The sequence below is a fragment of the Pongo abelii genome, chromosome 21, assembly GCF_028885655.2.
Source record: "Pongo abelii isolate AG06213 chromosome 21, NHGRI_mPonAbe1-v2.0_pri, whole genome shotgun sequence".
NCBI classification, from domain to species: Eukaryota; Metazoa; Chordata; class Mammalia; order Primates; family Hominidae; genus Pongo; species Pongo abelii.
This window is the reverse complement of record NC_072006.2, coordinates 2,491,333-2,563,421: the sequence shown is the minus strand read 5'-3', so window position 1 is coordinate 2,563,421 and position 72,089 is coordinate 2,491,333. Positions and strand designations below refer to the sequence as shown.

Genomic DNA, 72,089 nt, shown 5'->3' with positions numbered 1-72,089 from the left:
GTTAGATGAAGAGTCTACTCACATGATTATGTGGTCTTTTCATTAATCCCCTAGAACTGAAGTTTTATAATCTACATTTGATGTGTTTCTCCATAGGCCACAAGTGCCAGCAGTTGCACAGGTACTTTTCTATTTAGCTAATTCTATTATTTAGCATAACTTTCACAAGAGAATGTAAACTTTGTTGTGTAACCATAGGCTTTACAGTAGAATCTGCTATAGAGCATATAATGAGGGATACATTTCTAATTATTGCCTCTTTTATTCCAAATCATGGAAAAAGGACCTAACAAATGATGGCTTGCTAGAAGACTGAAAGCCTCCTGATGACAATGTTCTCTTTAACCCATGATGTGGGTTAACAGGGGTTTTGACTGATTATGAGGCAACATATGTACCACTAAAGTTTCTCACCTACATTGGGTCTTCATTTTTTATCTACCAAAGTATAAGGTTATTCATGGAAAAGGCTGGCTGCAAAATCCTTCACCAATAAAAGTATACCCTATAAGTGCACATAATAGACCCCCTTTTCACTTCTATTGTTCATAGAGGCATAAGCAAAAAAATATATTCAAAGATAAGGGTTTCATGAGAGTAGAGAAGTCTTGATCCATGATTTTGGAAAAAGCTGTTCACATTAAGGATGCCATCTTCTTCCAGAGAGAAACTGTCCTGGTTAGCTTTACCTTAAGGGTTCCAATGGGTATATAGTTCCAAGAGTATAGAGGGGACTCTTCCTAGTTGTGACATTCTGAACCCAAAGTTCAGCGTCCTGAAGTTTTGCTGTAGTGTGGCAAGGACAGTCTTTCTCTGATGTTTTCAGAAGATCCAAACTTTGAGCTCTAGATTGTAAAGCGGTTGTCCTCAGCAAACCATAAAAAGCTTTCTTTACCTGGTAAAAATACATTGTAGCATAATAATCTATCGTTATAACATCAGCCCTCTTGCATGGGAAAGCTTTTGTAGAACCAGAAAACATGCATTAAAAATGACAATTGAATGAAATCCCTTTATAGATGTTTAAATGGCCCATCAGGTAGCCAAATGGTGAAACCCTGTAACTACTAAAATACAAAAAAAAAAAAAAAAAAAAAATTAGCTAGGCGTGGTGGCACACGTCTGTAGTCCCAGATACTTGGGAGGTTGAGGCATGAGAATCACTTGAGCCTGGGAGGCGGAGGTTCCGGTGGGCTGAGATTGTGCCACTGCACTCCAGCTTGGGTTACAGAGTGAGACTCCATCTCCAAGAATAATAATAATGATAATGAAATTTTTTTAACCTTTTAAATATAATACCAAAAAAAAAGGGAAAGACAAAAGACAGATTGTTTGGAAGGCTATCTTCTATCAATGAGCAAAGGTTTTTGCCTTTAAAAAAATTTTTGAGTCATCGTTTTGGCTAAATGGATGACTTTTGGTGACCTGGAATTTTAGTTCATAATATCAAGTCTTTTAAACTTTTAGCATCTTTAATAGGCTTCCCAAAATCAAATTTCAGCTTCAAAATAATCTTTTCTGACCTCTATTTTTGGAATGCTACAGAGAGCTCCTGAAGCATCCAAAAGAGAGGTGAACAGAATTATTTAACATGTTAAGTTACATAGGAAGCATTGTAAAAATAAAAATAATAGTTAATCTTTAGGTTATATTTTAGTAAATAATATTAATATATGTTCCAAAATTGTACAAGATTTCTAAAATTTTAATATGTCTGAGTATATGATATGAATCATAACTAAAGTTATTACAGACCACAGAGATAACTAAATTCCCTTGCCAACTGTGTTTTTAACTATCACTATTTAAAGTCATTTCCACAATTAATTGCTTAATGATGATGCAGTTTCTGAAAACTTCATAAGCACACAAAATCCTAGAATATGGTGTCTTTTTTTTTGTTTTGTTTTTGTTTTTGTTTTTTTAAGATGGAGTCTCACTCTGTCCCCCAGGCTGGAGTACAGTGGCACGATCTCGGCTCACTGCAACCTCTGCTTCCCAGGTTCAAGCCAATTCTCCTGCCTCAGCCTCCTGAGTAGCAGGGATTACAGGTGCACGCCAGCATACCTGGCGTATTTTTTGTATTTTTAGTAGAAATGGGGTTTTACTATGTTGGCCAGGCTAGTCTTGAACTCCTGACCTCAAGTGATCTGGCCACCTCGGCCTCCCAAAGTGCTGGGATTACAGGTGTGAGCCACCATGCCTGGCCAATATGGTGTCTTTTAAGAGGTTCATTAAAAGATGGAAAGGAAACTAGAAAGCACTCTCAAATACAGGTTTCTAATAACTTTAAAATCATATCATGAGTAAGAATTCCTGAAACTTTAATAAAAAGACTTATTGGTTTATAAAACTGCTAATCTAAGAACAAAAATTAATTAAACACCAAGAAAATAATTTGCCAGATTATCATGCTAAATAAGCTAATGCAAAAATTTTTTAGCTATACAGTTTGAATGAACTCCTGGTCTAAGTCAGATTACCTATGAAAACCCATTAGTTATCAGTGCTATGCACCTAAATTGGAAAAAACAAACAACACCTCTTTAAATTTAGTCCACAACTTGTTTAATCCTTTAACCTTATTTAATTTAAAACAATCCTGTAATCCTCTAAACTAGGCAAAAATTTACATTCCCATACCTTCTTATAATCTCTTACCAAAAACACATTTTATTCTCCTTACACACCTTGCATGTAAATCTATTTTTCCAGCCGTCTCAATTGTATGTTATAATGGTAATGTTTAGCAACTTTCAGTCTTGTTGCATAAATTTTCTTTTACAAACCCTATCCCGACGTACACAGACCATCTACAACATGCTTGAACTTCCTGACTTGACCTAAATATCCCTCTTTTAAACAACCAATCATTTTACTTTAGGATAAGAACTTATCATACAAGATCCTTTCTTATATAAAATCTCTTTTCTTTATAAACTTCTTTGCATAGCTAGGGGCATGGCTAATTCCACATATCCCCAGGCCTTATTTAGAATGTAATGTCTCTAAAATAAATTGAACAATTTTAAAATGTCAAAACAGTTTATGATCTTAAAGCATTTAGCAAACCTCATATCTGACCTGCATAAGTTAGACCAAATGTTTTTCTTTTGTCAATAATCTTTAAAGCTGTTTTTATTTCCCAAAGATTACTAAAGTTACGTGAACTTAAAGGCATTACGGTTTTTATTTTTCTTTCAAAATATTTGATTTAAGCACTTATTTTTAAGCCAATTAATTAGAGCTCTTTTATATAAATCTTACACAAACAACACATATGTAACTACACAGAAAGACAAACAGAAGATTACTACAGTAGTTGTAAGAATTTTCCTTTGCCAGTTTTTAAGTTCGTTAATTGGTTATTGACTTTATTGGAAGAACAGGGCCAGGAAAGGGTCTCTGGTGCCTCCTGTTTTTCCCAAGCAGTCCAAACTGATAGAGCTTGAATAAACGCTTTTAATTAAGCTGACTTTTAGCCACAGCACTCTTGAATAAAGTTCTTTTTAAAATTTCTTATTACCTGACTTTAGCCAGGCCAAACAGCCAATACTTCTGGCTTTTGAACTTTACCAAAGGTAACCTCCCAGGTGCTAAGAGAAAGGAAAATTTAAGACAGTCTGTGGAGAAGAAGAGAATCAACAAGGTCAGCAGATACCAAACCCAAAAGGACTCATTTTCTAACCAGGGAATCAAACCCAGACCACCAAAAGTGAAAGGGAAATACCTCAGCTACTGAGCTACAGCATGGGGCAGTCTCCATTCCCTTTCCTAGAAGGAGTCTAGAGCTGTTAATTTTGAGTTCATAAAGGCTTTTAACTACTCAAGATAATTTTTAGAGCTAACTATGATGTGAACCCTAAAATTCCCATTCCCTGGAAGGTGGAGACCAACAGAAAGTACCACCACTTGGTTACAAAGTCAAGCTCCCCAGGACATAAAACAAGACGGAGGCCCCATCCAGTTTTTTGTTTGCCTCAGGAACCTGCAGCAAAGTTTGTTACTGACCAGCTTGCTGGGCCATCTTGAGCAGTGAGCTTATAGGGTCCTATGCCCATGTTTTATCCAAAGGTATCCCTCAATACAGAAAAATGAATTCAAAGCACAAAATACACCAGATTCACTACAGCTTAAGACTAGCCTCAGAATTATTTTTCACATTAATCAAAACTTTACAGAGGAAATAGTGATTTTTACCATTCGTTCAACTGGTTTGCAGAGAGAAAGAAGTCAGAAATCTGATTGGTAAGAAATTTTTACCCTTTTCCTGGCATGCCAGGCTTCTGGGTTCCCTTTCCCTGAGCCGCCCTAGTGACACAGCTCACGGTATGATAGCCCTGGGGGTCTGAGCCACAACACAAAATAAAACTTTTTTTTTTTTAATGCACTTCAGTGTGTTGTTGTTCATTTGGAACGTTCCACTGTAAGTTATCTTTAGTAAGATTTTGCCATTTCTGTAAGACTTTGCTGCCTCCTGGGCCTAATGTATAATTCAGAAGGAACTCAGTTTTCCAGAAATTAAGGATACCATTTTTACTTAAAATGTTGGCTTTACTCTCAGGTTCTCTTGATTAACTTAGTCAGTGATTTTTTTTCCTACCTAAGTGGGCAAGAAAAATGAAACAAAGGGGGAGAACACAAAAATCCCTGTGAATTTTCAAAAGCCAAATTTTATAACCCGTGCATATTACTGTTCACTACCAGCTCAATTCTGACCCAGTCAGATGTAAAAGGCTTCTAACTGGAGCCAAGCCAGTTAATTCCCAGATCAAATACCATCCTGGATCCAGTTCAGTTTCTTTTGCGTCTTCCAAAGAAACTTGGAGAGCTCAAAATACAAATCTGCAGAGCTCTGAAATCCATGAGAGGGCTTACCCACAATCCCTAGCTGCTCCAGGAGTTAAATGGACACTGGTGGGTCCTGCAGGTGCCTTGCATGTTCACTCAGTGCTAGTAGCTCTACATTGGATCCCACTTCTGACACTATCTGATGAAGAAAAACCTTCAGCTGAATTAAATTTAAAGGAGTTTAATTAAGCAATGAACAATTCGCAGATCAGGAAGCCCCCAGAATCACAGCAGATTCACAGACTCCAGCATAGCCATGTGGTGGAAGAAGACTTGTAGCTAAAAAAAGGGAAATGATGTACAAAAATCAGTAGTGAGGTACAGAAACAGCTTGACTGGTTACAGGTTGGCGTTTGCCTTATTTCAACACAGTTTGAATACTTAGCATCTGTGAGTGGTTCAAGAATGGCCACTGAGATTGGCCAAGACTCAGTCATTGTTACAGGCACATACTCCTAAGTTATTCTCAGGCTATATTTACTTTGGTTTAACACTACTTACATATCAGAGTAGTTCTAGAGTTTAATATCTTCCACAGTATATTTGCTTTTCTCTTCTGACATACTGTAAATCACTAGACACTTAGTATATGAAGAAATTCCTTTAGTAACTTCTCATATATCCTGCATAGCATCTCTTGTGTTACAATTTTCCCTACATTCTTTAACTTGCTTATTTAATGTTTTATTAGTTAATGCTTTGCCTTATTAAGATCCTAGATTCATACCTTTCCTCATCTCACAGGAAAGCACAAGACCTGTGCACATTATGTGCTTGATGAAATTTGCTGAATGAAATGAAGGCACCAGCTGATATGCTCCAATATCTAGGGACTGGTGATTATTAGAGAGCAGCAAACATTATTGAGGCAAATTTTTCATATACTGAAGTTGTTTTTCTTGTTTCCTTAATGTACAATTTGAGGCACACAATCGGTATAGAATATTATACCAATATTTCATTTCCATTTACTCTTACCTTAAAATTGACACACACATGCCAGGCTCCCAATATCATGTAATCACAAAGTATAATAAAAAAATGAAGTGGGGAAATAGTTACAAAAGGTAAGCTGCTGTGATTTGAGTCCACTGAAGATTTTACAATAACAGCGTAGCTAGTCCTAATCACAACTGCTTTAACCCCAAAAGGAATCATCCAACAAACTGTATTGGTATAAAATGTATATTTCTGATCAGCAGTATGTAGGAGCTGCTTTTCATATACATAGTCATTTGTTTTTTGTTCTTCTATAAGTAATATTCTATATTTTCCAGCTGGTTTGAATATCTTTTTCTTAATTATTTGTAGAACTTTTTGAATTTCAATGATACTAAACCTTTGAGTGCTATCTATAGTTCAGATCATTTCACCTGGTTTGACTTTGCTTGATGTTTTTTTAATTGTGTGGCAAATTTCCTAAAGCCCTTTTATAGCTTCTGTGTTTCATATGTTACGTAGGAAGGCTTTGCCCACTAGATGATTATATAATTATTTTCCAAACACTTTTCCAAGAGCATTTTAAATTTTGTGCTCTTTCATTAGTGGATCTAGAACTTATTTTGGATATAGATTGAGGTAGAGATATACTTTTTTTCTTAATGAAGAGGAAATTGTTCTAACACTATTGTATATTAGTCCAATTTCTCCCACTGGTTTGAAATGTCATCTGCAAACATCATTATGTTCATCAATATTTAGTTCCCATGGTAGACCACCTTTTCTTTCTTTTAGGTGAGGTCCTATGATTAGTTCTGGCCAATGGCCTATGAGCTGGATTGGTAGGTGTTACTTGTGGATAAGAAAGAAAAAGCTTCTTGCCGTCTTTTACATTTCTGTGATCATGGAAAAGGTTTCATGTTGAGACAGCAGAGATACAAGATTTAAGCAATGTGTATTGTGTAGACCCTCCCCAAGTTATAGTTTCCCTATAGAACCTCTTCGTCCCAAGGTCAATTTTGCACAAAAGAGAACTTAGCTTTTTGAGTTAAGCCTCTGAGATTTTAGGGGTTGTTTTTTTACTGCTGCCTAAGTCTATCTTATCCTGACTAATATATCACCTTTAACATATATAAATACCCGTAAGCGTATGGTTTTGTTTTTTGAGTCTTCATTCTGAACCATTTATTTATTTGCTTCTTCTCATGCCAATACCTCCCTCTTTAATTGTAACTTTATAGCAGATTTTAATACCTAAGAGGGCCAAGACCTACATCATTATTCGTTTTCAAAATCCTGTTGGCTGGTTTTAAGCATTATTTTTAAGGTAGATTTTTAGAATTCTATAGAAGAGAACTTGGTGAGATTTGCAATGGTATTGCATTAGATTTATAGATTTATAGATTAATTTATGATAATTGTCATATAAGGTCCTGTAGTTTTTTCCATGTCTTTTATATTTCTATTAGTTTTTTGAAACATAAGAGTTTTTTTTTTTTTTGCTATTGAATGAGATCTTTGTCTACATTACATTTTAAAATTAATTCTAAGCAGTGTACAGGAAAATAATTGATTTGTATGTTTCTCTTATATGTAACTGCTCTTTTCCTCAGCTCATTCATTAGTTCTGAAAACAATCAGATGATTTTCTTGCACCATGACATTGTCCTGGGGTTGTTTCTTAGAGGCTTATCAAGTCTTCTGGATTTGTCTCTAGGCACAAGCCTGGGTGCAGTTCAGTGTATTTTCATCATTCATGGTTTCTTCCACCATCTGTTCTAGGAAATATTACTGTGTCCTATTTAAATTCTCCATTCTACCTCTTGTTCCTGTAAGGCATTTAGCAAATCTGTTTGTGTAATTAAATTTTTGTACTATTATTACTTTATGGACTAATTTTACAGCATTGCTTAACTTATTTAATATTTCCATACTGGTTTTACCATCTTCATTAGGAAAACCACCGTATAACTATACCCTATTATTACAGAGTTTGTAATCTGAATACCATCTCCTTATCTTTCATTGATTATCCTCTTAATATCAAGTCCTGACCTACTTTTATCAAAGGCATTGTCTATAGCTATGTATTAAAATTTTCTACCATTAGAATATAAGTTTTATCCCTCTTGGTAAATCGTTTTCCTACTCCATTATTCAAGGGTAAAATAGGTGTGTTTACATAATTCTCAGCATATACTTTTGAATCTTTTTTTCAATAAGCTTAAAAATTCTGTAACATTTAATGAACACTTAAATACCAAGGCATCGATCCATCTACCTGCCCACAGGCTTGAAAATCATTTCCTCCAATACCTTTTGCATAAGATGCATCTTACAGGACCTACTCACAGAAGGTAAAAACGGAGAGGCAGTTCTTACTCTGTTCTCTGAAAATATCATCACCTCCCCTCCAAAATAAAGAACTCTCAGCTGTTCATAAATAAGTATTCAAAGGAAGACAGTGAGTTAGTCAAAATAGGCTAGACTATGCTTCAGTGACAATTCCAAATTTTCAGAGTGGCTTTTTGATAGTATGGCTGCAATTTATTTTGCTGCTTCTTATTAAAGGATAGTCTAATTCCTCTCCCCTTCAGTCTGGTGTGTCTTCAGTGCCTTGACTAATAGAATGAGGTAGAAACGACACTCTTAGACTTCTAGAGCAATGCAGTTTCCACCTTCTGGGAACTCTTGCTCTAGAGAAATTAAGTATGACAGCCCTCAAACTGCCATGCTGAAGGAAGCCGAAGCCAGCCACATGGAGAGACTGCGTGGATAAGAGCAATGCCTGTGCACTCCCCAGCTGTTCCAGCCAGCCTACACTAAGTGCCAGATGTGGGTGCAAGGGACTTCAACTAATTCTGGCCTCGGCCTCCAGGGGTCTGCCACCATATAAAAGAGTACAAGCAAATATAGCCCAGCTGAGATCTTTAACCCCCAAAACCAGGAGAGGTGAGTTTTGGGATGGTTGATTAGGCAGAAATAGTTAACCTGAATAGTCTCTCATAGTGAAAACGTATTTCTTACCTTTGTGAAGTCCTTTTAAGAATCCTGGGAACCACCCAATGCTGCTATTCTCCACCAGGCAGCTCAGCAATTCAGGCTGCTCTGGTCTTATAGACTCTTAGATCATGATCTTTTCTCTAAAATTTCCACAGCAAGAGAACAGAACACTGGGACATTTTGTGCCAGTGATTAAATACTTCAGCCTGGAAATGATACATACCCACCCCTTCCATTTGTAGCCCATTGGCCAATTCATATCAATATGACTAACTTTCGAGGGGTGTAGGAGCATCCTCCTCTGTGGGGCAGGGAGAGAGAGGGGGACTAGATAGGATCTACCACACTCTTCTTCCCCTCTCTCCTGCTAATGATGTTACCTCATCAGAGTCCTAGGAATTCCTTTGCCTACTAGGAACCACATATTTTCGTGTAACCATAGCTGCCCTGCAGTGCCACCATCACTCTGGGGGAAAAAGCCCTTTCTCCTAGTACCAGGTACCAATCTTCTTAAAACTGTAAATCCACGTTTTAAACATAAACATGTATCACATACTGACCTAGCATAGCATTACAGCATAACAAATTGCCCCAAATCTTAGTGGCTTGATATTATGTAACAACATTGATTACCTCACAGTTTCCGTGGGTGGAGGTCCCAGCTAAGCTAAGCTTTGCCCCCTGGTTCTGGGTCATTTATAAGGCTCACCCATCTCAAGAGCACTGGTGACAGATTTGCTTCCAGGTCACTCATGTGGTTGTTTGAAGATCCAGTTCTTTGAGGGCTGTTGGGCTGAGGTCTCAGTTGCTTAGGCTGGAGACCTCCCTTGGTTCCTTGTCACATGGAGCTCTCCACACAGAGTCGCAGAGTGAGTGTGCAAGAGGAAAAGAAGGTTCCAGCAAAATGGAAGTCTCAGGTTTTTGTAACCTTATCACAGAAGTGATAATTCATCAGTTTTCCCATCTTCTGTTAGAAGTGAGTCACCAGGCCCAACCCACACTCAAGAGGAAAGGATCACACAAGGGCCTGAATACCAGAAGGGAGAGATCTTGGGAGGAGTGTCAGAAGCTGTCTATCCCAAGTACACCTATGGGATGGGTATTCTGCAATACAGAGGACACAAAGATATATAAGGTAAAGCCCTTGACCTTGAAGAGTTTTTAGTAGTGGTTGGAAGAGTGAGGGTAGAGGGTGATAGCTACATATAAATGCATTATATTATGAAAGGTATGTGGTGAAGTTATTGTATTAGTCCATTTTCACGCTGCTGATAAAGACATACCCGAGACTGGGTAATTTATACAGGAAAAAGCGTTTATTCGACTCATAGTTCCTCATGGCTGGGGAAGCCCCACAATCATGGTGGAAGGCAAGGAGGAGTAAGTCATGTCTTACATGGATGGCAGCAGGCCAAAAGAGAGACAGCTTGTGCAGGGAAATTACCATTTTTAAAAGCATCAGATCTCATGAGACTTATTCACTATCATGAGAACAGCATGGGAAAGACCTGCCCCTACGATTCAATTATCTCCCATGGGGTCCCTCCCACAACACGTGGAAATTAGGGGAGCTACAAGATGAGATTTGGATGGGGACACAGAGCCAAACCATATCAGTTATACAGAAGAGCAATTGGATCTGAGAAGAGACAGGAGCTCATTCTGCATGAGCTATCAGAGGTACAGTGTGGGCTACATGACAGAGACTGAATGATTCACTGGACAGCTGGAGAAGAGTGTTCTAATCAGAATGAAGGAGCAAGGAGACACTGAAATACACAATGTGCTTTGGGAATGGGGAGTAGCTGTGTGTTACTAGGACACAGGGAAGTGTGGGAATAGTGGAATACAAAGTGGGCAAAACTGAAGCTGGGCTGTGAGAGGCATTGTGTATCATGCTAAGCGAAGTTAACTTTAGTATAGGAAAAACAGACATTACAGCGTATTGTTGCCTCCAAATAATAATATTAGTGTTGGCAATATTGTGGCAAAAAACACAATTATGTTTGCACCAACCTAATATATAAGCTTTTTGAGTTAGAATATGTGCTAGGCATTATTCTTATCTCATAAAATCTTCACAGCCACCTTTTGGAGCAGGTTCTATTACTACCTGCATTTTAACAGAACTTTGGTGTTGACTAGTTTTAGCCCCAAATCACATGGCTAGGAAGTGTCAGGGCTGAGATGCCAATCATGGTCTGACAGCAACAGGTCCCTTACCCTGGTCTGCGACTCCTTACGGCAAGATCAGTCCCATGCATCCTTGCTACTTTCTTCCTACCATCCTTAGTCTGAAGGCTAAGACTTCAGTTTTTGTTAAAGATAGGAAATGCTTTGGTAATGGCTGTCTTTTATGCTGCAGATGCTCTCTCTCCTTTTAGCTTTTCATTTTGTAAATTTTCCAACATATGCATGAGTAGGTAAAGTAGCAAAATGAACTTAGCTTCAACACTGACTTATGTTGCACCACTTTTCTTTCACCTATCTTCTTTCCATTCCCTACATTTTATTTCTGGAGTATTGTAAAACAAATTCTACACATCATTCTATCATGAAAGTGATAGAATGACAGAATTCCTGTTTATGAGTCACTTCTTTTACAAGCACAGTAAAATGTTTTCCATTGAGTTTATGGGATTGATATGTATGTAGTTAATAACAGTGAGTCTTAGTAGCATTCATTGCAAAGACATTTTCTTAAATTTCAATAGTTTGTAAACCCTTGAGTGTTTTATTTTAATGATAAGGGCTGGGTCCACATAGTTTTTAGCTAATACTAATTAATGCATAATCCAGGCCAGATCTTCTCTTCAGGCAAATTCATCCATAAATATCTCACTATCTATAACCAATAAAGCCTTTTAAAAATATAGTTATCACATCTTTATCACCTTCAGCAAAATTAATAGTAATTCCTTAATATCAGATGCTATTTTTAAGAACGTTTTAAAACCAATTACATAGTCTACACAAAAAAGTTGCACTGAAAATGACAGAATGATAGAATTCCTGTTTATGAGTCACTTCTTTCTACAAGCACAGTAAAATGTTTCCCGTCAAGTTTATGGGATTGATATGTATGTACTCAGTAACAGTGAGTCTTAGTAGCATTCATTGCAAAGACATTTTCTTAAATTTCAATAGTTTGTAAACCCTTGAGTGTTTTATTTTAATGATAAGGGCTGGGTCCACATAGGTTTTAGCTAATACTAATTAATGCATAATCCAGGCCAGATCTTCTCTTCAGGCAAAATTAATTTCCCTCTCCTATAAGTATTGATTGAAATTCGCTCTCATGTGCCCTGAAGTACTTTTAGTCTTATTGCTGTCTTTGTTTTAAGCCGAGGGCAAAAACCACATCCTTTTCATGATCTATTAACCACATCACCGAGGTTCATGGTTTGCACAACTAGTAAACACATACAAAGCACCCTTTGAGAAAGCTTCCTCATCCTTTAATTGTAATCCAGTCTTATATACTAACGGTGTGGTGGTCCCAAGGTACAGATTCATCTAATGTGACCTGGAAAGAAATCTGGAAATCACTTAAGCCTACCCTCATTTTAGATCTGACAAAACTGTAGTCAAGAGAAATGTGAGGTCCATTTTACTGCAGGTGGCAATAGTCTTAACTGACTCATTTTATCGGTTAGTACCCATGCTTTTAAGAGTTTCTATGAAATTAACATTTTTTGTAAAAAAAATGCAATTGCATAGCCTAGTTTCATCAATATCCTAAATTAGTGATGCTTCAATATACACATGCAGAGTACTTAAATTTTCCTCTGTCTTCAGCAAGAGATACTCACCACGTCCCTCCATTTTTCATTAAACATACGTGTACTTTGCAGCCCGTTGCTTTTATATTTGCTATCATTGAAGAGGGGATGGATTTTAAAATTACTGGCCATGTTTCCCTTTAGAGAAGCCCACACGCGCCAACCCTGCCCTTATTGGAGCCTGGGCAGCAGTGGTGCATGTTCTAACTTAGGCAACATTGGGTCATCTGTTTATTGTCAGCTTGGCGGTCAGGAAGAAAGGGCGGCGGTTGCTGAGGTAACCGACACCCCGGGCAACGGCAAGTGGAGGCGGGAGGGGGCGTGGCCTCGACGGGCAAGCGACGATAAGAGGTGGCGTCCGCCGCGGCATTGCGAGCACCGCCTGTCTGCGCCGCCAGGCGTAGGCGGGGTGGCCCTTCCATCTCCCGCTTCCTTGAAAAACCCGGGCGGGCGAGCGAGGCTGCGGGCCGGCCGCTGCCCTTCCCCACACTCCCCGCCGAGGAGCCTCGCTCGGCGCCCAACATGGCGGGTGGGCGCTGCGGCCCGCAGCTAACGGCGCTCCTGGCCGCCTGGATCGCGGCTGTGGCGGCGACGGCAGGCCCCGAGGAGGCCGCGCTGCCGCCGGAGCCGAGCCGGGTCCAGCCCATGACCGCCTCCAACTGGACGCTGGTGATGGAGGGCGAGTGGATGCTGAAATTGTGAGTGTGCCCGCCCGCCCCGCACGCCGCAGTGTCCTCGCGGGCGTCACCCTCCCAAGCCCGCGCGGCCCGCTCGCGATCCCGCATTGCCGCTTGGGCTCAACCTAAAACCCCGGACCCGCCTTGCCAACAACCTGCGGCGCCGGTGCCGGGCCGCTTGCGATCCTGCACTGCCGCTGGGCTCGACCTGGGGTCCGCGGACCCGTCTTACCAACGACCTGCGGCTCAGGGGCCGGGCCGCTCGCGCCGCGCATGCGCGCCCAGCCCTCGCGTTGACAGCAGAGGGTGCAGCGCGTCCCCTTACTTTGGGGGACAGTGTTTTCGGGGTGGAGTGGGCAGCTTCCCAAAGGGAGGAGAAGGGAAGGGAGAACATCTGCAAGCAAACCGTGTGCTTTTAGATACAGATATGTATTGGAAGAGAAAGGACATTCAGTGACATCCATGTGCAGTGTGAATACGTAGCACAGGCTAAGTTACCTGTTGAAGAAATTGCAGCACGGTGAAGGCAGGCCATTTGTATCGTAGTCTTCCGTTTGAAGACCTTGAGATGTCATTGTGAAAATAAAACATAAATATGGATGCCTTTTAAATTTTACAATAAGATTTCAAATAAATGTTGATATTTATTATAACTTTTAAAGGTAGGACTTTCTGAGTAATATTAATAATTGTGCCATAAAGAAAAGAAGATACGCATTGCCCCTTTTAACAATAGAAGGCAAATGGTGGGTAGTGCCTTTTCTTTAAGGAGATGGGAAACTACAGTTTTGAGTTAGGAGAAAGAAAAGGATTTGTTGATTATAGTTTAAACTTACAATAGGAAGTGACCATTTGAAAGAGGCTTGCAGTGGACGGTGGGCAGATGTCTGAGTGGGCTTGAGAGACCATCATGGTGGGCTTGCAGGGAAAATGAAGAATGTCCCGGGAAATGATTGCTGAGACTCTCTTTCTTTCTCTCTCTTCCCCCGCAACTCCTCTCCACCCTACCTGCCCCCCTCCCGCCCCCACCCCCCAAACATAAAATCTTTCAGGAAATTGCCACATCTCTTTAGCCTGTGGTTTCTGGCAATCTGTATACTACTATTGAATATTTGTTTTACGTTGAGGACACAGACAGAAAATTGGATCTTTCCTTTATCCAAGACCAAGGTTTGATTCTTTCAATTTGAATTGCAAGCAGGTGCCTATGGAGTGAAAACCTCAGTGTGAGATCAGAGCCAAAATTTATGTCACACAGCAGATTACATTGCTCGAAGAACATAAGGCATATTACCCCTTTAAATGTGCATTTACCTCTTAGTCACAAAGAAGGGGATATTTTAGACCTCCAAATGAAATACCGTTGGTATCATAATAAATCAATGAAATTATTAAAGGGAACTGTAGACATGAATTATTAAAATATTCCACTTAACTATTTTTGGAAGAAGGTGAGGGGGTCATATTCTATTTGAGAAACTTTTAAAATAAGTGGAGCTGTGTTAAGACTTCCATGTTTGTAATAATTTTAAGAGTTTGAGATAAACTGCATTTTGTCAGCCAATACTACAGAAAGTTCTCTTTTCAGTAGGTGCTTACAAAATGGACTTTTTCCTAGATGTCATCTTTCAGGGTAAAACTGAGTTTGCATATGTATGTAAGGAAAGTTAAAACAGAAAGGCCTCCTCATTTTTATTTTATTTTTTTTTTTATTTATTTATTTTTTTTATACTTTATTTTTTTTTCTTTTATTATTATTATTATTATTATACTTTAGGTTTTATGGTACATGTGCGCAATGTGCAGGTAAGTTACATATGTATACATGTGCCATGCAGGTGCGCTGCACCCACCAACTCGTCATCTCGCGTTAGGTATATCTCCCAATGCTATCCCTCCCCCCTCCCCCCACCCCACAACAGTCCCCAGAGTGTGATGTTCCCCTTCCTGTGTCCATGTGTTCTCATTGTTCAATTCCCACCTATGAGTGAGAATATGCGGTGTTTGGTTTTTTGTTCTTGCGATAGTTTACTGAGAATGATGATTTCCAATTTCATCCATGTCCCTACAAAGGACGTGAACTCATCATTTTTTATGGCTGCATAGTATTCCATGGTGTATATGTGCCACATTTTCTTAATCCAGTCTATCATTGTTGGACATTTGGGTTGGTTCCAAGTCTTTGCTATTGTGAATAATGCGGCAATAAACATACGTGTGCATGTGTCTTTATAGCAGCATGATTTATAGTCCTTTGGGTATATACCCAGTAATGGGATGGCTGGGTCGAATGGAATTTCTAGTTCTAGATCCCTGAGGAATCGCCACACTGACTTCCACAGTGGTTGAACTAGTTTACAGTCCCACCAACAGTGTAAAAGTGTTCCTATTTCTCCACATCCTCTCCAGCACCTGTTGTTTCCTGACTTTTTAATGATCGCCATTCTAACTGGTGTGAGATGGTATCTCATTGTGGTTTTGATTTGCATTTCTCTGATGGCCAGTGATGGTGAGCATTTTTTCATGTGTTTTTTGGCTGCATAAATGTCTTCTTTTGAGAAGTGTCTGTTCATGTCCTTCGCCCACTTTTTGATGGGGTTGTTTGTTTTTTTCTTGTAAATTTGTTGGAGTTCATTGTAGATTCTGGATATTAGCCCTTTGTCAGATGAGTAGGTTGCAAAAATTTTCTCCCATTTTGTAGGTTGCCTGTTCACTCTGATGATAGTTTCTTTTGCTGTGCAGAAGCTCTTGAGTTTAATTAGATCCCATTTGTCAATTTTGGCTTTTGTTGCCATTGCTTTTGGTGTTTTAGACATGAAGTCCTTGCCCATGCCTATGTCCTGAATGGTAATGCCTAGGTTTTCTTCTAGGGTTTTTATGGTTTTAGGTCTAACATTTAAGTCTTTAATCCATCTTGAATTGATTTTTGTATAAGGTGTAAGGAAGGGATCCAGTTTCAGCTTTCTACATATGGCTAGCCAGTTTTCCCAGCACCATTTATTAAATAGGGAATCCTTTCCCCATTTCTTGTTTTTGTCAGGTTTGTCAAAGATCAGATACTTGTAGATATGTGGCATTATTTCTGACGGCTCTGTTCTGTTCCATTGATCTATATCTCTGTTTTGGTACCAGTACCATGCTGTTTTAGTTACTGTAGCCTTGTAGTATAGTTTGAAGTCAGGTAGTGTGATGCCTCCAGCTTTGTTCTTTTGGCTTAGGATTGACTTGGCGATGCGGGCTCTTTTTTGGTTCCATATGAACTTTAGAGTAGTTTTTTCCAATTCTGTGAAGAAAGTCATTGGTAGCTTGATGGGGATGGCATTGAATCTGTAAATTACCTTGGGAAGGATGGCCATTTTCACGATATTGATTCTTCCTACCCATGAGCATGGAATGTTCTTCCATTTGTTTGTATCCTCTTTTATTTCCTTGAGCAGTGGTTTGTAGTTCTCCTTGAAGAGGTCTTTCACATCCCTTGTAAGTTGGATTCCTAGGTATTTTATTCTCTTTGAAGCAATTGTGAATGGGAGTTCACTCATGATTTGGCTCTCTGTTTGTCTGTTATTGATGTATAAGAATGCTTGTGATTTTTGCACATTGATTTTGTATCCTGAGACTTTGCTGAAGTTGCTTATCAGCTTAAGGAGATTTTGGGCTGAGACGATGGGGTTTGCTAGATATACTATCATGTCATCTGCAAACAGGGACAATTTGACTTCCTCTTTTCCTAATTGAATACCCTTGATTTCCTTCTCCTGCCTAATTGCCCTGGCCAGAACTTCCAACACTATGTTGAATAGAAGTGGTGAGAGAGGGCATCCCTGTCTTGTGCCAGTTTTCAAAGGGAATGCTTCCAGTTTTTGCCCATTCAGTATGATATTGGCTGTGGGTTTGTCATAAATAGCTCTTATTATTTTGAGATACGTCCCATCAATTCCTAATTTATTGAGAGTTTTTAGCATGAAGGGTTGTTGAATTTTGTCAAAGGCCTTTTCTGCATCTATTGAGATAATCATGTGGTTTTTGTCTTTGGTTCTGTTTATATGCTGGATTACATTTATTGATTTGCGTATATTGAACCAGCCTTGCATCCCAGGGATGAAGCCCACTTGATCATGGTGGATAAGCTTTTTGATGTGCTGCTGGATTCTGTTTGCCAGTATTTTATTGAGGATTTTTGCATCAATGTTCATCAAGGATATTGGTCTAAAATTCTCTTTTTTTGTTGTGTCTCTGCCAGGCTTTGGTATCAGGATGATGCTGGCCTCATAAAATGAGTTACGGAGGATTCCCTCTTTTTCTATTGATTGGAATAGTTTCAGAAGGAATGGTACCAGCTCCTCCTTGTACCTCTGGTAGAATTCGGCTGTGAACCCATCTGGTCCTGGACTTTTTTTGGTTGGTAAGCTACTGATTATTGCCACAATTTCAGCTCCTGTTATTGGTCTATTCAGAGATTTGACTTCTTCCTGGTTTAGTCTTGGGAGGGTGTATGTGTTGAGGAATTTATCCATTTCTTCCAGATTTTCTAGCTTATTTGCATAGAGGTGTTTGTAATATTCTCTGATGGTAGTTTGTATTTCTGTGGGATCGGTGGTGATATCCCCTTTATCATTTTTTATTGCATCTATTTGATTCTTCTCTCTTTTTTTCTTTATTAATCTTGCTAGCGGTCTATCAATTTTGTTGATCCTTTCAAAAAACCAGCTCCTGGATTCATTTATTTTTTGAAGGGTTTTTTGTGTCTCTATTTCCTTCAGTTCTGCTCTGATTTTAGTTATTTCTTGCCTTCTGCTAGCTTTTGAATGTGTTTGCTCTTGCTTTTCTAGTTCTTTTAATTGTGATGTTAGGGTGTCAATTTTGGATCTTTCCTGCTTTCTCTTGTGGGCATTTAGTGCTATAAATTTCCCTCTACACACTGCTTTGAATGCATCCCAGAGATTCTGGTATGTTGTGTCTTGGTTCTCGTTGGTTTCAAAGAACATCTTTATTTCTGCCTTCATTTTGTTATGTACCCAGTAGTCATTCAGGAGCAGGTTGTTCAGTTTCCATGTAGGTGAGCGGTTTTGAGTGAGATTCTTAATCCTGAGTTCTAGCTTGATTGCACTGTGATCTGAGAGACAGTTTGTTACAATTTCTGTTCTTTTACATTTATTGAGGAGAGCTTTACTTCCAAGTATATGGTCAATTTTGGAATAGGTGTGGTGTGGTGCTGAAAAAAATGTATATTCTGTTGATTTGGGGTGGAGAGTTCTGTAGATGTCTATTAGGTCCGCTTGGTGCAGAGCTGAGTTCAATTCCTGGGTATCCTTGTTGACTTTCTGTCTCGTTGATCTGTCTAATGTTGATAGTGGGGTGTTAAAGTCTCCCATTATTAATGTGTGGGAGTCTAAGTCTCTTTGTAGGTCACTCAGGACTTGCTTTATGAATCTGGGTGCTCCTGTATTGGGTGCATATATATTTAGGATAGTTAGCTCTTCTTGTTGAATTAATCCCTTTACCATTATGTAATGGCCTTCTTTGTCTCCTTTGATCTTTGTTGGTTTAAAGTCTGTTTTATCAGAGACTAGGATTGCAACCCCTGCCTTTTTTTGTTTTCCATTTGCTTGGTAGATCTTCCTCCATCCTTTTATTTTGAGCCTATGTGTGTCTCTGCACGTGAGATGGGTTTCCTGAATACAGCACACTGATGGGTCTTGAGTCTTTATCCAGTTTGCCAGTCTGTGTCTTTTAATTGGAGCATTTAGTCCATTTACATTTAAAGTTAATATTGTTATGTGTGAATTTGATCCTGTCATTATGGTGTTAGCTGGATATTTTGCTCGTTAGTTGATGCAGTCTCTTCCTAGTCTCGATGGTCTTTACATTTCGGTATGATTTTGCAGTGGCTGGTTCCGGTTGTGCCTTTCCATGTTTAGCGCTTCCTTCAGGAGCTCTTTTAGGGCAGGCCTGGTGGTGACAAAATCTCTCAGCATTTGCTTGTCTGTAAAGTATTTTATTTCTCCTTCACTTATGAAGCTTAGTTTGGCAGGATATGAAATTCTGGGTTGAAAATTCTTTTCTTTAAGAATGTTGAATATTGGCCCCCACTCTCTTCTGGCTTGTAGGGTTTCTGCCGAGAGATCCGCTGTTAGTCTGATGGGCTTCCCTTTGATGGTAACCCGACCTTTCTCTCTGGCTGCCCTTAACATTTTTTCCTTCATTTCAACTTTGGTGAATCTGACAATTATGTGTCTTGGAGTTGCTCTTCTCGAGGAGTATCTTTGTGGCGTTCTCTGTATTTCCTGAATCTGAATGTTGGCCTGCCTTGCTAGATTGGGGAAGTTCTCCTGGATAATATCCTGCAGAGTGTTTTCCAACTTGTTTCCATTCTCCCCGTCACTTTCAGGTACACCAATCAGACGTAGATTTGGTCTTTTCACATAGTCCCACATTTCTTGGAGGCTTTGCTCGTTTCTTTTTATTCTTTTTTCTCTAAACTTCCCTTCTCGCTTCATTTCATTCATTTCATCTTCCAGGGCTGATACCCTTTCTTCCATTTGATCGCATCGGCTCCTGAGGCTTCTGCATTCTTCACGTAGTTCTCGAGCCTTGGTTTTCAGCTCCATCAGCTCCTTTAAGCACTTCTCTGTATTGGTTATTCTAGTTATACATTCTTCTAAATTTTTTTCAAAGTTTTCAACTTCTTTGCCTTTGGTTTGAATATCCTCCCGTAGCTCGGAGTAATTTGATCGTCTGAAGCCTTCTTCTCTCAGCTCGTCAAAGTCATTCTCCGTCCAGCTTTGTTCCGTTGCTGGTGAGGAACTGCGTTCCTTTGGAGGAGGAGAGGTACTCTGGTTTTTAGAGTTTCCAGTTTTTCTGCTCTGTTTTTTCCCCATCTTTGTGGTTTTATCTACTTTTGGTCTTTGATGATGGTGATGTACAGATGGGTTTTTGGTGTGGATGTCCTTTCTGTTAGTTTTCCTTCTAACAGACAGAACCCTCAGCTGCAGGTCTGTTGGAGTACCTGGCCGGCCGTGTGAGGTGTCAGTCTGCCCCTGCTGGGGGGTGCCTCCCAGTTAGGCTGCTCGGGGGTCAGGGGTCAGGGACCCACTTGAGGAGGCAGTCAGCCCGTTCTCAGATCTCCAGCTGCGTGCTGGGAGAACCACTGCTCTCCTCACAGCTGTCAGACAGGGACATTTAAGTCTGCAGAGGTTACTGCTGTCTTTTTGTTTGTCTGTGTCCTGCCCCCAGAGGTGGAGCCTACAGAGGCAGGCAGGCCTCTTTGAGCTGTGGTGGGCTCCACCCAGTTCAAGCTTCCAGGCTGCTTTGTTTACCTAAGCGAGCCTGGGCAATGGCGGGCGCCCCTCCCCCAGCCTCGCTGCCGACTTGCTGTTTGATCTCAGACTGCTGTGCTAGCAATCAGCGAGACTCCGTGGGCGTAGGACCCTCTGAGCCAGGTGCGGGCTATACTCTCCTGGGGCACCGTTTCCTAAGGCCGTCGGAAAAGCACAGTATTCGGGTGGGAGTGGCCCGATTTTCCAGGTGCCGTCTGTCACCCCTAGAAGGGGAACTCCCTGACCCCTTGCGCTTCCCGAGTGAGGCAATGCCTCGCCCCTGCTTCGGCTGGCGCACGGTGCGCTCACCCACTGACCTGCGCCCACTGTCTGGCACTCCCTAGTGAGATGAACACGGTACCTCAGATGGAAATGCAGAAATCACCCGTCTTCTGCGTCGCTCGCGCTGGGAGCTGTAGACCGGAGCTGTTCCTATTCCAGGCCTCCTCATTTTTAATGACATCAACTCCTCTATGGTTCCTTTTGGAATTGCTTTTTTTTTTTTTTTTTTTTTTGTAATAGAATTGAGAACACTAAAGCCTCAATAAGTTTTTAAATGAGTGAGAGCCAACAACATCTGTGCTTGGCCATGTTGATGGTTCAAATTTTACTTTTTTATGAATGTATAAACCTAAACATAGTAATCAGTTGCTCTGAGTTTGTCATGTGTCCAGTTGTATGGAATATGCTTGGCCTGTGATGCCAGATGAGTCTTGTAATCTGGAGGTAAGCCGTGTAGACACAAGGTCATTTTAGGAGACATTCTCTTTTTATCGAGTGTACTTCAGAATAGGTGGCTAGGAAGCAAGGCTGTAAAGGAAAGTTGATCCAAACCATTCCATCCAACTTCTTTATACATGCTAAAACCCAAGTGCTCATCCTGAAGAAATATTTTGGTTCTTATCTATTTGTGATCTATTTTTTTCTGTATTATCAGGTGATACTCTTCCTCCTTGCTGTGAAAAAAACTTCAGTACTTGAAAAAATATAAAATTCATTATATCCTCGGTACCACTAGAGGCCTGTTATGAATTTCTAAGAATTCATTTAAATAGCCTATACGTTACCAGATTTTTTTTTTTATGTATATAACAGAGAAAAACAAAATGCGTTAAAATTAGCTTCATCTTAACACTTAGTTAAGATGAACTGGTCATACATAAATGGAAATTGTTAGTAGTTCAAAGATGTTGTAGTTAACTTCTTTAAGGAAACAGATTGAGAAGCTTTTGTTGTAGTTAACTTCTTTAAAGACACAGATTGAGAAGCTTTCTGCTAGTATCAAAATGTATTCATTACTTTGAATGACAGTTCTTTATTTGTTCATTTGCTTATATGCTGTCTTTCATCTGGGAATTTTTTCTTTTATACTCCATGTCATACAGATCCCCTCTAATGCAGTTTCTGGTTATATTGATATAGATAATTTATTCTTAAGAATCTAGCAGTATTTGGCAGCCCTGAGACATGAAAAGCTTCTATTATGAAATTAAATTTGGTTATTTTTTCTTAGTCTTTCAAACAGTCAATTTTTTGGATTCTTGCAATTGAATTTCCAGTGTTTTAAAAATGTATCAGTTAAAAGTATATTTGCAGTAATTCACTGTTTCTATTCTGATGTTTTTAGAAATCTGAAAAGTTCTCCCACTGCTACATACATTTTCTTTTATGCTATGGGCTTATTGTTATTATTATTATTTTTTAGACGGAGTCTCACTTTGTCGCCCAGGCTGGAGTGCAGTGGCGCGATTTCAGCTCAGTGTACCCTCTGCCTCCCGGGCTCAAGCGATTCTCCAGCCTCAGCCTCCCAAGTAGCTGGGAATACAGGCACCCGGCTATGGGCTTATTGTATACTCATTTGCCCTTTTTCTGAATTAGGAAAAATGATCTAGTCTTTAAAATACTATCTGATGCATGCTTTTCTCTATTGCCATTGTTTTATACTACTCTTCATTCAGTTCCTTTGCAACCTTTTGCTACTTTCAACATTTGCTTGGCTCTCATTATGTCAGTCCTGGAGAAAATGACTTTTGTTCTTTTGAAACATGGAAGTATGTAATATGATACATTCTGGTGGCTTTTTCCCCCAGAAGAAATAGATAGCCAAGCGGCTTAATTTTGACGTTCAAGCTGATACTCAGAAGAAAAGTATGTCTTTGGGTTAATTTACCTCTGTAAAGCATATAAATCTTTATAAATTATTGCCTTTTCTTATTTTTGTTCTTGGAATGATCATGTTTCAAAATTTAAATTAAACACCTGGTGATGGAGCAAAGCTTTGTTTATTTCCATAGGACATCTAGGTTTTAGTATTATCTTTCCAGCCTTCCTTTATACCTGGAGAGAATGTGTTGAACATCATTACCTTAACTTGCCCATGTCAAACAGAATTTCTTGCAGTTTAATAGATTGTCTTGATGTCTTGATGGAATGTTTGAGAGATACTCACTAAATGCTTGTGTGTCAGGTTCAGTGTTGGGGAGCTGAGAAGGTGAAGAAGAATGAGACTTCCAAGAGATTGGCCTACTATGCTCTGAAGGAAATATGTAGTATAAGTTATGTTCATTTATTTAGTAAATGTTTACTGAATGCTTCCTCTGTGTTGGACATTCATCAGTGCTTCCCAACAGGGCACTATTGGCATTTTGGGTGGACTGTTCTTTGGTGTGCAGGAATGGCCCACATGTTGCAGAACCTTCGGCATCCTTGCCCATTATATTCTAGTAGTAGTCTCAGTCATGCGACATCAAAAAATTATAACTCCCATTCCCTGTGCATACTTCCAAATGCTTCTAATTGAAAACCACTGCTCTAGGTACTGTTATGGGTATTTAAAAACATGTGAATATTTGATTTTAGATAGTTTCCACAAAGGGTTTAAAGCCTCATTAAAACTTGTCATCCTTATCACCTCCATCCACCTCCTCACTTCCTCATCATCACAATCACAGTTCACAGTTACATTGCTTACATCACATGTTCCAAATAACTGTTTTATTTGATCATTCCAGCAATCTAGTGCAGTATTATTCCCATTCTTACTGACTAGTGGAGATTAAAAAAAAAAAAAAAAAGAAGCTGGCTAATGCCAGATCCTTAGTAAGTGGTGAGCAAGGCCATAACTATAATGCAGGCCTGAGCTTTGCAGTTTCTGATCTGCAGTTCCCAGTTCTTCTGGGCAGCCTGGAGGAAGGCACAGGGCCTGGTGGACTCTTGCTTAGGCCCTCAGCTAGCCAGCACCCTGACTCACATGAGGGCAGGCCTTGTTCTTGCTGGATTCAAAGGCCCATCCAAGCTTTTACCATCTCTCTAGTTTCTGCAAGTAAAAAACATTTTTACTGTATACTCATTCCTGACACTGTTCACCACTTAAACAGGTGCCCTGCCTTCCCAACATCGCAATCCCCCAGGAAAATTCTTTCTCACGATGCTTTGGTTGTGTCTTGCATGGTCCTATCACAACCAGTAATTACAAATTTATTTATATCCTTTTGTACTAGGTCTTTCTTTGACTACCTCTATTATAAGCTTTTAAGTAAAGGAACAAGGTTATTTTTTTCCTTCCCTGTTCATCTCCAAAGCTTTAATAACTAACAAGTAGTTTGTGTTCAAAAAATACTTTGTGACTAGGTAAATGAGTGAATAATAGATTAATTGCTCTTTTATCAGGCACTTCTTCAAGCACATCACTGAAGGAGACATCTTTATATATTTTGTGAAGTCTTAAGGATAATTACTATCATCTCCCATTTGTTCACTGATGGAATATTTATTGTGATGGCCTAGGACCTTCCAGGCTCTGTTCTGTGGTGCAAGTCATGCGGCAGTCACTGCTTTCGTGCAGTGTTAATTCTAGCGAAAGTCATGAATTCCACTTTCTCTAGCAGGTGTCATGATTTTCATAGAGCTGCCAGTTTTTATGTTTCCTCTACCTTTTGTGATAACACATTCTAGAAATTACTGTCCAAAGAAATAAATTTGAGCATAAGGCTTTCAATTCATGGGTCATTCCACATTTGCCAAAAGGAAGAATAACACTTGATGTAGTTAAGGCATCTTTTGTTGACACTTTGATTTAGTTTCCTTTATTAAGTCGTCAAAAGATGAACCTAGTATACCTCTTTCCTCTTCATTGTCACTGAGTATTCTGAGCATTTTGATCAAAGTAAGTTCTACTAAGTGAAAATTGACTGGATCTGTTATTGACTGTCTCATTTCTGCAAAGATAAGAAAAAGTCAGGAGAAAAGAGAGTGTACTGAGAAACACTGGTGAAATTAGAGTCAAGACAGAAGAGTTGTTCATTATTGGTAAATAAAAATTTATCGTTAATAAAATTTCCTTTCTAGGAAATAAATATAAGTCCTTCTCTGAAATATTTAGCGCACCTAATGAAATCTTATACCAAATTCAGTAAGTTCTTGGAATAAAAGATTCAAGGTCCTTCAACCTCGTTCCATCAACAAAACATGGACAACATGGACAACAAAAACATGCTGTTGAATTTTGTTTCCCAGAAATGGTTAAAAACATTGCACTGACATGTAAGTTGGTGTAATTTACCAGAGCTTTTTGGCTATCTGGAATATATTTCAAATATGTTTATGAAGTTTACTAATTTTACATACCACTGTGACCTGCAAACAAGTCAACAAAAGTTCAGTAGAAAAGATAACAATTTACAGTTTATATGACTATAATGGAGCTAATTGCTCTTGGAGGCTCTTAAGGATTATGTGTAAGAGACAAAGTTGTGGCAGGTCATATCTTTTATAGTTCTTAGGAGAAGATTGCCAGTGTGAACTAGTTTGAAGTAAATTTAATGAAGATCATGTTCAGTTCTTTCTGATGTGTTGAATTTATGCATATATACATAAATTATATATATATGTTATCCGTGTGTACACAGAGCGAGACAGGAGCATGAAGGTCACATGACTGATCCTTGCATTCATTTTTGTCCCTGGAGGTATTTTACTTAGTTTCTAAATTCTTGTGCAAATTACTGTTCTTTAGATACAAAAGAATATTAAAAACTTTAAAAACTGCAGCAACAATGGACCAGTTCCCATGCTAAAGACTCAGAGCTGGCTTATCTCTACCACTGAAAGAACATCTGGGTGCATTCCAACACAAATCAGCTGTGATTAAATCTGTGAAATAATGGCATTAACAATGTCACAGACCAGTGGATAGCAGCTATGTAGAAATGGCATATCTAAAATTACCTCAATGGCATATCCGAGGATGCATTATAATTGTATATCCGAAGGTCAGTTTCACCAAAAAACAACTTAGTAATAGCCTATCTAGAGATTAAAGCCTGTATTTTTTAAATTATGAAACGTGCATGATTTAATAATTACTGATGTAGCACATGTGCCTGTGATTTATATGCAAAGAGCGTCCTAGGGAAATAAAGAGGATCTGAAGTTCATTATATTACATTATACTTCAAGATAACTTCCTTATTCTTGTTACTTTCTTATAACTTCTTTCTCCCTCTGAATGTTGATGTTGAGTTTTATATTCCTTGATGATTTTTATCAAAGAAATACCTCCATCTGTGTTCTTGCTCTGAGTGGTCTTAAGCACATCTCTATACCTGCTTTGTCTGTTTGGCAGTGAGGCTATAAGGTCAGATGAGCTAATGCATCGTAAAAGTGTCTTGAACCCGAAACAATATTACAAATGAAATTTGTATTAATGGTTGCTCCTAGTAAATAAATATGTGCCTGCTTCGTATTTCATCTAATCTCTCAGTAACCTTCTAAGGTAGCTACTGTTATTATCCCATTTTACAGTTGAGGAAACTGAGGCATGGAGAGATTATTAACCTGCCCAGAATATCATGATTAATTCCTGGTTGATCTTTCTGATTGTTCTGGCAGAGCTCTTATCCACTATCATGGAATACTTGTTGAAATGTACTTAATTCAGAATTCCTTTTTTTCCTAAAGTTTGCCAACTGCCTGAGTCTCATCTGTTACTTGGATATTTAGAAACTACATAGAAAATAACTTATTTTCTCAGATGAAGAATATGATTTTCATTAAAGTTGATACACTTGTTTATTCAGCAAACATTTATTGAACACCTACTGTATATCAAGAATGTACTTTGCCTTGGAAATACAGAGACACGAAGGTTTAAAAAAAATCTACATTCAAAGATGTCAGCAGATTATTTTGTTGTTCCTGTCTTCTGGATCTCAGGATTTGGACAGTGAGCTGTAATGGGAAGATTAATGACGTTTTAGAATGATCTTGGAATTAGCTATATAGTAGTCTTTTCTAGAGATGGTGAAGAACTGTGCTTGCTAAGTCTTGCTGCTTCTGGGGCTTTGCTAAGTCTTGCTGCTTCTGGGCCCTGTCTGGAGAAAGTGATGAATGCTTTGGCTTTGGGTAGCCCATTCTCTTCTGGGTTCTGCCTAATTTTCAGTACTTTTTGTGAAATAAATGCATTCCTTCCCCTAGTCTTGGCTTTTTAACCCCTGACTCATCTTTTATAATGTGAAAGATCAAAATCTTGCCCAATTTCAGTTTTTGCTTTTTGTTTTGTTATTCAGCAAAGTTGGTTTATATGTGTCATTGCATTGATTTTTTTTTTTAATGATACTTACCAGCATGCTTTTGCACAGTTCAAAGTTTTGAAGGGATTTGTAAATGATGACCTGACAGGCACCTTTGAGCCTAAATCTTGTTACAGGATTTGATCAATTTTGTACTTTTCCCCTTACTTTGTTTCCCTTCCTAAGGCATTTTGTGTGTGTGAGTGTTATATTCTATTGGCAGGCATTCTTTTCTACTTCTCTTTCTCCCCCCTGGCTCCTTTCCTCCCTTAATACAGAAATAATAGGTGCCACATTTTGTAAAAACAATTCAGGAATGGAACAAATGAAAAATAAATTGGAGGGAATTGACATTTTAAAAATGCTCGGCCTGCTTACCCACAAGTTGGTATATTTCTCTATTTATTCAAGACTTTATTATGAAAAATTTTAAACAGACACAAAAATAAGAATAGTATAGTGTTTGCCCCCATGCTTATCTCTGCTCATTTCTGGATTGTACCATCCACAAAGAGAGGAGGCACCAAATCTCCTTCACAACTGTAGCCTCAGCTTCTACCATAGTGCTTTCTTAGTATTTATTGAATGAAAAATAACTGTAAAAAGTAGGGTTCTGACTTGAAAGCCAAGGTATTTTTAAATTCTGCTAAATTTAAGAAAGTGTTGGGTAGAGCTGGTTTAGCCTGTAGCTTCTACTTTCCTTTTCAGAATGTTCAGAATTACCACAGATCTTGGAAACATTCTTGAGGATGCTCAAACAACAGATTTGGTCTCTGCCCATCAGATCTGTATCTTCGATGGATTTGAAACTGGTTTGGCTAGTTTAGGGTCACCCTGTGAAAATTGTTCTCCTTTAGTGGGGCACTAAAAAGAGCGCTTACCCTCAAAAATCAAAAGCTATCTGGAGAGAAAAATAATTGTATGAATAGCATTGAAATAAAATGTTTATGGATAATAATAATTATTGGAAATATTCTCAAACTTTGGCCAAATTTTTTCCTATAGAATTGACATTCATACATTAAATCCTAGTGGGGACAATGTGCTTCTGTTTTTCTATATCAAACGACTTTGGAAAAGCCTCCTTTTATAATTTCCCTTTTTTAATAATTTATTTTTTAATTTAAATACTCGATTTCTCTATTTTGTTTTGCAGATTTCTTCTGTATGTTTATCAATATAATTCTTATTCTTCTCTTATAGTTACGCCCCATGGTGTCCATCCTGCCAGCAGACTGATTCAGAATGGGAGGCTTTTGCAAAGAATGGTGAAATACTTCAGATCAGTGTGGGGAAGGTAGATGTCATTCAAGAACCAGGTACTGTAAATGTTGAACATAAAATGCAAAAGTTTACCGCCTTTTTATTTTGAATTTTTTTCAAGCATATAGAAAAGTTGAGAGTCTGGGATATTGATTACCCATGAACTGGTCACCTTTAATTAGCAGATTACATTTTTTGCATAGTTAGATCTGTCTTTACATGTATGTGTTTGCACATACATATTTGCATATATATTTCTATTTTTTCTATTTTTATTTTGCTGAATCATTTGAAAGTAAGTTATCGACATCATGATAATTTACCCTTCAATTCTTTAGCACGTTAAAGGTGTCTTAATTATTTCCCATGTGTCTTTTTTTTTTTTTTTTACAGTTTTTTGACTGAGGATCCAATCATGGTTCATAAATTACATTTGGTTGTTATGTCTTTTTAGTCTCTTGCAATCGACAATTATCCCCCATCTTTTAAAATGACATTGATATTCTGAAAAGAAAAAGCTAGGATTTTCCTAGGTGTTTCCTTATGGTGACATGTAACTTATAAGAATATTAACTTATACGAGTATTTTCTGCAAACTGAGAGTTTAGGTGCATGATTTAGCTTAGACATTTATGGCAAGAGTACTTCTAAGATGATGCTGTGACTTCATATTACATCTCATTAGAAGGGATATGCTATCATCATTAGTAATGCTAATTTTGAGCACTTGGATATGGTGGTGACACTAAGTATCTCAATTATGAAGAAAGGATCTCACATTGTGATTAGCAAGTAACCTCTGGGATGATTTTTTGGGGTTTTAAGATCCATGATGCTCTTGCCTGAATCAGATATTATATTTCATTGTGGTTCCAGAGAGTGAATTTCTAATTCTGTCATTTTGTCTACACTGATTAGCTGTGAATGATATAATTTTTCACAAGAATGAATCATTTTTACCCCAAAGAGTGGAGTGATACAGACTTTTAAATTCTGAAAAGATATATACAATAAATGTGTTTGTAGTTTTAAAACAACTGTATATTATATATAAACTGAGACGAAAAGTTGGCCTTTTATAATCTAAATCTCTAAAATGTGGCTATTTTCAAATTTTAACAGTCATCTTTTTCATTGACATTCAATTTATACCTACTGCATCCTTTCATCCTTTTACAAGGGCAAAAAGAAGATGGGCATAGAAGTGTAGACATTAATTTTCTATAATAAACTATGAGTTCAAAAAACACTTAAGTAATGAAGTACCAGTTACTTGGATAACAGAATAGATGGTACATGTTAAAATTGATGTGTCAGCAAACCCGTGGAGCGAGATTTCTGTTAAAAGCCATGAATCCTCATGCCTCTATCTTTGTAAGCATTGTCCTCCATCTAGAGATGGACAGTTGAAGCTATTAGTTCATGGTTTTGGCTGTTATAATAAGTTAATTCTGTTTGGAGGCTAAATCATTGCAGATACATTTTTGCCAGAAACTTGTTTTCATCTGTAGAGTTTAAGTAAAATAAAATCAGGTGTAAGACTTATTAATTACTGGGCACCATGCACGTTTTATGATAGGTTTCTTAAAAATGCAGCTGGTCAATTTGCATTTCAGTAATTTGGCACACCTGCTCAGAATTTATAGCATAATTTGAATTAAAAGAATTAAACAGCCTTGTGATGGGTTCACAAATCTTATGTTTAATTAAATATAGTCTTTCCTTCTAAAAATGTAGACTTGCAGCTATTTTTAACATTATGAATTGATTAGGTTTTCTTGATAACGAAATAAGAGAGAAATTGATTTTAAGAAATATTTTTAATACATTCAGTGTTGACTCAGTTTTATGTATATCTGAGATATATATACTTGAAATATTAAAAGAAGAAGGAAAAAACTCTGGTATTCTGTAGGAATATTGAAAAAACGAAGTCTAATAAAAGATTATTATTTTATGTGTTTGAACAATTTTTTATAGGCAGAGGCTCTAGAGTTATTTTAAATGATAAAAATTTTAAAAGTGCAACTCATAAATAAAAATTAGGAGATAAACTTCTACATGCATGATTATTTGAGAGACATAGAAAATATTCATTTCATATTATACTGTTTTAAATTTATAATTTTACTTTGAATTACAAATTTAATGCTTTCAGTTAATCTTTTAATAGCGATTAGAAGCAATGTGTTTATTCAACAAGTATTTGAGTTTCTACCATAAACAGGCCCTGTTCTAGATACCAGTGATACAAAGGTGAATAAGGAGGACAGAGGTCTCGCTCCTCATGGAGCTACATTCTAGTGGAGGAGATAAATAGTAACAAAAGAAAACTGGCAAATAATGTCAGATGGTGGTAAGGGATATGAAGAAAAAGTAGGATAAAAATGTACAAAATTATTGGAGCTACCTCTTAAATTAGGATGGCCAGGGAAGGACCAGAGATGAATAGGTTTCAATTTATCAAGACCTGTTTAGCCAGAGGTCTTGATAAATTGAGGAAGTAAATTTCAAAAAGCTTTGTGGGAGAAGCATTCCAGGCAGAGCAAACACCACGTGCAGGTAGGAGTGTACTTGGCTTATTTGGAGAACAATAGGACCGCCAGTGGAGTACTTGAGATAAATGGGGATGGAGAAGTAGCTAGGGACTAACTAACAAGACCCTGTGAGGTCTTGTTGGCTATGACAAGGAGTTTAGATTTTCTGCAAAGTATGTGATAGGGAGCTACTGGAAGATTGGAGCAGGAGAGAGATATGATATGATTTATATTTTAAAATAATTCCTTTGGCAGCTATGTGAAAAAATTGACTACAGGGGATCAGAAGAAAGCAAGGAGAATGGTTAGGAGGTAAATCAGTAGTCCAGAGTTGAGAAGATGGTGGCTTGGACTAGTAACAGCAGTGTTAAGTGGTGGGATTCTTGAGATACTAGGATTTTTTGATGGATTGGTTGCCAGATGGGGTGGAAAAGGAGAAAATGGAGAAGACTGAGGAGACGTAGGTTTGGGACAGGGGCTAAGTTTGGGATGTTAAATAGATATCCAAATAGAGATGAACTAGAGATATAAGTTTGAGGACCATCAATATACTTGGCATTGGAGCTAGAAGAAAAATTCAGATTATCTGTGATCTGTATGTGCCAGAGTAGTGAGAACAGGCCACTGCAACATTTAGAAAAAAAGAAGTTGCAGCCTGGTGCAGTGGCTCACGCCTGTAATCCCAGCACTCTGGGAGGCCAAGGCGAGTGGATCAACTTTGGTCAGGAGTTCAAGACCAGCCTGGCCAATATGGTGAAACCTTTTCTCTACTAAAAATACAAAAAATTAGCTGGTGTGGTGGCGGGTGCCTATAATTCCAGCTACTTGGGAGGCTGAGGCAGGAGAATGGAGAATCGCTTGAACCCGGGAGGCAGAGGTTGCAGTGAGCCGAGGTAGCGCCATTGCACTCCAGGCTGGGCAACAAGAATATAACTTTGTCTCAAAAAAAAAAAAAAAAAAAAGAAGTTCCATCATAGGAGAAGGAAAATCAGTGAGATAAGAGAGAGAGGGAGAAGTAGGAGCGTCTGGTAGCCAAGTATAGAAAGATTGTCTTAATGTGATACTAACTCACTGGCAAGCCTCCAAGGCAGCTTGCCTCTATCTTGGAAGCAGTTTATTTATTTACTTTTTACAAACACTAACGTCTTGAATGAACAGTAAAAACTCATCGAAATGATATTATTTTTCCCCACAGTTGAGCACTTTACTGTGTATTTCTGTATACAAATTTCTATTTGGTTGCAGATCTTCATTAGTATATTCTTGCCTTGCCACAGAAGTGCTAGTAAGGAATAATTTCAATTCTTTCCCTGTAAGTAAAATTTAAAGAGGGGAAACAATAATTTTGAAGTGTCATGCGTACTCTTTAGTTATTCTTATCACTCTTCCATCAGTATATCTATTAAAATATTCTTTTAAGTATTTTAAACAAGGTAAGATTTCAGATTTATCAGTGAAACGGGAAAAGTTCCCTTCTCCCCTCACAGGGTGTGCAATGGGGGTGTGGCTTGCTTCTTTTGTGCCTGCTGCTCAAACCTCTAGGGGGAACATGCAGACGGGCAGGCTGTGGGGCTCCGATCCCACGGCAGCATAAAGGGGTGAATGTTTACAGCTGAAGCCCCAGTGGGCGTGTGTTACCGTGTGCTCTTTCAGTTTAGCCATCCATAGGTGGCTTGTGTTCGTCAGCTCAATTAGACCCCCCTGCCTTATCACAAGGACAGAGGGCTTCTTGCCTTGGTGTACCAGAAGAATCGGATCACATGTGGGCTTGGAGAATGAGTGCAAGGTTTTATTGAGTGGAAGCAGCTCTCAGCGAGGTGGATGGGGAGGCCAGAACGGGGATGGAGTGGGAAGGTGGTGGTTTTCCCCTGGAGTTGGGCCACCCAGTGGCTGGGCTGTCCTCCAACTACCCTGGCCAAACTTTCCGTTGTTCTGCGGGTCGACTTGCCAGTGTCTGCTGCTGTGTTCTTCTGCTGGTGTGCTCCTCTCAATGTCCTCTTGATGTCCAGCGGCTGTATGTTCTTCTGCCGATGTCTTCCTCTTGACTCCCAGCTGCTTGTTTGTGTGCCTGCTAGAGACTCAGGGTTTATATATGCACAGGATGGGGGCGTGGCGGGCCAGGGTGGTCCTGGGAAATGCAACATTTGGGCACAAAAACTGAAATGCCTGTCCTTGCCTAGGTCCATGGGCACAGCCCCGAGGGTGGAGCCCTCTCCAGGGGCCGGTCTTTCCCCTCCCAGCACTTCCCTGCCCGTCTCCCATATCATCAAGACTAGAGACTATTATCATGTTGCATTTTTATGGCTGAGATGTAGAAGCCGAGGAAAGGGCAGCCCTTAGATTAGGTTACATTACATTGCCTGTTTAATACTGCATAGATCAGGTGATGTTTCAGTTGAGTTGACTTTGGAAAATTAAATTTAATGAGTATATACTTGAACCTTCTGTTCCATGCAGATGAGCTTAGTTGTCAAGGTCAGGAAAACAGCAGCTGCTCATAGATCCCCCGTGAGTGATGGCTATTTCACTAGATTAGAGGTCAGCCAGTCTCCTGCCACAGCCAAGTGTAAGCATTGTCTTTAAAACTACTGATTAATGCAGAAGCCAATTTAGTTTACTGTGCTTTAGTGTTATATTTTAAATTTTATAATTGTAAATTTTATCTTGTTTTCTATTATGTTGACAACCTTATTTCAATCTCAAAGGTAAGGTTAATTCTCCTTTTTTTCATTAGTTCTCCTTTTTTTCATTGTGTTTTCCTTCTGCTATCCTCTTTGGTGGTAATAGCAACATTTAGTAAGCATTTACTTCAGCCTGTAATTGTGCTATACACTTACATGCATTTTAGCTTCATAACAACCCTGTGAAGAACAAACTGTTTATCTCTGTCTTACTCAGAAAACTGAGGCTAGGATAGGTTTAGTAACATGACAAAGATAACATGCTAATAAATAGTACAACAATGGCTAATAGATAGCTATTAGCTATCTCTGTTTTCTTAATACTGAACCTAAATAATTTCTGTTGCGTTTTGGCTTATCAAAATGTAATTCTCTTCCATAATTTTTTTCTTTCTTTAAGCTTTTAATGTTTCTTTCTTTTGGTGCATGTGTTTAAGATAAGGTTTCTGATACAGTGTTAAAATCTATCCTGCATTCTCCATTTGTGCCTACTTTATGTTGCATCACAGTCTTCATTTTAAAGTGGAAGTTACCCTTAAAGTAAAAAAGGCATGTAGAAATTTTGGAAGGCTTTGTGGCCTAACTTTATCTTTTTTACTGAAAAGCTTAGGAGTATACTTGTTTCTTCTAAGCTTACTGAAGTTATTGCAGTGAATTATTATCCTGAAACATGCTGCTATTATGATGTTCAAATTCTTTGTCAAGATCCACATTTAACTTAATGTTATTAAACCCTGAAGCCACAACCTCAGATGGTGCTTCTGTGTTCCAAGTGGTCATGTTTTAATTTTCAGGTAATGAAAATTTCCCTTGACATGTCATAGAATCAGTGTTAAAGGTTAGAAGACATTTTTGGAGTGCTGAGCTGAGACCCAGAGTTTTCGGATGTCTTTTAGCCTCCCAGAAGTTACTTTTTTTTGTTTTTGAGATGAATTTCTTATGGTATTGGATCTACAAGGATTTAGTAGTGTGTCATCATCTAAGGAGGACTTCAACTGTTCTGGATCTTGTTGTTGTTGATTTTACTGAATATATCATTACATGACAGAATATTATTCCAGATAGCAAACTGAACTCGTGTCTGAGTTGGATGCTGCAGCCTTGTTGTTAATATTCCATATAGATTGTCATTTGAAGAAGTATTAACAAACATAAATGAAAGTAATCTTGAGGTGATATGATTTATTGGTCTTTATTTTAATAAACCTTAATTGATGGCCTTGTAAATTGGTACAGTAGTCACTGAAACAACATAGCAATTCATATCAAGAGACATAAAGTTATTATACCCTTTAATCTAGCAATTTTGAGAACAACTCTCCTGTTATTCCTTTTAGCCAGAACCAGAAAGATGCAGAAAAACCTCAGAGACCATCCGTGACTTTGATACTTTTTCTTGGTACTCACTGATTTTCATGAGTACATTTATTTGTAAAGATAATTTATGTTTTCTGAAATAAGGTGCAATTTCTAAAAGACTTAAGACTAAAGCCTCCTGAATCTGGAAATGTTTTATATATTGCATAATTAAATGTGTTTTATGAAATAGTTTTCTACTTATTTATTTATTGTCATAGCCAGTGATGACTAAGAACATACAAAAGAGCAAGTTAAAAAATCACTTTGTGATACCTAACATTTAATAGAAATCTTGTCTCTTTATTCTGATAAAAATAAAATCTAAGTAAAAAACTTTAAGAGGTGATGAGATACTATTTAATTTCTTCATTCCATTTTAAAAAACCATACAAATAAAATATACATTCTTAATACCATAACTGTCTTTAGATAAAATTTTTGGCTGGTCATAAGGAACTATAGCTAGGTAAGAAGTAATGTATGAAGCTGTTCATAATAATTATCTTAAACCAAAGGCATATACTAGATTTTTAAGTATTTAGGAATAACAGTACTTTTTCCCCTGGCAATTTAGAATTGGAAGTATACTGTAGGATACCCTTGTTCCCCTCCAGGGTGAAATCCTGAGCAATGTGAGAGATGAAAATGCGCTTAGAAGTGCTTGTTACAATCCTCAGTTGACCTATTTTTGGGTCACTTGCGTTTATGTTACTGGTGACAAAACTTTTTTTTCCAATGTACAATGACAAATTTTTGTAGTAAATGTTTCTTTTTGTGACATTGACTTTTACTAATCCAGAGTACTGAGTTTCCTTTTAAATACAATTGAGATGTTTTGGAATCCACTTGGTCTGAAATGAAATAAAATACAGAATTCTTTGAGAAGACGCATCATTTGATACTAAATTATGTTGAATTTGGATTTAATTTATAAAATGGGTGAAAGTAAATTTCCCATGTTATTAAAAGTAGAGCTTCAGTGTTTTGAATTGCAAGTTACCACAGGGATGTATGATTTGAGCAACTTAATTTGAACAGATGTTTGATTTTGTCCACATTGTTCTACAGTGGGAAAGGCAGCTGTGATGGAAAATGTTAAAATGATGCCTCTGTCATTTTTCCATGTTGGCCAGGAGGATCCTTAAGCTTTCATTCTATTTACTCATTCTTGGTGCCCATGCAAATATTATTTATTTGTAACCTTTAAAGGGCAAGGATCTGTTCTTTACTCCTAGTCTCATTCAGCATTTTTTTGCGGACCTACTCTTTTTTTTGATATTATCATTCTCTGTTTGTGGTTGTGATTGTGATTATTTGAATAAGTTATTTCCTTCTGCTACTAGACTATAATCTCTGTGAGAATAAAGGTTGTACATGTTTTTATTCATCCATGTGTCTTGAGCGGTAACCACAGTCTCTGGAACAAAGAAGGTGCTTGGTAAATATTTGTTGAGGTACTAAGGGTTTTATTTATCTTTGTCTTTACATGCACGTAGCATAGCATTTGATATGTACTTAGTGTTCAGTAAAGGTTTGCTAAAACAAATTGGAAAAAATATTTTTCACATACATATATTCCCTTTACAGTACTTACAGATTTTATAAATGTACAAACATTATACATGATCTTAAGCATTTCATATTACTTATTCTTTTTAAACTGATAACTGATGTAATCATATCTATAGTTTGTTGAGTCCTTCACTATGTACCCAGCACCATGTTAAGCCTAATAATACTTGCCCTAATCTAACTTTAGAACCATTAAGTTAGGCTTTTATATACCCATTTTATAGAAAAAAGGTGACTGAGACTAAGAAAGGTTAAATAATCTAAAGTTACAAAGTTAGTAATTGGTAAGTAGGTATTTAACTTTGCAAAACCCTAGTTTGCATGACTCTAAATCCCATCCTTTCAGCCTCCTTACAATCCAAGTGATGCAAGTTGTATGTCAGTTACTAGAAAGTGTTAGATAATAAAAATAGGTAGAAATGAAATTTCTGTAAGTCAAAAAAAATGGTAAATGTGAGTCAATAATTGCAATGATTTTAATAATGTGATTATGAAAGTAAGCTCAAGAATGCTTTTTTTGGAGGACTTAAGTGTAACTTTTGTTCTGTTTATGCTTCTTGTAGGTTTGAGTGGCCGCTTCTTTGTCACCACTCTCCCAGCATTTTTTCAGTAAGTTTAAATAATCTTCTAATCTTGCAAATATTAGAAATCAATAGATGTGTACCAGGAATTCTAAGTTGTCTTCCATGACTGCCACTCATTCAGCTTAACATGTGAGGGAAACAAGGCTGGTGTGCTCTGAGTGAGAGCTGTGACAAGAGAAGCTTTCCTGGAGTGCTGCAGAGACAGAGGTCCTAATGTCAGGGGTAGGTGGGCAGGAGAAGTCAGAGATTTCTCTGGTGATATCAGAGGTGGGGTAATTCCTAATATCTAAGTAGGAATGCATTAAGCCAACAAGGTAGAGAAAGTCTTTCCAGTTAAAGGAGATAGCATAAAAAAGCCCAAGAGAGAATGAGCTACCTTTTGAGAACTTTGAACTAGTTCTTTATGGCTGGACCACAGGTATAGCTGGATCATGCTGAGTGACGAGGCCAGAAAGACTCAGGTACAGGCAGGGGAAAGACAAAGAAAGTAGTGGATTTCAGAGATACTTAGGAGGTAGGATCAGTGGGACTTGGTGACTGATTAGCCATGGGAAGGAAGAGTCTATGATGACTACCAACAGGCCATGTGTAACTAACTAGTAAAAGCTATTGCCTGCCTTCAAGATTAGGAGCCATTAAAATAAGAGGAGGTTTGGAAGATAGAGACAAAAATCCAAAAGATAAGTGTGACTTGCCCTTCCCAGTTCTAAATGGAGAAGTCTAGGTACAGTTTGATGTCAGGATCCAGAGTTCAGAAGAAAGATCTAGACTGGAGATACATACTGAGAATTCCTCAGCATTGAGGTAAATAACAGTTGAAATATATCTAGAGATAACATGTTTGGTGGGGAAGGGAAGCAGGTCAAGGATGGAACCTGGGATTGGCCAACATTAGGACATCTGCAAGGAAGACAGTGAGTGAAGGAAATGGAGAAGGAATGCTCAGAGCAGTAGGAAGAAGTCCAGAGAGCTCCTGTCATAAAAGCCAAGCAAAAGGAAGAAAGAAGTGGTATTCAGCAGTGAATGAACAATGCCAGTAACAGGTGAAGGAAACAGAAATGGATACGGCACTTAGGGGTCATTGGAGACCCCCAGTATGAGTGGTTTCAAGGGAGTCCTGGGAGCAGAACCCCCAGTTGCACCAAGTAGTGAATGAGACATAAAGAGGAGAAAACAGCAAGCCTAGACTCTTCCTGGGGGCCCTGATTGCTGCAAGTAGGTGAGAGGGAGGCCAGGTTGAAGGTGGGTATGAGGTTTTTTGTTAATGTTTGAGGAGAGGGTCTTGAATGACATAAATTTGAAAATGTGGATACAATGTTTTAAACTTGATAACAATGGCTGTTTTGCTATTGTAAGAGAAAAATTAAAGTAATTGGTAGCAAAAATAATAAAAAGTAACTTGGCATATTAAACACTGCGAAGAACTCTGCTTTTAGTCACACTTTGTACGGTGATAACATAGAATGTTAACACTTTTAGGTTTGGATTTCTCACTTGTAATAAAGCTTATTAATGCTTTCTGATTTATGTCTATGTATATTTTTCAGTTGAGTCAATTTAAAATTCAAGTGGTGTTCAGATGTATCACCAATAGCTATTTTAATTTTTATTATCTGTAACATCTGTTATTTTAATGCATTTGCTTTCTACTTGTTTTCATAATTTATAGTGCAAAGGATGGGATATTCCGCCGTTATCGTGGCCCAGGAATCTTCGAAGACCTGCAGAATTATATCTTAGAGAAGAAATGGCAATCAGTTGAGCCTCTGACTGGCTGGAAATCCCCGGCTTCTCTAACGTAACTTAATTTTTTAATGACAAGGTGTTATTAATAAAACAGGAGGTTTTAAGTTAATAGCCTGTGGGTCTCAAAAAAGCCTATGTTTTTCTTCACATTTACTTCCAATTACCCAGATTACTCATGGCCATGCTTAGCCCATGCAGTATTTCTGATTTTGTGACCTACATATGTTTCAGCTGGTTTTTAGTATACTGGGAATTAAGTAGCCAGATTTGAGTGGGTTACAGAACACCTCTTTTCCAGCTTTTACACTAAGCCACAATGACTATTTTTCTCTTTACAAAATGTGGTATTGAACATCATTTACCATTCTTCCTTCCTTTTAAGTTGTTGATGAGACAGAGGAATAACTCTTCATTGAATTATAGTTTATGAAGGAATTGCTATTATATATTATGTGGAAAATAAAACCTGTGGAGTCTTTGGCTGCCTAGCAAAATACCACAGGGTATAGTTTTGGCCTTGATGGCAAACTGTATAATACTTGGTGAGGTAGATTAGGCCAAACCATAACAACTTTTTCCACAGTTGGTTTTAATTTTGAATGGATTGTCATATATATAGATAATTTTATATTAGTATATACACGTAAGAAATTTCCCTACTGAAAAAGGAGCAAATCAAGTAATATTTCAGGAGTAAATCATCTAGTGGCGTCTATATTAATATTAAGGAAACACATAGCTTACTCTAAAAACAACTCTCACATTTCATTCTACAACCATTTGAGCACAGATTTAGCCAGTACTTTTCTAGGTGCTAGGTATTCAACACTGAACAAGACAGGCATTCACCTCAGGTACAGAGAATCATAGTTGGGATAAGGGTGGATAAAAAACACAACAACATATTTTACAAAGACAGGGGATAGCTCTGGGGTTATGGACCTGCTCTTCTAGATGGAGGGAGTAGGAGACATTTCTCTGAAGGGACGCCTCTAGGTGAGATCTGAATGATAGAAGGAACTAGCTTAGGCAAAGAGCAGAGGGAAGATTATTCCCAGGAATGGGTATGGCATATGCATAAGCCCCAGTTTGGAAAGGAGCTTGGTGTACTTAAGGAGCAGAATGGTGACCAGGGTCAAGCATAGTGAAAAGGAATGTAGGATGAGCTGAGCAAGAGGGGCAGGCTGAAGCCAGATCATGCAGGGCCTGTGGCCACAGGAAAGAAGTTGGAAGTTATCAGCACACACAAGGAGAAGGTGACCCTTAGGAGAGGAGATTGGAGAGGGCAAGAATGGATGAAGTGAGTCGAGCCTTAGAGTGGTAGCTTGTGTCAGGTGGCGGCAGTGGGGATGTGGGGATGGAGAGGCTGATTGGATTTAAAATATGTTATGAAGGTAGGCTTGGCCAAGGTGAAGGAGAAGAAGGATTCATTAATACAAACTTACAAGTTTCTGGTTTGAGTACATGATGGATCTTGGTACTTGTTATTGCCTTGGGCAAGAGAAAATTAAGGATTCTGTATAAAACTTGTTGGGTTTGAGATGCAAACTTTGTAGAACTGTCACGGTGGATGCTGTATTAGTCCATTCTTGCATTGCTATAAAGGAATACTTGAGACTGGGTAATTTATAAAGAAAAGATATTTAATTGGCTCATGGTTCTACAGGCTGTACAGGAAGGATGATGCTGGCATCTGCTTGGCTTCTGGGGAGGCTTCAGGAAACTTATAATCATGGTGGAAGGTGAAGGGGAAGCACATAACATCACACGGCCAGAGTAGGAACAAGAGAGAAGGATGGAGGCACCACACACTGTTAAACAACCAAATCTCCTGAGAGCTCACTCACTATCAAGAGAATAGCACCAAGTGGATAGTGCTGAACTATTCATGAGAATCCGCCCCCGTGATCCAATCTCTTTCCACCAGACCCCACCTCCAGCATTAGAGATTACAATTTGTTAGGTATAATGCTTACAATTTTAAGGAAATTGAACACTTGAACAAAGGATATTTATCAAAGCAATTTTATTTTTGCACAGAGGGGTACCTTTTTGGCCAGTCGCCATGAGAGCACACTTGAACAAAGGGGTACGACAGCCTTTATTTTTGATGCAAGTCTTGCCCCTGTATCCTTTTTTTATTGGCTGGGGTCAGGAGTGTAATCTAAACTAATTTTAGTTGGCTAAACATTTGAATTTTTTTAGATAAGGTGGGCATGTAGAAGAAAGAGGAAAGGGGAAAGGGTGTCTGTAGTGAGTCAGAAAGTTTTTTTTTTTTTTTAAATAAGGAAAGGAATGTGAGTTGGTACTGATAACGCCTGGTACTGTGGCATGCCTGGGCATTTAACAAAGGCAGAAAGGAAAAAAGAAAAAAAGAGAGGGGGTGGTTAACTCTGAATTAAAAGATTGATTAGGCTATTGGAAGAGAAACCTTATCATATTTCACAAATTGAACATACGATTTAGGTGGAGATACAGATTCAAAGCATATCAGATGCATGGAAATGGGTCCCCATGAAGAATTCAGGAACACAAAAAACCTACAGACAATGTTGAGGTGAGGGGAACACCTAGAAAGAAGGAAAAAGAGAAGAGTACTTGGGGATGAGTCATGGGCCACCCCCAAATTAAGAACCTGTGTTGAGAAGTCAGCCAAAGGAAACTGAAAATGAGTACCAGAGAGGCAACATGAAAAACCAGGGTCTGCCATTTTCCAGAAGCCAAATGAGAGTGTTCAAGAAGAAGGGCGTAGTCTCTTGTATCCCATGTTACTAAGAGGCGAAGGGAGATCAAGTCTGAGACATGGACATTGAATGAAGCATGGTGAGGTCATCATGGCCTTGACAATCTGTTCCTGTAGTGGTGAGGGTGGAAGCCAGATTTTAATCGATTAAAGGTACAGTAGAGAAGAAACAGCATGTGTAGAGTCATCTGGAGAAATTTATCTGTGAAGGTGGAGGGTCATGTGAGGTCCAGGGATACTCTTTTTAAAGGGTAAAAGAGAGTAGAGCATGTTTATATGCCAGTGAGACTGTTCTAGGAGAGAGAGAGAAGTTGCTCGTGCAGGAAGGGAGGATGAGAGAAGAACCAAGTCCTAATAAGACAAAATGGGTAGGATCCAAGTCACAAGTGGAGGAATTGGACTGTGATAGGAGAGTTAGACTTTTCCTGTCATAACAAGAGAAGGTGGATGCAGGTGGACACCAGGCTCAGAGTTGGTAGTGGGAAGATGAGAGAGAGTACATGGTGGCTTCTGATTTCACAGTGACATATGAGGAGTGCTTGTTAGCTGAGGGTACATGGGGATGGGAAGATGTGTAAGTTTTGAAGAGAAGGAAAAGGAAATGAGCTATTTTCTTAGTTAGAGCTTAGAAAGTGCTGGACAGTATTAAGTGTCCACTTAGGTTTGGGACTATGAAGCAGAAAGAACTGTCATCTGGTTATGTGATGTTTTTTCCCTGGAGACATTCAGCTGCTCAGGGTTGAGATTTTTGCCGGGTAGGCACAATGAAAGGAGAAAGGGCCAAGGAGTTGGAATAGATTTGCAGCAGAGTGATTCAAATGATAGCCACTGAATCTAAGCTCTGTAAGAACAGATATGAATCTGGAAGAGGGGGCAATATTTAGCAAGAAGTGGAGGGAAATAGACCAGTCCTCCTGACGTGATTTTCATTTTTTTTTTTTTATAGTATATATGATCACTGTTTCTTCTCTTTATTTTTTTTAAGGATGTCTGGAATGGCTGGTCTTTTTAGCATCTCTGGCAAGATATGGGTAAGTAATCTTAAATAAAATGTTTATATTTGCAGAGAGGTTGTTAAGAATAAAAATACAGCTTTTAAGCAATAGGAAAACAAACATTTATAAGTACATTTATAATTTCAGTTTTTTTCTTAAGCCATGCAGCTACTCTGATGTGGGGTTTCCAGTGGTAATGTCTTCATGTAGAAGGGCATAATCTGAACAGGAACCTGTAACTACTGTGTCGAAGTCTTATTTTCTTAAATCAGTGATGGAGTCTTTCATCCAAGCAAAAGGGCTTATGTGATTTTACTTTATCTTATGTATTTCTTTGTAGGCATATCTCCCTACAAAGGAAAGATTGTCTAAGACTGAAAGTAGTTCTATATGTCAGGGATTAACAAACTCTAGCCTGTGGATGGGCTACCTGTTTTTGTAAATAAAATTTTATTGGAACACAGCTACATTTATTCATTACCTATTGTCTATGACTGCTTTCATGCTACAATGGTACAGTTGAATAGTTGTGACAGACACAGAGAATTGTGGCTCACAAGCCTGTAATATTTACAATCTGGCCTTTAAGTAGTAGACCCATGCTATATGTGATCGTATAATTTCTCTGAGTCATTTCAGTGGGTTAGAACTGCTATTCAGGTTGAATTTTTGAACCATTATATAATGTTGAGTATGTCCCATAACCTTTTATTTCTCTTCTCTGTAGGGGAGGATTAAATCCAACTAGATGGAACAAAATTGCTCTGGAATTAAATATAGCTCAAAATATTTCAAAAAGTCTTAGAAGCGAGTCTCCGTATATATGTCTTTTCTATGCTATGATTGTAGGTTATGGTGTCATGTTTGGAACATAATATTCAAAGAGTTTATGAAGACTCTTTTTCTGTTTCTCATACACATTCATATATGTTGAAAGACATTTAAGAAAGACCTTTTGTATTCCACTTTCTCAGTTCCATTTATATTCTGCCTTGTGAGATAGAATACCTACCACAAGGTTTTTTGGTTGTTTATTGTTTACAACAGAGGCTAACTGAAGACTTGGTTTCAGTCTTTCAGATTAAAAATTAACTTTTTTTGGCATTTGTCTATCACAATAAACAATAACTAATATTTCCCCCTCTCCAGATAGTTTGAGTTTCATGTGGTTTCCTTCTGCTGCTTTCTTAACATTGGTGAGAGCTTTAATCAAGGGCTAAGAATTATGAATTGCAAACTGGGAATTGAAAAGAGATTCTGCCTTTTGCAGTATGTCGATATTAAAGATTGACAAAATCATGTAGCCTGCTGGCTGTTTGAGCCATGTAGCATTATACTGTCTAATTCAACAGAAAAATTGTAATAGATGGTTGTCAGGCAGCATTGACTGTGAAATTTTTGCACCAAACCTATGATAAGTGCAATAGAATTTGTTCTGCAGGTTAAGAAGAACTTAGATGGAAGCTGATTATGGCCTTCATTGACTGTAAAAGAGAAGTTTTACTTTCAAAGACGATAGCAGGGAAGATACGTAATGGCTCTGACCTCATATAGCTTGTAATTTGGAGCTTAGACAAACAAGTTTAAATAAGGAGTTACCGTTTTTCATTATGTCATGCAGATGATTACAATGTGTAACATTTAGAGTGTGTCAAGGCCAGGAGTGGGTGTTTTATCTTTGTACACACAGTGCCCAGCTATGGGCAACACAGATGTATTCTGTGTGGATGCATTAAACTGGAGAGAAAGAGCCGTTTGGAGAACAGAATGTGATCCATGTCTGAATAACTAATGAATATGTTTTTCTTAATGATCGAGAAGTAGAATGTTATATAAATGTATATTTATAATTTCTTTCCAGATATTTCCAAAAGGAACCAAAAATGATCATTTTATAAGATAAACTAAAATTTGGCACACAAGTAATTACATTTTATAATTGTAAAATGTAGAATGTAAAATGTACAATTATACAAATGTATAATTGTAAAATAGTTTTATCTAGTATTAATACCATGTGTTTTCTTTTTTATAAGCATTTGCATGGAATAATTTTCCTATTGTCAACCTTTTTATTGTGTTTTAAATAAATCTTATAAAAAGTATATAGCAAGATATAATTCTTTTAACTGATGAATTTAATCCATTTATATTTATTGGGTTCACTAAAACATTTGTCCTGATTGTAGGGTGTGTGTATGTAGGGGAATGGAAGAGAGTTGCACATAAAAGAACGCAAATGATACAGTGTTATTTTGATCACCGTGTGTGTGTGCTCGCGCATTACCTTAATAATTTGTGAAATCTGATACCGCCCTCCGTATCAGCATGTAGCCTCCCCAAGCCTCTTGCCAACTTCTGTGATTTATTCTTAGAAATAAGTCCCCATCCTTTCATCAAATCTGTAGGTAGGTCTCTTGCCACCTGTATTTCTAGAATTTGGCTCTTGTCCTCTTATTTATAAGGTATATAATCTCTGACCTAAAGAGACCCAGTCCTTGGCTACCCATCAGGTCTCTGGTTCCCACTTCCACCTTTAGTTATGGTCTTGCCTTCCTGTCTTTATAGAGCCACTTACTCAGCCAATCCTTCCAGCTGACTGCCCTACCTGCTCAGTTAGCTCATTTAGCTGACTCTTCCTTTAGTCAGAGTTCCTCAAATCAATGTTGAATGTATAATTGTGGCAAACTTATTTGTTTTTTAACTCATGTCTAGATCATATGAAACTACAATGCAAATATATTAATAATGAACAGAAGAAACAACTGTACATGGTGAGACGGAAATAGACTAGGGATGGAAGGTGGAATCAAAAAAGTGTAAAGTCTCAGAGAAAGAAGATTATAAAGATGGAAGAAGGAAAGATGTAGAATGGCTAATGCCAGTGAGACAAGATTGTTTATGCCTATCCATAGTCTCTTTATCTTACTGAAATATCTGGATACATGTACAGATAGAAATCAGTCTTTCCTCAGCAACAGTCTTCCCTGGATAGGTAGCTGGTTAGATGAAAGTATATCTGCAGGGAAGATAACAAAACAGTATAATGGATGTTTATATGGCGTTTTTGTGTGTATATAGGAAAATGCTTAGAGATCAACAGTAGTTTTCTCTGATATGGGTGATTTTTAAAAACGTTTTTTCTATAACTTCTATTTTTTTCTGTAATGAAAAAATGAAAACAATATATTTAGATCAGAGCCTATTGAACTAGTAATTATCTAGAAGATATCTAGAAGATCAGAGATATATCCAGAAGATCAGAGCCTACTGAATTAGTGATTCCTTAAGGGGCTTGAGTTTCTTTCTGGCTTAGAAGTGAAGCCAACTTGCTAGGTTGCACATTCTGGAGATAAAAGCTGGTCCTCAAGATTCTAGGATCCCCTGGTGATGAGACACTTACATGGCCAAATTCCTATCAACTCAGGAGTTGGTTTGGTTTGCATTTGGCCTTCTTAACTTCATACCAACCTCCCCTATGTTCTTGCTTGAGTAAACCCTTGAGGTGAGAAAGTCCCTTGAATAGTCTTATGAGGCAGTTCCTGTCAGCTTCCTGCTGTTACCCTGAATCCCAGGGATCCTCAATATGTCATTCATACCGCAGTATGGACAAGAGTAGATGTTCTCCAGTGTTCTTTCCATCACTAAATTTAAATGTTGTTTCCAATTCACTCATGATGGCGCTCACCTGTATATTTTAATTTTTATATAAACTCACAGAAGTAATTACCTCATTAGCTGGTAATATCTATCCTCACAGATAGTCTCAACATTTTACCCATCTCACAGATGGAGTCACTGAGGCCTAGGAGATGGGACAGTTAGAGGAGTTTCTCAGAGAGTTGACATCTTCAAAGGACAAAATTGATTTTGATTTTATATTATAGTAGCAATATCCATTTCTTTAAAATTGTATGCAACTTAAAGTGACTAAATGAAAAATGTTAATACTCTAATGGATGGTACAAGGTGAGGTGAATATCATAAAAGCAACATGTAGAAGACTGAACTTCAGGAAGCATCACTGCCAAGTCTGGTGGCATAGTTAGGATTACAAGTCCTTGGGTTTTGTGCGTGGCACATGTGTGGAGAGAGACTGTCCAGTCTTCTGTCTTCCCCCTTTTCACAGTTGGCTACAGTGCTACAGAGTGGCACTATCCTTCTCTTCCAGAAACACATCATTGTTTCACACCTTGTGTGTAGGCCCCTGAATCCTGTTTTTTTTTTTCTGCCATAGACTTGTTCCTAGAACCCTTTGAGTGCCTAGTGCAGAATCTGGTACCTAGTTAATGTGCTTGATAATTGCTTTTCGTTAGTTATATGTATTAATCATTATTGTCTTCATTATTTTACTTTTCCCTTCTCTTTATAGCCAACATGGAATACTTTAACTTTTGTTAATTTTTTTAGCCAATGCTGATAGCAGGCTTAAAATAGGGTTCCATGGCAGTCGCTCAGCATATAGGTTGAGCATCCCCAAATCCAAAAATCCAAAATCCATAATGCTCCATATTCTGAAACTGTTTGAGTACCAACATGACACTTAAAGGAAGTGCTCACTGGAGCATTTTGAATTTCCGATTTTTGGATTTGTGATGCTCACCTGGTAAGTGTAATGCAAAAATCTGAAAAAATCAGAAATCTGAAGCATGTCTGGTCCCAAGCATTTGGAATAAGGGATACTCAACCTGTATATGCTTTTGCGAACTAAGTTTAGCATTTAAATGTCTTTAAAGCATTTTTTATTGGATTTGGTGAATCTCTGCTGCTCACTGATAATATAGGATGTAACTTCCCTTTCCTAAATGTTACTGTTGTTTTGAGAGGATGTAGGCATATGGCAGATTTTAGCTAAAATAAGATGTGCTACATCCTTGGGAGGACAATCTGTGTGATGGATGCTACCTTCCCTTTTTATTAGAATGACGTGACAGAAAACTTAAGCCTTTATTTAAAATATCTGATGATGAGAATTAAAAGCCATGAACATTTAGACTAGAGAAGAACAAAGTGTATTTTAAAACTTGAAAACATTCTTCTGTGGTTTACATAGCATGTCTCTTCTCAATGTTTTTTTCATATAAAAATATTTAGAATGTTTTGTAGAATGTTATAGTGAGACAGTGGTGCACATCTGTAAGGTACCTTTCACAGATCCTACAAGAGGCGGCAAGGTTATGTTTTGTTACAAGTGCTGAGAACTAAAGCATGGAAGAGGTGAACCCTTGGCCATCATTGAAGAGTCTTTTCTAGCAGTTTCCTTGCAGGGAAGATATTTTGGGGATTCTGATCTGTGTCTGAAAAAGATAAAGGGCTTGTTCCAGAACTCCTCAGAGAGTGTATCCTATGACACAGGTGAACTCTAAATCCAAAGGCTCTCTGTCCTTCAGGGCCAGTCTAGGTTTGAACGAGACTCTGCAACACTGGGCTGGACAAGTGGGTGTGACTAAGCAGTATTTAATCCAACCTGCAGTAGTTTAGACTTCCAGAGGGAGTGCTTGCCTTTCTGGGGAGGGAAGGCTCTACCTCAGATGCATGGAGGCCTTGGCTTGGCTGTCTTCCTTAAGTCTATCTGACCACTGATTAGAATGCTCTTCTCATTTATTCTGTTGTAATGATGTTTTAATTTCATCTTCTCACTCAAATATGTATGTAGCCAAAAGTTAGCTCTAACTTAATCATGTACTATGATAGTATAAGGTATCACACCCATCAGATGACATTTTAGTGCATTTTCAGTGAACAGACTGATACTTTTTTTTTTTTTTTTTTTTTTGAGACAGAGTCTCGCTGTGTCACCTAGGCTGGAGTGCAGTGGGGCAATCTCAGCTCACTGCAACCTCTGCCTCTCGGGTTCAAGCAATTCTCCTGCCCCAGCCTCCCAAACAGCTGGGACTATAGGCGCCCGCCACCAAGCCCCACTAATTTTTGTATTTTTGTTAGAGACAGGGTTTCACCATATTGGCCAGGCTGGTCTCGAACTCCTGACCTCGTGATTCACCCGCCTCGGCCTTCCAAAGTGCTGGGATTACAGGCGTGAGCCACTGCGCCCAGCCTGAGTAAGATACTTTCTTATTCGTCTAGTACAATAGTATAAGGTATCATGCCCATCAGGTTACATTTTTGTGCATTTTCAGTGAACAGCATGGGATATTTCCTTGTGGTAAGCACATGTAATATTGAATAAGGATCAGTATTTTCCACAAGTGAAAACTGTCACTTTGCCTGGTAGTTAAAGAAATAGAAACACAATGATCTAAAACTGAATTGGATTTTATTTAATAAGCTATTCCTTTGGAAACATATATAAAGCAAAACTTCAAGGACATGGTACCACTAATCCTAACACTCTTAAGGGGCTTTAAAGCCATTGTAGACTCAGACAAAGTAAACAGATAAATATTTATATCTGTAGTTGTGAAAGTACAACCTGATTAATGAATAGTTACTAATAATGACCTAAAAGACCAGAAGATGGCAGAGTTTCTCCAAGAAACTCAAATTCCTTTAAAGAGGAAATTGATACAAGAAAATTGAAGTGCAGCTTATTAAAATAAGAGGATATTTTGAAAGTACTAAGTGTTTGAGTCAGAATGCAGTGCTTCAAAAGCAAATGATTTAATGAAATTAAAAAATAATTTAGAAAGTTTCTTGAGAGTTGCATTAATCATTTATTTTGCAGAAAGGGCATGAGATACTGTATAGAAGGACTTAAAACTGCACATTATTTTTCCTAACCATACGAGTAAGATAAATGAGCAGATACTTATAAAGCAAGTTCTAGAATACATTCATGGGTTGGCACAGAGGGAGATTGACTTTGACCATCTTCTAATTCTTTGGCACATTTCAGGGTTTAATCTTGATGATACTGAGTCCTCCGAGAAAAGTATAAGTTTAATACACAGTATTTTCTAAAGTAGGAAACTATACAGTAAATTTTAAAACTTCCTTTGAAAAGAGTTTGAATGAAATGGTGTTTTGATATCTCAAATATGCCTTTTGCTTGCTGAGTTGTAAAATGCTAAGTTACTTTTTTTTTTTTTTTTTTTCTTTCTTGAGACGGAGTCTTGTTCGGTCGCCCAGTCTGGAGTGCAGTGGCGCAATCTCAGCCCACTCCCTCCGCCTCCCAGGTTCAAGCAATTCTCCTGCCTCAGTCCCCTGAGTAGCTAGGATTACAGGCGATTGCCACTACGCCCAGCTGATTTTTGTATTTTTAGTAGAGACAGGGTTTCACCATGTTGGTCAGGCTGGTCTCGAACTCCTGACCTCGTGATCCGCCCGCCTCGGCCTCCCAAAGTGCTGGGATTACAGGCATGAGTCACCGCGTCCAGCCAAGTTACTCTTAATAAACAGTTGTCCTGGCTAAACACACACTGATGACCAGTGCCATCAACAGAGGGCAGATGGCCAGCTTTATAGTTTGAGAGTGTGTTTGCCTTTCGTATGAATAAATAGCTCAGGCATTTGATGCATCTTTTCCTTATTCAACAAATACTGATTGAACACTTTGATTCCATGTGTCAGTGTTTAAAATACTTGCTGCATCTTTAGCTCTATCTCTTCTGCTGAATAAGAAATTGTAGAGAGATATTTCAGATTTTGCTAAATCAGTTTACAAGCTTTTTTCTTTATCATTCCAAATTAAGCCAGAATAAAATATGTTATTTAATTGCATTGACATAAACTAAAAAACCAATGGGAGTGATTTAGATTTTGAGAAATAGGAAATTAAAATAGAAACTTGGACTCATTTTCATCAACCTTACTGGTTCTAGGGAAGTCATTGTCATTACCTCACTTGCTGATGATATTTGGAGCTATATCATCCTGTGTCCAGTAGTTGCTTGAATTTTAATGGCCATTTTTGAAGCTGTCAGGGTCTTAAACAAATGACTAAGTCATTGTGAGGAAGCATGGCTCCTGCAACTCTACATCTAAGTAGGTTTTGACTTTGAGATAGCAAGTTCATATCTGTTAATTTCTTTATGATTTAGCATGTAAATACTTTCTAGCTGTGATTATGTCCCTTCACTCATTTTTAGAGTGTTTGTCATCAAATAGAGTCTTAGGGAACAGTAAGCATGAAGGGATATACACTCTATTCAAAGACTGCTGGAATCTCATTTGCTCATAATAAATTAATCAGAAAAACTGTTTCTTCTGTCTACTGTTACATTTCATGTTTAAATTTACTAAGGATGAATAGGTGTAGAGCAATGAGAGTCTAATTAGAAAAAAGAGGTATGGAGACATTTTAAATGGTTGACGTTCTGTAAGTCGTAATTTAGTTTTACTAAAAAGTCAGAGGCCCAAAAAGTTTAATTTTTTAATGAATGCCCTATTATAAGTAAACATTGAGATGTATATAATTATTAGGGGAGGAGGGCCAAAAGCATCCATCATGATCGAAGAAAGGACTATCAAAACGATTCTACCAGAATTCTATCCAGATTATGAACTCTAAGCAAGTATAACTTTTTTTTTAGTAATGACCTTAATTACTACTCTCAGTTTCCCAATATTATAAAATTGACTTGTTCTTTAAGAATCATTTAGATACATAAACCTTTGTGGGAACCTATGTATGTAGAAACAACAGCTAGAGAGGGAGATTGAAATATTTTTGGTTCTCTTAAAAATTAATATTTTATTTTTTTTCTTCTGATTCCAGCATCTTCACAACTATTTCACAGTGACTCTTGGAATTCCTGCTTGGTGTTCTTATGTCTTTTTCGTCGTAGCCACCTTGGTTTTTGGCCTTTTTATGGGTCTGGTAAGAGATAATACCAAACCTTTTTCTATCTTTAAGGCAAAATGAATTTCATGTACAACTAAAAGGCAGCCAAGAAAGAAAAAGCACATAAAAAATAGTATTTTGTGCAATCTAAGTAGTTAAATAGCATTTGCTTGTTTGAGACTGCTTTCAATGGTAATGTGAGATATAATAGAAAATTTATTAAATTCTTATCCCCTAATCCTATCCCTTAAGTATTTTGAAGATGTGTACTGCCTATAGACAGTAAAAAAAAAAAAAAAAAAAAAAAAAGAGACCTTACTAGAATTGATAGTTTGTAAGACAACTGAGTCAGCTGTGATTTCACACATTGCCTGCTTGATTAGAAACACTGTAGTGATAAGGCCAATGTTTTGAATTTGTTCCTTGGGTAGATGCAAGATTTTTGTTGTTGTTGTTCTTATCCTCCAGTTAAACTAATCCTGACTAGCTGCTTATGCATACACTCTGGTTTTCCTGAGATAGATAATGTAGTTAAAACAACACAATTATTCTTTGGGTATGAAAATCAGTATACAGTATATATCTGTGTATTTTCTCCCCAGGTATTTCAGGCAAGAGTTGAATAATAAATTTATTTATCTAACTACATAGGCAACTATAAATGTTCAGCATGTTGTACTTTTTGTTATTTTTTATTTCTCTTAACCTAATCTTGATTAGTTTGATTGCAGTTTAAACCCTAATTAAACCAAAAAGTTTTTAAAAACCTTTATATTGTATACTAAACACATAGTTCCTAAACACTATAATGGGAATAATTGATGATTACTAAAAATTTATGTCAAAGAACAGACTTTAAGGTAAGATTATCTTAAAGTGTATCCATATATTTTATAATGAATTTTGGCTCTTTAGCAAGTTCTTTTTAAAAATGTTAACAATTGACTTATAGTTAAGTCATAACCCCAAGAGGCCAAGGAGGCTCGATTTGACTTTTCCATGAACATGCTTAATACATATCATGGCTTATCTTTGAAACTTGGCTCCTGATGTTAACTTCAGGGATAGGAATGGTACTTACTTAGATATCTGTATATGTCCTTCATTAGGTCCTGGGTATGTTCTGTTCTGTTGCATTAATCTTTTTGCTAATTAACATGTCCCCATTGCTCTCCTCTAAAGGGATTTGACACCAGATATAAATAGAATGTGATTGTCTGTGCTTCTCCCATCTGTTGTCTGGTGCTAGATTTTTCTAGCAGTGTTATTTTGGGGCTACCATAGTGTGAGGTTCTTGTAGAGGGGAACAGTATGAGGTCCCAGGTGAGTCAGTGATGGAGTTATAGGGAATGTAGGTTGTGTGTGAACCTGTTGGAAGACTAGTGAAAATGCTTAGAGTTTTAGAATATTATTTTTGATGTTGACTTTAAGTCCATGAAATTGAGTCAGGGCTGCCTGCCTATGCCTTAGATTCCTTTGGAAACCTAGATTCAGATAATCAGTGCAGAAAGGTTATTGGAGGCTTGGCCTGAAGAAAGGAAGGAGTGATTCTAGCCTGTTCAAGTGATTAAGTGAGATAGACTACCCTTCCTTAATAAGAAAATAACTTTATTTAACAAAATATTATTAACTTTATTAACGAAATAATAATTTCAAAGCATATGAATCATAAATTTAAAAAGATTCATACATTTATTGTTAATAAGTTTCCAAAAAATAACAAACACACATCTGTGTTCAAAGTGCCTGTTTTAGGCTGGGCACAGTGGCTCAGGCCTGTAATCCTGGCACTCTGGGAGGCTGAGGCAGGTGGATCATTTGAGCCCAGGAGTTTGAGACCAGCCTTGGCAACATGGTAAAACCCTGTCTCTACAAAAAATACAAAAATTAGCCTGGCATGGTGGCACACACCTGTAGTCCCAGCTACTCGGGAGTCTGAGGTGGGAGGATCACTTGAGACCAGGAGTTCGAGGCTGCTGTGAGCCATAATCTTGCTGCTGTACTCCAGCCTGGGTGACAGAGCTAGACCCTGTCTCAAAAAAATATATATATGTATATATATACACACACACACACACACACACAGAATGCCTTTTCTATAACTGTTAAGTATATTAAAGTAAACACACAACTGCTAGAATTTTTGCCTTTAGTAACCTTTAATTTCTTATGTACTTTCAACTTCTGTTTTGTGAGAGTTATACAATTTGAAACAGCTGCATTCTTATCCCAATTTAAATCATCTATTCCAGAATGACATTTTTGTTAACTTCTAGGATGATAGAAAAGTGTTTCTCAATTGTTTTCATATCTTAGCCACATAGAGAATATTTATGTAGCATGTCAGGGTAAAGGAATACTGAGGGACAAAGCTGCCTGAGGCTGGCTCTGAATGGCCCAGACTCCTTGAAGGGATGACATGTCTGTTGGGAAGCTAGGATCTAAATTTTTTTTTTTTGTAACCCCACCAACTGAGTCAAAATTAAATGAGTAAGTTAGAAAGACTAAACCTGAGATAAAATTGTTGAGTGTACAATTTTCCAGAATAGAAGAGTAGGATAAATTAAGGTGATGGATATGGTAATTACGCTGATTTGATCATTATACTGTATATACATGCATTGAAACATCACATTGTACCCCATCAGTATATATAGTTACTGTGTGTCAATTATAAATAAAAAAGAAAAGTCAGAAAAAAACATTATGTCCTAGAATAGCCAGTAAACGTATAACTATCCCATTAAAAGGTAAGGTTTTCAAACCTGAATCATTTCAGATGGAATGTTTTTTTCTCTTTGTTGTTCAAATTGATTTAATGGCTTAGAGCTTATTGTTCCTCAACCCACCAAGCCTTCCTGCAACTCATTGCCCCACCTCCTGGGTCTCCTCAGTTTGACATTCAGGGCTATCTCTGGATCCAAGACCCCCATGGAGATCCAACTTAGTTTAGCTTAGAGCAGCCAAGTGGTGCTGCTGTTCTCTCCTGACTGCCCAGGGCATTAAATGCCTCCTCCTTCAAAGTCATCCTCCATCCTTCCCCACCCACAGCTGGCTGTAACATTTGTGAAATGTTCTTCCATTCAATCAGGGGTTACCCATTGATGAGGGGCAGCCTATATACAGAGTGGTTTGGTTGTCCAGAATAGTGTATTTAAAAAGACTTGGTTCATAGTGTCTATCTTCTTATACCTGCTTGGTTCATCTATTTATAGTGGGTTCTTTTGGCTTTGTGACCACTTTCCAAATTAATATTTTCCTGTATTATGTCACATTTGAAAAGTAGGAAATTCTTAATTATATCCTTGTCTCTTGTGAAGACTTTTGACTAGCTGCTAATTATTAGTCTAAGAATATCTGATTATAGAAGCAAGGCCTAATTTTGAGGTCCTTTGGTAATAAATGTCCTATCTATTCACTGTAAAATCACTTTTTTCCTTCCAGGTCTTGGTGGTAATATCAGAATGTTTCTATGTGCCACTTCCAAGGCATTTATCTGAGCGTTCTGGTAAGTACGATAAGCTCCTGTGTTCTAGAGTGTTTTTGGAATTCTGTGATGTGCCTTTTTGTGCTCATATAGATAGTGGGTTTTCTCTGTGATTTACTAGGTGACCAAATCATCACTACCAAATTTCTTAAAATATGTTTTCTAGGTAGATTTGAACAAAATTATTTTTCTCCCTTTCGTAAATTAGGAAATATTTCATTTTGGCAATTGCTTTTTCTTTTTAAGTGTGTGCTCTTCATTAATCAGTGTCATATTTTACTTTATTCTAACTAGAAGTAGAAGGGAAGAAGGAAAACTCAATATATATTGCGTCTGCTGTGTGCTAGTAACTCTTCTAAGTCCTTTAAAAGCAGTCTTCCCAAATCCTTGCACTGCTCCACACTTCTTCTGGGACCAGGTGCCCCTGGATTTGCATGTCTTTATTCCAGACTATTTTTGAGACTGCATAAAGATGTTCATGAGACTTTCTAATTGTTGAATTTTATGTGGGAGTTTAAATAAGCTCATATTTCTTTTTAGTTCTTGAAGTTTTTGAGGCTTTGAGACTTCCATTTATAATTTGAAAATATGATTCTTAGAATTCTTAAAAGTAATAGAAACCCAATATCAAGCATTTTAGGAGAACAAATGAAAATTTATTAGCTCACATAACTGAAAAGCCCAGGGACATTCTAGCTTCAAGCACGGCCCGAGTGATGTTAGGTTTCTCTTTCTGTGTAGCTTATTCATAAGAGCTGTTGATAGTCCTTGCGCATTTTCTCTGTTTAAAAATCCCTGAAGAAAAAGAGGCTTTTTCTCCTGACTCTGGCCCAGAACCTCTGTGGAGTACTTTGAGTGGCTTAGCTTGTCACATTTCTGAACCAATCACCATGACCAATAGGGTCACTGAGCTTTCTACAAGACACAAAATACAGAGCATAAAGGAAACTTTGCCCTTGCTGCTCACATGCCCTACTGAAGTCATTATGGTCCATGAAATCTCCAGAGACAGATGGAGAAGCCCTAAATTGGGCTAGGATGCCAACGAGAGAATCTGTCCTGTGTGACCATAGTTTCAAGATAGAAAAAACTGTCACTTACCCTCTATTTTTATTTCACAGCTAAACACACTCAATTGATTACTGAATTACCATTGTTTATTCAGAGGATATTCCTCTTTCTTCCCTCCATAGAGCAGAATCGGAGATCAGAGGAGGCTCATAGAGCTGAACAGTTGCAGGATGCAGAGGAGGAAAAAGATGATTCAAATGAAGAAGAAAACAAAGACAGCCTTGTAGATGATGAAGAAGAGAAAGAAGATCTTGGCGATGAGGATGAAGCAGAGGAAGAAGAGGAGGAGGACAACCTGGCTGCTGGTGTGGATGAGGAGAGAAGTGAGGCCAATGACCAGGGGCCCCCAGGAGAGGACAGTGTGACCCGGGAGGAAGTAGAGCCTGAGGAGGCTGAAGAAGGCATCTCTGAGCAACCCTGCCCAGCTGACACAGAGGTGGTGGAAGACTCCTTGAGGCAGCGTAAAAGTCAGCATGCTGACAAGGGACCGTAGATTTAATGATGTGTTTTCAAGAATACACACCAAAACAATATGTCGGCTTCCCTTTGGCCTGCAGTTTGTACCAAATCCTTAATTTTTCCTGAATGAGCAAGCTTCTCTCTTAAAAGATGCTCTCTAGTCATTTGGTCTCATGGCAGCAAGCCTCACATATACTAAGGAGAGTCTTTCAGGTGTGACAATCAGGATATAGAAAAACAAACGTAGTGTTGGGATCTGTTTGGAGACTGGGATGGGAACAAGTTCATTTACTTAGGGGTCAGAGAGTCTTGACCAGAGGAGACCATTCCCAGTCCTAATCAGCACCTTCCAGAGACAAGGCTGCAGGCCCTGTGAAATGAAAGCCAAGCAGGAGCCTTGGCTCCTGAGCATCCTCAAAGTGTAACATAGAAGCCTTTCTTCCTTTTCTTGTGTAAAGTATTTATTTTTGTCAAATTGCAGGAAACATCAGGCACCACAGTGCATGAAAAATCTTTCACAGCTAGAAATTGAAAGGGCCTTGGGTATAGAGAGCAGCTCAGAAGTCATCCCAGCCCTCTGAATCTCCTGTGTTATGTTTTATTTCTTACCTTTAATTTTTCCAGCATTTCCACCATGGGCATTCAGGCTCTCCACACTCTTCACTATTATCTCTTGGTCAGAGGACTCCAATAGCAGCCAGGTTTACATGAACTGTGTTTGTTTATTCTGACCTAAGGGGTTTAGATAATCAGTAACCATAACCCCTGAAGCTGTGACTGCCAAACATCTCAAATGAAATGTTGTAGCCATCAGAGACTCAAAAGGAAGTAAGGATTTTACAAGACAGATTAAAAAAATTGTTTTGTCCAAAATATAGTTGTTGTTGATTTTTTTTTAAGTTTTCTTAGCAATATTTTTCAAGCCAGAAGTCCTCTAAGTCTTGCCAGTACAAGGTAGTCTTGTGAAGAAAAGTTGAATACTGTTTTGTTTTGTTTTCATCTCAAGGGGTTCCCTGGGTCTTGAACTACTTTAATAATAACTAAAAAACCACTTCTGATTTTCCTTCGGTGGTGTGCTTTGGGTGAAAGAATTAATGAACTCCAGTACCTGAAAGTGAAAGATTTGATTTTGTTTCCATCTTCTGTAATCTTCCAAAGAATTATATCTTTGTAAATCTCTCAATACTCAATCTACTGTAAGTACCCAGGGAGGCTAATTTCTTTAAAAAAAAAAAAAATCTCTCCGTTTACTTCTCTCTTACCTGATTTATGTGTTAGAATAAATTCATGAAATTAGATTCCAAGCATACAAAAGATGCCTAAAGTTGATTCTATGCCCCTTGGATCCAGACAGAATAATGAATTACAGGTTTATGAAATTCTAAAATTTTCTGTCGTCTTTAAAAAGGAGCATGCAGTATATTTCTATCTGGCTGTTTAGATAACCCTTTCCTTGTATTAATTGTGAGCATGGAGCTCACTGGTGGGGGAGGTTCTGAAGCTCTCTGCCCTCCTGTGGTTGAATGAAGATGTTGCAAGACTTGCACAAAGGACAGCATCAACTTTTAGAGATGGTTCTTTTTCATCTTTCCAATTCAGTTACTTGACAGTCTCCTTCCCCAGTATGCTGAGGTTTGTTAAGAGTCACCAGTAATTGTGCTTTTCAAACAGTAGTGGAGCTTTAAGATTGAGGCCATCACTGGGCTGATGGGCTGGGAGAACCTTGCCATGTGCCTGCCTATTTCCTGCCCCCTTAGTCACTGCCCATTTCCTGCCCCCTTGGTCGCTGACACACCTGCACCCAAAGTGCCATGGTTCTGATGGTGGCAGTTCCATCTCCCTGACATCAGGAAGCTTTTCTGGATCAGAGCAGAGCGGGGCCTGCCTGCCCTCGTGTCACTGGATTTCTTTCTCTTATAATCAGCTGAAACAAGAGTTTTCAAAGAACAGTAAACTCAGGTTCAGAGGTATTATGGAATAAGAATGGTTTTATAGTTTGGCTTTTCTATATAATGCCTCCCTCTCAAACTGAAATATTCATTTTTTTAGTGGAGTATTTGACTAGAGGGAAGGTAAGGCAGAAATACAGTCTACACTGGCTTTTAAAAATGTAAAGCCAATTTCCAACCAGACCCCAAATAGTACAGGTTGAACATTCCTGTTCCAACAATCCAAGACCCCAAATAGTACAGGTTGAACATTCCTGTTCCAACAATCCAAAACCCCAAATGCTCCAAAATCTTAAACTTTGAGTTCCAGCATTCCGTCAGAAGTGGAAAATTTTACACCTGACCTCATTTGACAGGTGGCAGTTACAACGCAATCAAAACTTTGTTCCATGCCCAAGATTATTAAAAATATTGGATAAAATTACCTTCAAGCTATGTTGTATAAGGTGTATATAAAACATGAATTTTGTGTTTAGACTTGGGTCTACTCCCAAGATACCTCATTATATATATAGAAAAATCCCCAAATCCAAAAACTTTGGATTTGAAACACTTCTGGTCCCACACATTTTGGATAAGGGATATTTGACCTATATCTAATTATATAATAAGAAAAATGTATTTTCTTTTTTTTTTTTTTTTTTCAGATGGAGTTTCACTCTTGTTGTTGCCCAGGCTGCAATGGCACAATCTTGACTTACTGCAACCTCTGCCTCCCTAGTTCAAGGGATTCTCTTGCTTCAGCCTCCCAGGTAGCTGGGATTACAGGCATGTGCCACCATGCCTGGCTAATTTTGTATTTTTAGTAGAGACGGGGTTTCGCCATGTTGGTCAGACTGGTCTTGAACTCTTGACCTCAGGTGATCCGCCTGCCTCAGCCTCCCAAAGTGCTGGGATTACAGGTGTGAGCCACTGCACCTGGCAGAAAATGTACTTTCTTTCTCAGCAATACTTTTTTAAAAAAATTGAAGGATGAGGAGAAAAATATCTTGGAGAAGAGGACCCATTAAAACTTTAAATATCTGTGGGAACCATTTTTCCTGATTTTCCCTTTTTTAACATCATGGCAAAGATGGGTTTTTTTCCAACAGAATTTAATTTAATGTCTTTCCACTTGAAGATTTTAGGTTTGTTTTCAGTACTTAATAAATATAAAACTAAAGGAGAAAAGCCAACCTAAAATAATTTAAACTTTATATGAACATTTCAGTAAGAGTTTGTGGATTTTTTCTGTAGATAATATATTTGATCCAGAACTCAAGTGCATGGAAACATGATTTTGATTTTTAAAATCTAAAAAAAAAAATTAAAATCATGCTTCCCTCTATTGCAATATCAGTTATTTAGTCACAGAATGATATTTTATGTAAATTAAAATTAGGTGAATGCAATGCAGGTAACTGGTTTTGGAATGGGAATGTGCAGTGCTTTATGTTTGGGGAGTTGGAGCAGGGTACCTTTTCATCAATTAGAAGGAAAGTTTGAAACTTCTGATTACCTTTATGTTGGTTTCTCTTATTATTTATCTCTTGCTAGATCTGCTAAACCAACCCAGCTTGCTCAGAGATCTCATATTGAAGCAACATACAAGCAGTCCACATCTTTCTTTCCCTTTGCAGTATAGTCATTGGATGGGATGAGGGACAGGGCCTGTTGGGTTCACAGGGCCTTGCACTGCATGGGCACATATTTAAAAGCTCTTGTGCATGGAATCCCTGTCTGTTAGCCACAGGCCTCTTTAACTCTATACATTCAAAATAACCACTGTAGTAGAAAATAGATAAGCTTCAGCTGAGTTGGCTTTTGATAGTGGAAAAAAACAAAATTTGACTTTTTATGGCCAAAATTCCTTGTTGACAGCTGTGATGTTCTGATATGATTTGGGAATATGTCAGTCTACAGAACCTGCATCCTGTAAAAACACCTTTGGGGTAGATGATAAAAGTCATTTTTAAGGCAAATACTTACCATGTGACTTTTTATTACCAAATGCATCAGTAGTGGAGCTGGTGTGTTGTTTCACAGGATGGAAACATTAGCAGTCCAGAGAAAAATAAATTTTAAAAAAAGGTGGAAAAGATAGGGTAAACCTGAGATTTCAGCATAAAATCTTTAGTATGAAGTGAGAGAAAGAAGAGGGAGGCTGGTTCTGTTGCTCATATCAATAGGCTATCTGTGTCCCTCATCTTGGTGTTGCAGTGTTATTTCTGTCAGTATTATGAATATGTGGTTGACCCATCCTGTCAAATGTACCAACATTTTCGAAAGAATTCATTCAAATCTCTTATGCCAACAGAAAAGTTCCTTCTTGTTTAGTATCTCTTTACCTCAGTCCTACATTTTGATTCTCTGGAGGAGATTTTAGCTTGTCTTAAAAAGCCAAATTTGGAGTCATCAAGACTGCTGAACCTGATGGGGCAGCTTTTTGAACAGCTTTCCGGAAGCAAGAACTTCAGTTGAAAAGCCCTTTGATCGCTTCAGCCCGGGACATGCCCTTCAGATGGCTTATTCTCAGTAAAGCTTTATGTAGACTGTGACACTGTATATGTGTGACTCATACAACTTTGACGTGTTTCTGAAGTAGTTTAATCGTATTTGTTATTAGCTTCTTCATGGAAATGCAATTTTTATACTAAAAACAATGCTTATTTGCAATGCAGTATGTTATAAATTTGTTGTTTATATTACTTGTATTAGTCTTAGCCTAATGAACCTAATTATTTTTCCTTCTGTATTCTTTGCTTCCTCAAATAGCATCTGCAGCAATTGGAATGAGAAATGCAGATATGTATTTCAAGTAGTACGTTGCCTGAATCACAAATCACTTGATCACAGTATTGTCTATAATCCCTGATCCTATTTGTATCATGTTATTCTAAATTCCCATTTGCATCAAAACCTAATGATAGTGATTGGTAAGTAAAAACAAATGGTGTATTGCTTTTCATACAAGTGTTTTCACAAAAGCCATTTGCCTAGGCAGCAAAAAATAAGAATTTGTTAAAAAAAATTTTCCTTTGTGTCCATCCTCCATCTGGTCTGTTCATTCATTCTCTCTCTTTCTCCTTTCCTGACTCGGTGAAACTCAGACCACGTGCCCTTTAGTTGCTCTGGAAAGTGCACAAAACCAAGGCCGGGTCCAAAGATCCAAGGCCTTTCCAGCTAGTGTGTTGCCTTCAGAAACCTCTGGGGTCTCCCTCTGTCCTGAGGTCTTGGGGTAGCCAGATGGCAAGGGATGCTACTAATCCCCTAAGACACTGTGGATTGGCCTTGTCTTTGGGGCTTTCAGAAAACTCCCTTCTACACCTAACTGTCCCCACCACTATAGTGGAAAAGCATCAAGGAGGTAAGGTGGGTCCTTGAAACACCCTCAGAGACCGAAACAATGGAGATTTGATTTTTGTCTTTTGGAAGATGGTGGGGGATGTGTGTAGTGAAAAGACAGTTATTAAACCTGCATACCACCAAGGCCCAGCCTCAGAGATACTGTCTCAGAATGCTTATTTGCCTATACAGAGAAAAATGTCTGTCATGCTGTCTGCCTAGATGACTTTGGTTATTTGTCCTTGCCTATAGCAAAACGCAGCTTTCAAGCCAACAACACTGAATTACAAATTTAACCCCCTGCTTTGCTCTAGTCTTGAAAGCTCTTTGGAACATATTTCACAGTAATAGAAATTCTTTCTTAGAACATGTGAGCTTCTTGAGATTGATAACTGTATTACGATAGTCCAGCCTGTGCTAACAGACCCGCAAATCTCGGGGGCTTTAAGAACAAGAATTGTATTACTGATTCACATAGCCCAGGCCAGGCATCCCAGGCAGGCTCAGTCCCATGTAGGTTTTTCTGGGCCTCAAGGTCAAGGGAGTCTTTGCTGTTTAACATGTGGCTGCTGGGCCGGGCATGGTGGCTCATGCCTGTAATCCCAGCACTTTGGGAGGCCGAGGGAGGTGAATCACCTGAGATCAGGAGTTCGAGACCAGCCTTAGTAACATGGTGAAACCCTGTCTCTACTAAAAATACAAAAATTAGTCAGGCGTAATGACAGGTGCCTATAATCCCAGCTACTCAGGAGGCTGAGGCAGGAGAATTGATTCAACTCGGGAGGCAGAGATTACAGTGAGCCAAGATCATGCCATTGCACTCCAGCCTTGGCGACAGTGCAAGACTGCATCTCAAAACAACCAACCAAAAGAACGTGGCTGCTAAGGTGGCTGTGATCATTTCCATCCCAGTCAGTCAGAGGAGTAAGAGATGGAGGAACGTTGCTGAGAGATTTTAAAGCGAGGCTGCCACACGTGCGTCATTTGTGTTCACATTTCCTGTGAGAGGACTTAGTCACAGGGTCATACTAACTTAAAGGAAGACTAGGATGTGTAATCTTGCTGTGTGCTTAAGAACAAAGGGAACTTGAGAGCTAGCAATCTCTTGCCACAATGACTTTTTCTTGCCTACCTTTGTAAGCCTAGGACCTTCTATAGAGTAAGCTCCTGGGACATAGTATGAATGCACATATGGCAGGAGAGGACAGAGTACATACGGCCCCAGTGCTGGAGGTCTTCTTGCTGGACTTGGCCACTGTGGCTCTTCAAGGTACCAGAGTTCTCAAACCGAGAATTGTCATTTCATGGAGTTTGTATTTTACTTGGGAAGGTGAATATTAGCAGGAAAAGAGTTACAAGTGGAAAAGTTAAATGCTATATGAGTTTATAAAAAGGAACCTGACCTAGGCTGAGGGTATAGATGGTATGTGTGACCAGGAGGGCTAATTAGGGGCTGTGGAGGCTGAAGTGGTGTGGGACCCCTTAGGCACACACAAGCTACCTGTAAACAGCATGTGTGGAAACAGAGGATAGCATTTATCTCAAAGAGAAAGTCATGGTAGATTCTTGCCCTCATTTTCTTTTTTTTGAAGGAGTGATGGAGGCACAGTTTCTTACTAATCTTCGCATGAGCTTTTTCTCATTTCAGTATCTTTGATATCCCAATCAGTAGGCTGGGCACAGTGGCTCACCCCTGTGATCCCAGCACTTTGGAAGGCTGAGGTGGGTGGATCGTTTGAGCTCAGGAGTTTGAGACCAGCCTGGGCAGCATGACGAAACTCCATCTCTACAAGGGATACAAAAATTAGCCGGGCTTGGTGGTGCCTGACCTTTAATAGGCTAATCATGTGAATCTCCAAGGATAAGTTTAGTTTCTAGCATTTCCAAACTTGCTTGAAAAGTGATATTGTGAAATATATTATTTGAAAACCATCCCACTACAAAAACTAGAAATGCTGGCTAAAATATAACCAGTATCTTTTTAAAGATAGAACTGAGCTCAAAAGAGAGTAAGAAAAATTCACAAAGCCAAAAACCAAAAGGTCAATAAATATGACCTGATATTGGAACTGCCACCAGTGGTGGTGGAGAGAGCAGCTGCTCCCTTAGGTAACCAGAGAGAGTACATTTTATTGTCCGTGTAGGTATAGGATGCAAAAGCCTTGACTATAGCCAAGTTAGAAAGCTGGAACTGAAACTACATAAAATTCCCAGCTACATCCTTGGTGAAATAAAAAAACTCACTAGAACATAGACACTTCAAGAAACCTTTTCTGTCTTGGGCTGTTCTATGTGTTGAAAAATAATAGACTTCCCTAAGAAATCACAATCAATGGTCTGACCTTACGCAACGTAGGAGTTTGAATTTATAGTAGCTTCATAGTCTCAAAAGGACCTAAACCAAAAAATTCTTATAAAAAGGCTAATGGGGTTGGCGGGATGTGTACATGGTGGGGCAGCGGGGTGGATATATGAGCAGAAGCAAGCACAGAGCTGCTGTTGAAAACACCCTCAGTCTGGCTTAAAGATTCCCATAGATAAAGTCTCACTTAAAATAAACTTGTAATTCAAAATTACAAATCACACAAGGAAACTATCAGATAGCAAGGTGAGACTTGCCTAAATCCTTGGGATAAAATTGTTAAACAGAAGTTTTAAATTAAAAGAAAAATAAGCACGTAACACATAACACAAAAGAATTAGGCACTTTTTTTCCCTCAAAATAATGTATTTTAGGTTCATCCATCTTGCATGTATCAGTAGTTCAATTCTTTTTATTGGTGTGTAGTATTTCATTGTATAAATATTCAATGTGTTGCTTATACCTTCCACTATTGACAGACACATAGAGAGTTTCTAGTTCTTAGCTGGTCCTTTGAATATTTTGATTGTGAGACATTCCCTGGACTATTTTACTAATAATCTTTGGGAGAAATGCCAAAATGTTAGAAATATATTTCTCAGGATTTTCCAAGATTTGTTCTTGTATCACCAGAAAGCAGCATATATTACCCTAGCAAGGAGCAGATGTTTGAGAACACAAACACTGGAACGAGTCTTCCTGGGGTTGGATCCCAGGAAGACTCTGGGATCTGCCACTTGCCAGCGGTGTGAACTTGAGTAAGTTACCCAACTTCTCTGTGCCTCATATTTGCAATGGGGATAATAAAAGACTTCCACATCCACTAATGAAGGTCTAGACAATTTTAACCACCCCTCCCAATGAAGACAACTAGGAAAGCTGATTTTTAAAATACGTGTATAGCTACACACTTGAAGGCCTCAAAGTTTACAAGATGATGAAGGATATCAGGCCAAGATCTAGGAGAAATTGTAAGGTCAGGAATGTGATCCTGTTGTTTGGGGCTGTTTTTCTCCTGAGGGCATTTACTGTTCCTGGAGTAGGGGTAAGGGATGTGTTGAGAGGCTGAGTGATGGTTATGAGGGCTTTGTCTTCTGAGGGGACAGGGATTGGCTAAGGATGGGAGGGCCTGTGAAGGACTCACATTAGGAATAAGGATGAACCATACGTCAGCAGACCCCACAGACACTGAAACTCAGCCTTGGTCTATCCAACTTCTGAAATCAGGATGATGCAATCCTGAAAGTGTAAATGCTGGGGGAAGTTAACTGGTAGAGGTCGAGTTCCTAGGTTGGATTGTGGGTTTTCTACCTTTTTTTGCTATGAGATAGAAAGCCATAGTTTTAGTAAATTCTGAGGTTCATAAAGCTTTATCATTGTGGACTATCACATTCAAAGGACTGTAATCTAGCTATCAAAAGTGAAAATTGACTCCTTATTTTTCTTTCATTCTTTGCCTCTTTTAGTCCCCAAAGCTATCCCCCTGCTCAACTTCCCTTCTTTTTGTCTTTATGCCTGAAAATTCTCTAGGGTGTTTCCAAAGTGCAAACACTAATTGTTCTCTTTTTCCTAACCACTCTCCTCTTACCTACTACTTCTCTGTCTTTACTCCTGAGAGAAAGCTCCTTTCTCCACAGTTCCCTTCTAACATAGAAATCCCATCTCTGCTTATAAGATTCTTCTCACTGCATAGTAAAGCCATGGAGCTCCAGGAAAGTAGTAAATACCAAAATGGCATGGCCAGAATTTTCCTTGATTGGGGAGGAAGTGGGTGGGAGGCCATGAATATCCATGTGTCAAAAGGAGCTGTGCCTATGTGTCTATTACACTTTACATCTGCTGCCCCCCAACTTCTCTAATGTATACGGGGTAGATCAAAATTCCTGTCAGGCACTTCGCAAAGAAGTTCAAGCTTAGCTTCCTCCACCAAAATTCATCATTGTCCTCTCTGCAAACATTTAGGCAGAGAATGGGAGAACTCCCTGATGGCCAACATATTACATTTAGGATTTAATGACACTCTCCCTCTCCCTTCCCCATTTGGAGACTCTAATCCTCTCCTCCAGTCCCCATTCCTTGGGTAAGGAAAGATGATTTAGTATTAAATACCCTCAGGGTGGAAACTACCAATAGATGCGCCTCTTCTCCATGATAGAAGTAAACACCAATCATGTCTAGTCCTCCCAGTTTGGCTAGGCAGAACGGGGTGACCCTCATGTGGACTCATCCATGTTGAGTTCTTAAAATCTCTCATTGCAGGAAACCTGCTTGCCCTGGAGGCAAATTGGTGCCCAGTCTCCAAGAAGAGCTCTCTGTGGGCCCATGCTTGGGATTTGGATCCTGCTTATGTTCACCCTTATAAAAAGACTAACGAAGATGGAGTGTCTTTACTATGACTTCTAGTTCCCTAAATCTGCTCAAGGCCTCCAGTGTGAGCCCCATTAGATGGTCTTGGAGGTGTTACATTTCATTCATTTTTCTCCTCAGGTTAGGTCATCTTCACCAATAATGAGAGGTCATATGACTCTTGCTTCAGGATTAAAACCCAGAAAATCATGGCTTGCTCACCCATCTGCTCCAACCAGGACATTTGCCAAGCCTCCTTCCATCACTCCTGGCAGACATTCCCCTTAGGAATTCTTTTAGCCACTTACTTCTTATGGGTACATCCTCTCAAAAACATCTATAACATGAATGGCAGCTTTTCTAGCTTTAACTTTATAAATTGCCCCTGGTATAGGATAGTAGGTGCTGCATTTCTTATTTTTGTGTCCATACATCTTATAACATTTTAGTGCAATGCTCAAATCACAACTCAAGGTTTTTTGATTTGGCCCTTCCTTGGCCTGTTATTTTCCACAAATTTCTCAAGTTTCTGGGAGCTATTAGCCTGTTGCAACAGTTCCAAAGCCTGGTTGAAGTTGACTTCCATGGCAGCAGCCAGATGCCTTTGGAATGAATGTGCTCAGCACAGTAGGGCAGGCAGCGGATTTGACTGCTCCAAGCAGGATTGACACTGGCTGTCTGCCTCTGTTAAGAATGCAATGTATGTTCTTGAGAAATGAGAGGGCTACTGAAGCTATCTTAAACTTAATATCCAGTTTGCAGTTTCACAAGGGATATTTTTCTTTTAAAGATAATCTCAATTTTACTGCATTATGTTTGTTTCATAAGTCTGATTTTCAAATTGGAACCATGTGTCTGTCCTCCTCCCTACCAAATTACAGTTTTTATTTTATCAAAGCCTCAACCACATTGCTTGGGCTTTCTGGAGTTATAAGAACTCACTCTTAATTTCTCATTTATTTATTCTGTTGTTCCAAGAGTCTGGTTTTCATGCCAAGTATACACTATTGACTCAGGTAATAACTTAAATCAAGGTGCAATTGGGTATCACAACATACACTCAAAAGACCTGTGGATTCAAGTCTAGAATGTAACCCATCTGAATTCCGTGACTCTTCATGGCCCAGTATTTCTAGCCCATGAAACTCAGCCCAGGAGCCAGAAACATAAATTATTTTATCTCTGGAAAAATAATGAGAGTCTAATTTATTATTTAGACTAACATTTCTTAAAAGCTCCACACGTTTCTTTTATTATTCTACTCTCTCATACATGGGTCCCTGGGGCTACTCTTCAACTTCTACCTTCTTTCCCATTCTCCATTTTCTTCCCTCACAAACTTTCCCTTCCATGCTTTTTGCATAAGCTCTTGCTTTTTTCCTTCTCCTTCTCCTTCCCTTTCAAGCCCAGTTTTTCTCCTTTTGCAAGTCTCAACCTTTTCCACTACAAATATTTCTATTTTTCTCTTTCCTCTTTACCTGACTGCCCTGAGTTTGTATAATAGAGTCAAAGGGTAGGTGGAGCGGACGAAGGAAGAAACAGGAGAAAGCTATGTTATTCCTTGCTGAGGCCAGAAGGAAATCATCAAACACTTACAAATTAAAGCTGATATAATTTGTTACCTCTGTGGACTATATTTTTGCTGACTACCTCACTATCACCATCTTTGGGTCTTTGATCTAAAACCAGAAATAAGACAATTGTTCTTCTTTCCTTCCCCAACATTTACTTACAGCAAGTTCACATTTGAATGAAAGATGTTATATTGCGTTTCCAAGTTAGTGACATTAATTCCATTCAGTTTTTCCTGTATGCACAGAAGTGAGTTAGCCTTGAGGGTGTAGAAAAAGAAAATCTCACAATTGCTGCTCCAGCATAAGAAAAGAATTGTCCTTCTGCCACTCTTTTTCTCTCCATGTCACTGTCATAATGTTACCAAACAAGAGTATGGAATGGCCAAGGTATTTAATTCTGAAAGCAATTTAATTTTATATGTAAAAATGTATCCAGAGGAATTAGTTCGTCTCATTTCATTCTTGTCTACTCAAGGAAATAGCCTTCCAGTAACAGATATCATTATTAATTAGTTTTATTTTTTGTAAAAGAAAAAAAAATCTAAAGCCAATGGGAAATTCGAGAAAACTTATTGTCAAAGTTTGCACAAATGCGGGCTGATTCTTTAGAACTACAGCTTCTCTAGTTTAGCTAAAATTCAACAAAGACTTCTATTCTTGACATAACTCAGTGAATACAGAAAGATTGAGGGTTCTTGTAAAAATTTCTAAAACATGCATTGCTGCATCAATCGACAAAAAAAAAAAAAAAGAAAGAAAGCACTTAGGCTGAAAGACTAGAATATGTTTCAATCTACAGTAACTGCCATAAAATAATAATTTATGAAGCCTTCTGAATTCTGATTTCCTGAATCAACTCAGTGTTTTCTGCTATAAACTTAACCATGAGATTTACAGATATGTTATTACCTAAGTGTGGCATCATTTCAAAATCCTCAAAAACTCTCATAATTTACCTTTGGACTGGAAAATAGCTCTTTAATGATGAAAAATGAATACTTTGAGCTTTTCTGTTATAATAATCCAATAAAGTTGCTACTTAATTTTTTTGGAAGTGTAATGCCAATTGAGGACACTGTCTTTTGAAATGTGTTTTGTGAAAATTATGATAACGTGAGTGATTTGATTTAGATTCCTGTGTTCTACAGAAGCAGCCTGGTGTGAGCACTACCTTTGAGTCAGAACACTTAAGGTCTCCCTCGACTTACCCACTACTTGCATAATACTGTGTAAATCATTTAACCCTTCTGTTCAGAATCCAAGCTATCTATGGCTTAGTATCCAGATTAATCTGACTTGATTATTCCACAGTCTTCATCAACATAATTTTATTATTCCAGAAAACACTTGATCAGAAAGATGAAAGTTACAAATAACTATATTGTGTTTTCTCCAGAAACTTTCTAAAAGACTAATCAAACTTTTCAATAGAAGGCATCAAATGATAGTGTTCAAGTTTTTTTGCCTTACAGTGTTCACTGGTCCTACGCTATTGTACTCTGATCCTTACCCAGGCCTAACCAATCCTCCTGCCACTCTCAAAGAAATACTTACAGGAAACTTCCAAATATCAATAAATCTCCCAATTTTGCTATTCCTCCCTCTGAGATACAATTAAGACTGTTGAGGTAGTGCTGTGATACCGTAGTAATCTATAAGCTCAACTTTGTCCTATCAATAGGTTGTTGTAGGGAGATTCTGGGAAGCCAGCATTGGACATGGGGCTTAGTAATTTTTATTTATTAAATGATATTGTTGGACTACACTGGTGGTTCTCAATTGGGATTTTATACTAGAATAACTTGGCTTTTAAACGTTACAGATAATTTATTTCAGAATTATTTCACAATCCCTTGAGCAAGGTGGGCCTCTAAGGATGTGACTGCAGTCCCATAGGATTCCATGCCCAGAAGGGCCCAGAGCTGTGCTTAGATGCTATGTTGTTGGTGTTATTATATTTTATTAGTATTATTGAGACAAGATCTCATTTTGTCACCCAGGCTGAATTGCAGTGGTATAATTGTGGCTCACTGTAGCCTCGACCTCCTGGGCTCAAGCAATAACCCTCCTGCCTCAGCCTCCCGAGTAATTGGGACTACAGGCACGTGCCACCATGCTCGGCTAATTTTTGTATTTTTTGGTAGAGATGGGGGCTTGCTATGTTGCCCAGGCTGGTCTTGAATTCCTGGGTTTCAGCGATTCTCCCACCTTGGCCTTCCAAAATATTGGGATTACAGGCATGAGGCACCATGCCCTGCATTTTCACTTTGCAAGGAGCTTGCAAGTTATGTAGCTGGCCCTGCTTTCTGGAGATAAAGCATGAACATTTTTCACCTCTTCAAGTGATTTTAATGTGCAGCCAGTGTTAAGAAACAGGACGAGGACTTCTCATTGAGCCATAAAACACAACAGTAATACAGCTGGCATTTATTGAGTGTTTTACATGCACTATCTCATTATGAGATGAGATTTGAACCCCAAAAGTCTTAGTTCTCAATCTGTGCTCCAAATCATTATTGCAGTCACACATTGCTTAATGATGAAGACACATTCTGAGAAATACATCATTAGGCAATTTTATTGTTAAGAACATCATAGAGTGTACAAATCTATATGGTAGACCCTACTACACACTTAAGCTATATGTAGCCTATTACTCCTAGTCTACAAACCTGCACACCATATTAGTGTGCTCAATACTGTAGGCAATTGTAACACAATGTTATTTGTTTATTTAAATGTATCCAAACATAGAAAAGGTTCTGTAAAAATATGGTATTATAATCTTATGGGACCACTGTCATATATGAGGTCTGTCTGTATATGTGCTGACCACAACATTGTTTTGCAGCACCTGACTATATATTGCCTCTGTTGAGGAATGGATTCCTTAAGCCAATATCTACTGAATGCATCTATCTTGATTTGCTATTGCTGCAGTAACAAATTTTCACAAGTTTAGTGGCTTAAAATAACCCAAATTTATTATCTTACAATTCTGGAAGTCAGAAGTTATGAGTCTTAGGCAGCTAAAATCAGAGTGTCAGTAAATTGCATTCCTTCTGGAGGCTTCAGGGAAGAAATTGGCTCTTCCAGCTTCTAGAGACTGCCAGCATTCTGTGGCTTGTGTTCTATCATTCCAATCTTTACTTTCAGCATTACATCACATCCTGGGCTCCTGCCTCACCCTCCTGAGTAGCCGTGACTACAGGCACATGCCACCATGCCTGGCTAATTTAAATTTTTTTTTGTTTAGAGACAGGGAGGTCTCATTTTCTTGCCCCAGCTGGTGTCAAAATTTAAGGCTTTAAGGGATTCTCCTGCCTTGACTTCTTGTACTGCCAAGATTACAGGCATGAGCTGCAATGCCTGGCTGACTTAAGTTTTTAAGTTTCATCATCTGGTCATTAGTTCAAATGAGAGAGGATGAGGCTTGGATGAGGATGGTTGAAATTCACACACTATTTAATGGTGGGAATTGGAATATAATTTCACGTTAAAACAAATAGGACTTGTTACTGAATCAGATGTAGATGACGAAAGGGAAAAGAATTAGTAATGTTTCCTAGGTTTTGGTCTGTGCATCATGGGTGAATGATCATGAAAGATGAAATTATTGGATTAAGCTACTGTTAGAACTGAATATCTTATTTTGTATTTCCATCATACATCTACAACTGATAGAGTTGTAAAATAGCTCAAAGATAATGACAGATAAGTATCAGATAATCTGGAGTGTTGTGATCTAAACAATCGTAATTTTCCATTGAATCACGTATATTTTTTTCCTATATATGGATACTCTCTGTGAAGGAATATTTATCAGAAATCCAAGGAACCTAGTTTGGAAAACTACTTTGGAAGTTGTTGCTTTTCTGTAAGTGTGCCAAACAGAGGAGGTGAAAAAAAGGCAGATAGACAGATAGATTATGTGCCTCACTAGTCGAATTTGAATTCCAAGTACTGCTCATTTTATATGTATCTAAACATTTTGAAACCTTACATATCCTCTATGTGCAGGAACCATTTATTAATAATATTATTAGATTTTTTCAGCAGTAGATAACTCCAGACTAGAAGAATCATAAAAATGCATTTTCTTTCTACTTAGAAATGTTGACTAAAATAAAAATCTGACTAAATGACCGTAATTTTTAAGT

At 38.2% G+C, this 72,089-nt stretch overlaps 1 protein-coding gene across 1 annotated transcript; it reads left to right on the top strand.

Moving 5' to 3' along the window:
- Positions 1–12,858: 12,858 nt before the first annotated feature.
- TMX4 (thioredoxin related transmembrane protein 4) lies at positions 12,859–57,247 on the top strand. The gene is made up of 8 exons (XM_009233294.3): positions 12,859–13,273; positions 28,341–28,456; positions 37,113–37,158; positions 38,803–38,931; positions 42,608–42,653; positions 51,292–51,393; positions 54,802–54,865; positions 56,038–57,247. Exons 1-8 carry the CDS (start codon positions 13,098–13,100, stop codon positions 56,406–56,408), a joined length of 1,050 nt encoding a protein of 349 aa, XP_009231569.1. The 5' UTR covers positions 12,859–13,097; the 3' UTR covers positions 56,409–57,247.
- The last annotated feature ends 14,842 nt before the right edge of the window (positions 57,248–72,089 follow it).

Coding starts and splice junctions, on each gene's coding strand:
- TMX4 (XM_009233294.3), top strand. CDS start 13,098: ATGGCGGGTGGGCGCTGCGGCCCGCAGCTAACGGCGCTCCTGGCCGCC. Junction 37,159..38,802: donor ACTCTCCCAGCATTTTTTCA/GTAAGTTTAAAT, acceptor CATAATTTATAG/TGCAAAGGATGGGATATTCC. Junction 42,654..51,291: donor GCATCTCTGGCAAGATATGG/GTAAGTAATCTT, acceptor TTCTGATTCCAG/CATCTTCACAACTATTTCAC.